This window comes from Musca vetustissima, unplaced genomic scaffold (genome assembly GCF_032173495.1).
Source record: "Musca vetustissima isolate MV318-11 ecotype Yass unplaced genomic scaffold, APGP_CSIRO_Mvet_v1 utg2113, whole genome shotgun sequence".
In the NCBI taxonomy this organism is placed as follows: domain Eukaryota; kingdom Metazoa; phylum Arthropoda; class Insecta; order Diptera; family Muscidae; genus Musca; species Musca vetustissima.
The window spans coordinates 264,818-336,906 of NW_026882469.1; the positions used below are offsets into that span (position 1 = coordinate 264,818).

General features: G+C 33.1%; 3 protein-coding genes across 3 annotated transcripts; 1 reads left to right on the forward strand and 2 right to left on the reverse strand.

Moving 5' to 3' along the window:
* Positions 1-1,247: 1,247 nt before the first annotated feature.
* On the reverse strand, positions 1,248-1,718 carry LOC133328928 (pupal cuticle protein Edg-78E-like). Its single transcript, XM_061537436.1, has 2 exons — positions 1,710-1,718; positions 1,248-1,618 (listed from the first exon to the last, which is right to left on the reverse strand). Exons 1-2 carry the CDS (start codon positions 1,716-1,718, stop codon positions 1,256-1,258), a joined length of 372 nt encoding a protein of 123 aa, XP_061393420.1. The 3' UTR covers positions 1,248-1,255.
* Positions 1,719-44,143: 42,425 nt separating this feature from the next.
* Positions 44,144-50,647, forward strand: LOC133328923 (pupal cuticle protein Edg-78E-like). The gene is made up of 2 exons (XM_061537432.1): positions 44,144-44,215; positions 50,287-50,647. The coding sequence occupies exons 1-2, from the start codon at positions 44,204-44,206 to the stop codon at positions 50,638-50,640; spliced, it is 366 nt and encodes a 121-aa protein (XP_061393416.1). The 5' UTR covers positions 44,144-44,203; the 3' UTR covers positions 50,641-50,647.
* Positions 50,648-70,073: 19,426 nt separating this feature from the next.
* LOC133328912 (probable serine hydrolase) lies at positions 70,074-71,210 on the reverse strand. Its single transcript, XM_061537421.1, has 2 exons — positions 71,116-71,210; positions 70,074-71,050 (listed from the first exon to the last, which is right to left on the reverse strand). Exons 1-2 carry the CDS (start codon positions 71,200-71,202, stop codon positions 70,097-70,099), a joined length of 1,041 nt encoding a protein of 346 aa, XP_061393405.1. The 5' UTR covers positions 71,203-71,210; the 3' UTR covers positions 70,074-70,096.
* Positions 71,211-72,089: the final 879 nt, after the last annotated feature.

Here is a 72,089-nt window from a genome sequence, read left to right on the forward strand (position 1 = left end):
TTACGTGTTGTTACTGTCCGCAGGGTTACCCTATACGCTGCGTTTTTAATATCAGTAGCATTACGATACTCCTGATCGTACCACGGATTTATTGCTGGTGGACTTTGGTATCCAAGTGCTGCAGTTTGTAGGGAGTGGGCAATTCTCTGTCATTGTGCTTCTATATTATTATCGGGACCAGGGGTGCTTTCGTCAAGCAGTTGGGTAAGTTGAGCGGAGTATGCTTTTGCTATCTGTTGTGTTTGCAGCTTTTCGACGTAAAATTTCCGTGTTATATTAGATTGCACCTTTGCTGCTACATTAAGACGGCCAGGGCAACGATTATATGCTGTTTCTAGGCGCTCGTAAAATATGTCGTTGGTCTGTTCATCTTCGGTCGGAGCATAGGTGCAAATGAGACTGATGTGGAAGAACTTCGCTTTTATACGGATTATAGCCAATCGCTCATCTACTGGAGTGAATCTGGAGACGAGGTCTTTTATTCTATTGTTAACCATAAATCGGCAGCCGAATTCACGTCTCGTTTCATGGCAGCTATAATACAGGGCGTAATCATCTGATTTACTTACGCCAGTCCCTTTCCATCGCATTTCCTGTAGGGCAATAATATCGGCTTTGTACTTCTTGAGTACATCCGCCAAAGCAAACACTGCGCCTGTTCTGTGCAACGTGCGCACATACCAAGTGCAGATTGCCAGATCGTGGTCCTTTATACGTTTGCGGAGGTCGTCAATATTAGGGGGGTTTGGTTTTATTTTTCTGTGCTTTTTCAACCCATTTTTTATAGTTCTTATGGGTGAACTCGCGGCACATATTAGCTCACTATTTCATCGGGTGATGAAAATAGCTCTCCAGGTGGCACCGCGGGGAGGTCAGTGTCCACAATTGAGATGAAAGAGGGACCAAGATAAGCCTGGACTTCGCCATGTTAAAGCCAATAAGAGCCGTTGCCATGAAAAAATATCCCCTTCTGTTGACCCGACATATATTCTTTAAAAAATTCACACCTATATTTCATATATACAAATTTTATTTTCTTTTGATTTTTTTTTTCTTGCACTTATAACAAAATCGCTCAACTTAACCTAAAAACAAAACAATGAAATTGTATATTTATTAAATTTTTTATAAATCTATCAACAGCCTTATAAAAATAGATAATGGGATATTCATGAAACCTAAGGGGGTGGAAATCGTCCTTTCGCCATCTTCTGCAGCAGGGTTGTAACTCTAAGGATTGGCTAATGTGAAATTATTAATGTTGTTCCTTCAATTGTGGTGGTGGATGGGAGCGGATATATTCCAAGGCACGCAAAACGTAGGCAGGTACTGGAGGAGGTGTAGGCAAGTGATCACCAACTGGATGATAACCTTCCTCATCGGCGGTATAGCTTAAGTTGATGTGTTCTCCTTCGGGTGAAACATAATTCACGGAGCCACTAATACCAGCTGGATTGCCGACAGCCTGGACTTGTATGCCATTGGAGGTTTCGTAGGCATATTGGAAGTTACCCTCTGGATCGGCGGCATCATTGGTAAGACTGCGAATTTCGGCATCCTTATCAATATTATCGGCATAAATTACACCAATGCAGGCAATGGCAGCTAAACAGATAAACTGAAAACACATACACACAAACACACCCCATGTTAATCATTATGAAATTATTATTATTTTGAAAGGTAGGTGGTTAGTATTGAAAACTTACGAATTTCATTGTTACGTTGTGTTTGAAATATCGATTGTCTTCTCACTGGAATTTACAATTGAGAACTGTGTGAAGTGATCAGCCAATCAATGGTTTTTATACTGTATATCCGATAAGCCCGCTCCCACCAAAAAAAGGGAACAACCATTGACTTTTTTTGCCGAACTAAAAAAAACTCACTAAACCAGTTTCATTTTTTTTGGCTAATAAACCAGAAAAAATCCTTTTGCCGCAGATGACTTTGAATTTTTAAAGTCTGCGCATATCTAGACATACGGACGGATGGATGTTCATAGGGACAGACATTGCTGCAGTCAATATCACTTCGCCTTGAATGAACTTCAATGCTGCTGTTAAGGAAGTCGCAGCATCCAGAGAAACAAGTCTTCTTCTTTTTATGTTTTTTAATACGGATTTTAATAATGTTAACATTAAACATTTACAAAAAAAAAAAAAAAAACAGACATGTTCAATGTCTTACAAAAAAAAAAAAAAATATTAAAACAATACATTGCTACTAATACGATACAGACGGTATTTTACTTTGCTCTTCAGGGGGTACTCTCTGTGGTTAATAATAATTCGATGCGATTTATTCACAACAATAGGACGTACATTTTTAAGGAATATTTATTAAGCAACAACTAAAGCGTTGATATTTTGGAGAAGCATTAACGGAAGCAAGGATTTTTGTAAAGGACCAATATTTTTATAAAAGAATTTTATTAAAAGAATATTTTTTCAAAGGACCAACACAGACGTAAATTTATACAAGAATATTTTTCGAAGAATCAAAGAGAAACGTCGATTTATTTAAGAATATTTCTTCAAGAACCAGGACAAGCATGGATATTTTGAAGAATATTTTTTTGTTTAAGTAAAAAAGAGAAAGTGGATTTTTTAAAGAATATTTTTTTCTAGGACCAGGACAAGGGTGGATTTTTAAAATAATATTTTTTCAAGGACCAACGTGATTTTCATAAAAAAATATTATTAAATAATATTTTTTTATGAAACAATATAGACGTGGATTTATTTAAAAATATTTTTTTAAGAACCAATATAGACGTGAATTTATTTTGAGAATATTTTTCCAAGAATCAACGGGAAACGCGGATTTGTTTAAGAATATTTTCTTCAAGGACCAGGACAAGCATGGATATTTTGAAGAATATTTTTTTTATTCAAGGATTTTTTAAAGAATACTTTTTCTGGGACCAGGACAAGCGTGGATTTTTAAAAGAATATTCCCTTCATGGACCAGGACAAGCATAGATATTTTGAAGAATAGTTGCGTGGATTTTTATAGAATATTTTTTAAGGACTCAAAACAAGCGTTGATTTTTAAAAGGATATTTTTTCAAGGACCAACACAGGAGTGGATTTATTTAAGAATATTATGTTTATGAACCAAAAATAATATTCTAACACAGGTGTGGATTTATTTAAGAATATTTTTTGATGGGCCAAAGGAAGTGTGTTGTTTTTAAAGAATTTTTTTAAGGAACAAATATTCTTTAAAAAATCCACAAGCATGATTTAAAAAAAACTTTTTTCATGGACCAAAAGATGTATGGATTTTTTAAGGGCCAGGACAAGCGTGGATATTTTATAGATAATATTTTCAAGGACCAGGACAAACGTGGATATTTTATAGATAATTATTTCAGGGACAAGGACAAACCTGGATATTTTATAGGTAACTGTGATTCTAAACCCATGTTTCAGGATTCCAATTCTATCGGTCCACCCACAATTCAAATTATACCAAATTTTGTACACAGCAGTGCCAATTCCAAAACTTCCTACATACCCATACTGATACTACAACCCCACACTGATACTAAATTCTAGTTTTAGGATTCCAACTCTATTGGTTCACCCACAATTAAAATTGTACCAAATTTAGTACACAGTAGTAGGAATTTCCAAAACTTCCTTCCTACCCCAAACCTACACTCCCACAGTGATCCTAAATCGAAGTTTCAGGATTCCCACTTTATCGGTTGAACCAAATCCAAATTGTACCAAATTTAGTATACAGTAGTACCAATTTCCAAAATTTCCTAAATACCCCAATCCTACACCCCCACACTGATACTAAATTCAAGTTTTAGGATTCCAACTCTATCGGTTCACCCACAATTCAAATTGTACTAAATTTAGTACATAGTAGTGCCAATTTCCTTACCCTCCTACATACCCAAATCCTACACCTCCACAGTGATCCTAAATAAAAAATTTCAGGATTCCAACTCTATCGTTTCACCCACAATTTAAATTGTACCAAATTTATTGCACTTAGTACAAATTTCTAAAACTTCCTTTCCTTACCCTCCTACATACCCCAACCCTACACCCCACAGTGATCCCAAATCTAAGTTTCAGGATTCCAACTCTATCGGTTCACTCACAATACAAATTGTACCAAATTTAGTACACATTTCTAAAACTTCCTACATATTTCAATCTTACACCTCAAACAGTGATCCTGACTCCAAATTTCATGATTCTAGCTTTATTGGTTCACCTAAAATTCAAATTGTACCATAGTTAGTACCATTTAGTACCCATAAGTATTATTTTCTTAAACTGAGTCCTGACCCCAATCCTACACGCCTACAATGATCCTGACTCCAAATTTCATTGTTCGCGCTCTATCGGTTCACCCAAATCCAAATTGTACCAATTATAGTACGATTTAGTACTTTTCGTACACATAAGTAAAAAATTTCCAAAACTACGTACATATCCCAATCCTACACTCCGATTGTAATGTTAATTTCAAATTTCAGGATTCCAGCTAGATTTGTACCTTCAAAATAAATTTGTACCAAATATAGTACCATATAGTACTTTTTGTACACATGAGTACACGCTTTCGAAACCATCTCCTTAAATGGACTCTACATCTCTAACCCTAATTCGCATTCCAAATTTCATGTTTTTAGCTCTATCCATTAACATGCTACGAAATTGTACCAAATTAAGTACATTTTAGTACTTTTCGAATAGTTCCAGTTGGAATTTCCAAAAACTCTTTGGTATATCTATCCTACACTCCATCGGCGACCACCAATCCAAATTTCAGAGTCCTAGCTCTACCGGTTCGCTAAATACAAATGGTATCACATTTAGTACTTTTCGTACCATTCTAGTACTAGTTTCTAGCTTCAGCCGTTTCGTCTGGGCGTTGATGAATCGTTAAATCAGTCAGTCAGTCAATCACTTTACTCTTTTTTCAGTATAGATTAGTACCTTTTAGTACATTTCGTACCGTTATAGTACGAATTTCCATAAACCCAGCCTTATCTGTCACATTTGGACCAAGAGTGACCCTCACCCAAAATTTCAAGATTCTAGCTTCAGCCGTTTCGTCTGGGCGTTGATGAATCGTTAAATCAGTACAGGTCACATTTATGATCCGATTTTGATGAAATTTGGCATATGTCACTCATTTGGTCCAAGGATGAACCCTACTGAAAATCGGTTCAGATTTAGATATAGCTTCCATATATAGTTTCGTCCTATTTTATGTACATGTACATGGTCCGATTGAGACAAAATTTTGCACATAGTACTGAATTAGGCCCAGATTGATATATGCGAAGTTTTGTTGAAATCGGTTCAGAATTAGATATAGCTCCCATATATAGCTTCGTCCGGATCCCGATGTTCCACCGAGGAAATTCCAACGGTCTTAGAAAGAATACATGTCTGGCTCTGGTACAGACCATAGTTATGGACCAATCTTGACGAAATTTTGCATGTAGGATGGGTTCTGGCCAATGAAGACCCCTACTGTTTTTGGTAAAGATTGGTTAATATTTATGGGGTGATATTTGTCTGATTTTCTGGTTGTTCCAGAGGCCGCATTCCGTCCGGATTACGATGTTCCACCGAGGAACATCGGAATCCGAAAATTCCAACTGTCTTAGAAAGAATACATGTCTGGCTCTGGTATGAACTAGGATTATTGACTTCGCTTTAAAATTAACAAAATGGCGGACCTTTCAAAAAATGTTTTTGAAAATCGCCGATTTTTAACTAAAACCCAAGTAAAAAATTAGGAAGATCTTCACCGATTGGCTTTATCCTAGTTCATACGATAGCTATACACTCACAGAGAAACGTGTAAAAATTTGAAATCGATTGGGTTATTAGTTTTTGAGTTATCGTGCCCGCCATTCGCAAAAGAGAAAAACGCGTTTAAAGTTTGAGAAGCCCTTCAGCCGTCCCTTGATGCTGACACAATAAATCGGCTATATCTTCAAGAGTTCTTGAGATTTTCCTTGAAATTTTGTAGGGACATTCTTGAATAAGTGTAGAGTCGAATTATATCAAAAAAAATGTTTGACCCTGAGAATGGGGGGTCACTATTAGATAGAGCTTTGAATTTTTCACATACATTGATGCTACTTCTCGGAAGTTTCGTACTGAAAATGGCATTGCCAAGCTGAGTCGATCTAGACATGTGTGTCCGTCCGTCCATTATATTTTGTAAACACGATACAGGCCACAGTTATGGACCAATCTTCACGAAATTTTGCATGTAGGATGTGTTCTGGCCAATGAAGACCCCTACTGTTTTTGGTAAAGATTGGTTAATATTTATGGGATGATATTTGTCTGATTTTCTGGTCGTTCCAGAGGACGCAATTATGGCCCAAACCTCGCTAATTTGTAAAGATAGGTCAACAGTTAGCGGGTCAAATGAACCATGCCTTTTGTGTGAAAAATTACAAATTTTTTCTATGGCGTATAGATTCACCCCTGAAGGACATATATCCGAGAAGTTGATATAATATCCAAGAAGAGTGCTTGCGTTGTCCAGTTATGGTCAAGGACAACGCAAATAATTTTTGGTGATGATCAGATAATAATTTTGGGGTGAAGTGGACCGAAAACTTAATTTTTTGTTTTTTTTTTCGAGTCGATCTAGAGACAATTGAAAGCCGAACATCACAACCCAAGCCAAGGTGAAGGAATCTGGACAAGTATTTAGAAGGGCTGTGGGTGCAAATATCACGAAATATTGCCCAGACTCGGAATAAAAATCCGAAGAAAGTTAGAGTTCCGTAGTAGTTGTGTAGGGTATCGTATGGTCGGCCCCGTCCGACTAGTTTTTTTTAGATATATTAAGGTAACGTTATATGTTAGTTATTCTGAGGATTTCAGAAATGTTTTTATACGAATAAGTTATAATTTGATATTTTGGGTTCAATATCATTCCATTTTTATACTCTAATTATAGCTATGTGCAGTCCCATAAGTTTTTAACGCCGCGAAATATTGGTCCTAGAGATAATTTGTAAACCCGATACAGGCCACAGTTATGGACCAATCTTCATGAACTTTTGCATGTAGGATGTGTTCTGGCCAATGAAGACCCCTATTGTTTTTGGTAAAAATCGGTTAATATTTAGGGGATGAAATGGACCAAAAACTTTATTTTTGTCTGATTTTCTGGTCGCTTCAGAGACCATAATTATGGCCCAAACGTCGCGTATTTTTACATGGAGAAGGGGAGCCAAAGAATAAGCATGCCTGTTTCAATAAAGATCGGTCAATATTTAGCGGGTGAAATGGACCCTGAATTTTGTGTGAAAAAGGACAAAATTTGTATTCTATAGCGTATATATTTACTCCCGAAGCAAATGATAGTATATCCAAGAAGAATGGTTGACCTTTAAATGCCTATAATTTTCGGTGATGACCAGATAATAATATTCGGATGAAGTGGACCGGAAACTTAATTTTTTTTGTTTTTTCGAGTCAATCTATAGGACACAGGAAAGCCGAACATCACAACACAACCCACGGTGAAGGGAATCTGGACAAGTAATTAGAAGGGCTGTACTGAATATTAGTAATATTTGTTGACCTCTAGTCGGTCAAAAGGGTGCAAACATCGCGAAATATTGTCCATGCTCAGAATATAGAACCACTGAAAGTTAGATTACTGCTCTGCTCACTGGTTTTAGTTGAAAAATCCAAGTTTGTGCCTCTGCTGGTAAATTAAAAGCCAAATCAACAGATATATAGATTATGGAAAAAATTTAAAACCTGCTCAATAATGCTCTCCCATAAAATACTATCTCGTATCGATTCTTCAAATAATAATTTTTAAATAAACAAAATATTAAATGCTATGCATTGGACAAGTAAAACATCGTGTCTATCATAAATGCCATAAAACGATGACGATGTTGTTTTAATTATTGCGTTCATATTGGAAAAAAAACGAAGCAGCCATGACGAGAACAACAAGCTTCAACCAAAAAATGCCTAACTGTAACGAATTCTTTTTCAAAGAAAATAAACGTACAAATTACAAAGTAAAACCACAATCTCAATGTGGACCTGGACATTATCATTATGGATGGTGGCTATTATGTCGCAAGGTCACAACAACAATAGTGACTGTGTCAGAGGACGAACCCTATTGAAGTTGGGAAAAATCGGTTCAGATTTAGATATAGCTCCCATATATATTTTCATCCGATTTAAGGTAAATGATGTACTAAAGTCCCTATATATCTTTCGATTTGCACGAAATTTGGCACAGCGTAATAAATTAGGTCTAGAAAGATGTGTGTTAAGTTTCCTGAAAATCGGTTCAGATTTAGATATAGCTCGCATATATATTTTCGCCCGATTTAAAGTAAATGGTGCTTAAAAGTCCCTATATATCTTTCGATTTGCACGAAATTTGGCACAGCGTAATAAATTAGGTCTAGAAAGATGTGTGTTAAATTTCGTGAAAATCGGTTCAGATTTAGATATAGCTCCCATATATATTTTCGACCGATTTAATGTAAATGGTGCATCAAAGTCCCTATATATCTTTCGATTTGCACGAAATTTGGCGCAGTGTAAGGAATTAGGTCTAAAATGATGTGTGTTAAGTTTCGTGGAAATCGGTTCGGATTTAGATATATCTTCTATATCTGACCAAATGAAAAATTTAGTATCGGTTGCAGAATGACATTTTTATGGATCCAATTTTATTTTACTGGTCCTTTAAAAATGCGAAGTCAGTTAGGATTCATCTGTTGAATATACCCAAAGTGGTGAAGGATATCATATAATCGGCCCCGTCCGACTTTACTACTTTCCTTACGGGTTTTATATAGGATTTTGAAAATATTTCGTATACCATTTATCCTTTTGGGACAATTTCGTCTATATTTTTGGGAGACCTATCAATGATTTTTTTCTGCTAAAATATTCGTTACAGTTTATTATGTCTCATCTGATTTTACAATAGGTCAACACGATGATCCCGTCCTGTATTTTAATTAACATCGACGATAATATATTTCATTTATCATTACCTCCAGCCCCTTTACGAATCTATCTGAAGGTGTTTCATGAAAGTGCAATTCATAATCGAATGATCATCATTTATTAAAATTAAAAATAAATTTAAACAACAACAATGCTCACACACACATACACTCACACGCTCTGAAGTCATAACCAATTATCTGCGGTAATCATTCGACGGTGTGTCGACAAGTCAAACAAAGCTGCCGACAATCGAAGAGTAAAAGCAAAATCAACAATACCAAAGAAACGCAAAACACTGACCTATGCCAATAAATGAAAAGAAACCCAACAACAACGGCAACAACAACAAATAAAAATTAAAACCAGTACAAAAAGTTTTTAAGCAGACAATGAAATGCCAAAGCAGATTATCAAGGCAGTCAAGACAAAAAAAAAAATAAAATAAAAAAATAAAATAAAATAAAAAAAATAAATAAAGTAACAAAAATGAATTGAAAGAAATTAAACAATATTTTGGAGAGGGAGCTATCAGCAGAAACATTACATAGGATACACAAAAATATGCAACCATTCTTTAAGAAGAATTTACACATGAGCAGATGCTAAAGATGGCCAAAAACAAAAAATGACAAACTTATTTGTATGAAGTCGTAAACCATAAACTATCAGCTTATTAACAAAACTAAAATAAATAAAAACCTATACTAAATATTTTGTGAAAAAATATGTTGTATTGTCTTAATAGGGTTATAACTATTTTTATTTTATTTATTTATTTAAACAAATTAGTGGAGGCGGAAGCATCCAATGAAACGTGTGCTTTATTTACCATAAATAGTGTTAAAAATAAAAATAAATATGTGTATTATGGTGGCAATAAAATTAAATGATAACTCATAAAGGCACTCGCCTACATAAGTCGTGTATTTTTGAACAAATATTTTCTCAGGCCTACAATAGGAGTGGATTTTTAAAAAAAAATTCAAGGTCTACAATATGCGTGGATTTTTTAAATAATATTTTTCGAGGCCTATAATAGGCGTGGATTTTTTAAAGAATATTTTTCGAGGCCTACAATAGGAGTGCATTTTTTAACGAATATTTTTCGAGGCCTATAATAGGCGTGGATTTTTTAAAGAATATTTTTCGAGGCTTATAATAGGCGTGAATTTTTTAAATAATATTTTTCAAGGCCTACAATAGGAATGGATTTTTTAAAGAATATTTTTCAAGGCCTACAATAGTTATGGATTTTTTAAAGAATATTTTTCAAGGCCTACAATAGTTATGGATTTTTTTAAAGAATATTTTTCAAGGCCTACAATAGTTATGGATTTTTTAAAGAATATTTTTCAAGGCCTACAATATTTATGGATTTTTTAAAGAATATTTTTCAAGGACTATCACAGCCATGGAGGTGGATTTGTTAAAGAATATTTTTCAAAGGTTACAATAGGCAAATTTTATTGGTATCGGAAGCCTGTGAAAAATTGTCTACGAACTTCAAATGCCTAGTGGTTCTATGATAAATTTGTTGTATAACTTCTAAGCACTTCCTCGAAGGGCCAAGAACAATTGTCTATACAATTTTATAAAACTAAATAGGCCTTGAAGGCTCATGGAATACTTTCCAACAAATTATATTGGCCAAAATGTATGGATAGCTTCGAGAATCATGTATGACCTCCGAAACGTATACGTGCTGGCATATGTTATACGCCCCTCAATACCTCAACACCTCAAGAAGGTATTTTATATATACCAAGGACTCTTCTCAAAAAAGATATTGGTCTCTTCTTATTAGAAACCAAAAATGTCTCCTAAGAAGGAATCTTCGATGATCTCTTACAGGCCTTCGAAATTATTTTCTTTTAAGGGAACCCCCATTCTGGATTTTAATTTTTCAAGATTTTCAATGGGTTTGTAAATCAATACCAATGCATGTTAAGGTTTGTAACTTTGCACATATATAATTGAAGATTTAAAAGAGAAGAAAAATAATTTACAAAAAATGTTTGTTATTGGTTTGTTGTTGTTTTTTGTAATTAAAGAAAAGTCCTTATTTTTGTTCGCGGGCATGAACATCGGAATCCGAAAATTCCAACGGTGTTAGAAAGAGTACATGTCTGGCTCTCGTATGAACTAGGATTATTGAAAAAACATTTTTGGAGAATCGCCGATTTTTGACCAAAAACCAAGTTAAAAAATAAGGAAGATCTTTACCGATTGGCTTTATCCTAGTTCATACGATAGCTATACACTCACAGAGAAACGTGTAAAAATTTGGAATCGATTGCGTTATTAGTTTTTGAGTTATCGTGCCCGCCATTCGCAAAAGAGAAAAACGCGTTTAAAGTTTGAGGTGTACTTTAGCCGTCATTTGATGCTGACACAATAAATTGGCTATATTTGCAAGAGTTCTTGAGATTTTCACTTACAATTTTGTAGGTACATTCTTGAATTAGTGTAGATTCGAATTAAATAAAAAAATTGTTGACCCCGAAAAGAGAACCATATATATCATTTACAAATTCTTCATCAATTTTCTATGTACTAAATTTAGTCATTTTCGTACCCTTATAGTACTAAATAAATGCTAATATTCACATGTCATTTTGAGATGCTTCATTAATTTTCTATGTACTAAATTTATTATTTTTCGTACCTATATAGTGCGAGAGAGAATTATTTAAATTCTCATTTAATTCTGAGATTCTTCCTTAATTGTCCATGTACTAAATTTGTACTTGTTAAATGGAGTACAGTTTGCAATTTAAATGAAATCGGCCTTAATGGCTTCAAATTGCATTTTTGGAATAAAAAAATAAAAAAATTTGGTATTTTTCGTACCATTATAGTACTAAATTATTATTAACATTCTCATGAATTTTTGAGATCATTCATCAATTTTCTAGGAAATGTGCACCTTTATAGTACATTTGTACACTTTTAGTACGATTCTACCTTCAACCGTTTTGCCTGGGCGTTGGTTAATATGTTTCGTAACTTTTAGTACTTTTCGTACCACAACCTTAGCATTATTTCAAAAGTTCCACCATATTGCAGATGAATACATTTTCGAACCGATATGCCTGTAATTTTGCTACACAAGGTCTTCGTAGGATAAAAAGCATTTCCGCCAAAAAGTTAGCATTTTTATACCCTTCACCACATTGTGTGTGTCTTTGTGCATATGTTTGTAACAGGCAAAAACCATCGAGATAGACCCATGGTTCCTTTTGAGCATATGCATAGAATCACTTTCTGAGTCGATTTATGCATGTCCGTCTGTCTGTCCGTCTGTTGGTGTTAAATTGTAAACAAAGTGCAGGTGGCATTTATGATCCGAATTGGATGAAATTTGGCACAGCTCATTTGTTTGGCCCAAGGACGAACCCTTAAATTGGAAAAAATCGGTTCAGATTTAGATTAATGGTGCACAAAAGCCCGTATATATCTTTCGATTTGCACGAAATTTGTCACAGCGTAATGAATAAGGTCTACAATGATGTGTGCAAAGTTTCGTGAAAATCGATTCAGATTTAGATATAGGTCCCATATATTTTCGTCCGATTTTATGTAATTGGTGCACCAAAGTCCATATATCTTTCGATTTTCACGAATTTTGGTATAGGGTACTGAAATAAGCCTAGAATGATGTTGCTAAGCTTCGTGAAAAGATCCATAGCTAGGCCGATTGACATAATGTACTGAAGTAATATAAATTAGTCTCTGGCAAGTTTCCCTGAAATTGGTTGGATTTTTTAAAGAATATTTTCAAGGCCTACAATAGTTATGGATTTTTTAAAGAATATTTTTCAATGCCTACAATAGTTATGGATTTTTTAAAGAATATTTTTCGAGGCCTACAATAGGTATGGATTTTTTAAAGAATATTTTTCGAGGCCTATAATAGGCGTGAATTTTTTAAAGAGGGCTACAATAGGCAAGTTTTATTGGTATCGGAAGCCTGTGAAAAATTGTCTACTTCAAATGCCTAGTGGTTCTATGATAAATTTGTTGTATAACTTCTAAGCATTTCCTCGAAGGACCAAGAACAATTGTCTATACAATTTTAGAAAACTAAATAGGCCTTCAAGGCTCATGGAATACTTTCCAACAAATTATATTGGCCAAAATCTATGGGTACCTTCTAGAATCATGTATGACCTCCAGAACGTTTACGTGCTGGCATATGTTGTACGCCCATCAATACCTCAACACCTAAAGAAGGTATTTTATATATACCAAGGACTTTTCTTAAAAAAGATCTTGGTCTCTTCTTTTTAGAAACCAAATTTGTCTCCTAAGAAGGAATCTTCTATGATCTCTTTGTTTTCTTTTAAAAGATTAAAAACATATTTCAAAAGAAAACCATATGTTTTTAATTGGTATAGATATATGTAACAAAAACGCGTCGTCTGCAAGGATACATATGTAGAATATATCCAAAGTGGTGAAGGGTATCATATAGTCGGCCCAGTCCGACTTTACTACTTTCCTTATTGGTTGGTTATACATCTAGCAAACATTTCCTATATAGGTTCTCGTTTTTATACCCTTTACTATGAGGTACATTTTAAAAATATCTTAAATCGGTCGGGGCATTAATATGAGGGTTATGCCATTCTAAATTGTCTAACAGGAAGGTTTTATTCTCTGAGAAATAGAAATAAAAATATTACAGATGGGAAATTTCTTTTATGAATTTTACATGAGGGCTACGTGAAAACATGGCCCTACAGAGAATATCCGCCTAGGATAATGATCATGCCTTAAATTGGACAAGACCTTAACATGAAGATTATTTCCAAACATAGAACTTAGAGTTTTCTACGAACCACGACCACTACGTGGTTCGTACGACCACTTCCATTGGCAATCAATAATACATGCAATGGAGAATTTTGCCCCAACTTAGTCCTACTTTTAATCTTTTTTCTCCTAATTAGAACATTGGTATTTTGTAGGTATTACGGGTTAATAGAGAGATATAATTACTTAGCCTCTATATAAAGATTCTGATCTTGTTTAGAAATTTAGACTGCACACAACATAGTGGGGGTATAAAAAGTTCGATCCGGCCAAACTTGGCGATGTTTCATATAAAACCTTTAAATGCATCTATCGAAAATTTTTTTACCATTACTTTACACTTTAGAAAATTACCATTCCGAACGTCTGACACTTTTTTGGGAGTCACTGTATACTTTATATATTCGAACATATTGCCATAGGTTATGCAAAAGCAGGAAGAACTATTTTAACATTATTTAAAACAAACTATAATTTATTATACTATTCTCACTTTAAACTAAAAAAAAACAACAAACATAAATCACATCATAATAAAAATAAAATAAAACCTTCCCACATTATGTCTTTATGAAGAATTTACACTTGAGCAGATGCTAAAGACAACCCAAAAAACAGAAACAAAAAATCTCCAAACTTATTTCTATGAAGTCGTAAACCATAAACTACCAGCTTATTAACACAAATAAAATAAAAAACTATACTAAATATGATGTTTAATTTAATAACGTTTTTTTTTGTTATGTTAAAAAAAATATGTTGTATTGTCTTAATAGGGTTATAACTATTTTTATTTTATTTGTTTATCTAAAAAAAACTTAGTAAAGGCGGAAGTATCTCAGATAGTTTATGTTTATTTGATTAGAGTAACTTCTGGTAATGTGGACCATGCATCAAATGTGGACCACCCCCCATATCTAAGAAAATACTTGAAATATGCCAATGCCGCCTTGATAAATGTTTTCCTAATTAGTGAAAACAAACATCAAACTTGGTTTTTAATAAATAATTGCAATGTTGAAAATTTAGTAGGTGAAAATGTAGCTCTGATTTTAAAAGTGTGATTTGAAAATTTTTTAGCACAATAGTCGAACGATTTTGTAAAATAGTCGAACATTTTGTTTTTCTCGAATATAAAGAGGTTATGTGGTTTTCTTGTTTCCTTTAACAAAAATACACGTTTATCTGTAATTACTTTCGGTTATTTTTAAATTTTTATTCATTTTTGAAGCCGATAATTATTTTTAAATAAAAATATTCAATGTCGGGTAATGTGGACCACTATAAAAAAGTGGGACATTTTCATGAGGACGAGTTCGAAACAAGGGCGCATTTAATATGCGAGGAGGTATTCTATCCTCTGAAAACTCGATATCCGAAATTATAGGTGCCTCGGTTGGATAATGAAGCAAGGACCTTTAAAATACTGCAAATGGGGTGGTACCCTTAAATGGGGGCTATTCCAAAACATGGACCCATATATTTTTGCATTCATTGTTACCCAAGAGTGCAATAAATTGAAATTTATCACAATTAATCCACAACCTACCTTTAACTTACTGATCCTCATTACCCACACATACTGGTCCACATTACCCGCCAAGTTATTTTTATTTGCAGTTTAGAGTTTTTTGAAATATAATGCAATAACATTTTTATGGACAAATATATATAATTTTTGACCTGGAATATAATTAGACAACAAATCTACCATGCTGTGAAAACAATTTGTTTTCATTTTTTACCATTTTTACGCCCACAATATCAAAAAAAGAAAATGGTGGTCCACATTACCCGAAGTTACTCTAAAGAAACATGTGATTTATTTACCATAAATGGTGTTAAAAATTTACATTTTTTTTTTTTTTTTTTTTGGAAAAATATTATTTTTAAAATATATGTTAGTAAGTAATGTGTGTAGCGGTGGATTTTTTTAAGGAAAACCTTTTACAAGGTCTACAATAGGCGTGGATTTTTTAAAGAAGACTTTTTTCAAGGCCTAACACAGGCGTGCATTTTTATACCCTACACAACTATGTTGTCAGGGTATTAAAGCTTTGTGCAGCCCCAAGAGTTTGTATGCCGGGAAATATTGGTCATAGGCCCACCTTTAAGCATACCGATCGTCATATATCGACTAGCTGAGTCGATCTAGACATGTGTGACCGTCCGTCCGTCTGCCCATATAATTTGTAAACACGATACCGGCCACAGTTATGGACCAATCTTCACGAAATTTTCCATGTAGGATGGGTTCTGGCCAATAAAGACCCCTATTGTTTTTTGAAAAGATCGGTTAATATATAGGGGATAAAATATACCAAATACTTAATTTGTATCGGATTTTCTGGTCGCTCTAGAGGCCGCAATTATGACCCAAACATCTCCAATTTTTACAAAGAGAAGGGGATCGGGTCAAAGAATAAGCATGCATGTTTTGATAAGGATCGGTCAATATTTAACGGGTCAAATGGACCCTGACTTTTGTGTGAAAAGTTACAAAATTTGTATTCTATAGCGTATAGATTTACCCCTGAAGGACATAGAACCGAAAAGTTGTTGGTATATCCAAAGGCGGTGGTTGATCTTTAAATTGATATGGTCGTATGTACTCAGATGTGGGAGTTACACTTAAATATTTACAGGTTCTTATGTATTCAGATACTATTTAGTAACTAGAGGCCGGAAATATAGCGCTGATTGCTTTAGAATGTTCCATGAAGTTCCAGTTATGGCCAAGGATAACGCCTACAATTTTCGGTGACGATCAGATAATTATATTGTGATGAAGTGGACCGAAAATTTTTAATTTTTGTGTTTTTCGATTTAATGGATCCAATGGGAATAAGAAGATCACAGCACAAGGGAAGGGAATCTGGACAAGTAATTAGAAGGGCTGTGCTGAACATTAGTTATAAGTGTCGGTCTGTAGTTGATCCAGATGGTTCAAATATCGCGAAAGATTGCCCAAGCTCAGAATATAGATCCACAGAAAGTTAGTTTTTCGTGGAAGTTGTGTAGGGTATCATATGGTCGGTCCCGTCCGACTATACTGCTCCGCTCACTGGTTTAGAGAAGACCTTCTTCAAGGCCTACAATAGGCGTGGATTTTTCAAAGAAGACCTTTTTCAAGGCCTACAATAGGCGTGGATTTTTTAAAGAAGACCTTTTTCAATGCCTACAATAGTCGTGGATTTTTTAAAGAAGACCTTTTTCAAGGCCTACAATAGGCGTGGATTTTTTTAAAGAAGACCTTTTTCAAGGCCTACAATAGGCGTGGATTTTTTAAAGAAGACCTTTTTCAAGGCCTACAATAGGCGTGGATTTTTTAAAGAATACCTTTTTCAAGGCCTACAATAGGCGTGGATTTTTTAAAGAAGACCTTTTTCAAGGCCTACAACAATAGGCGTGGATTTTTTAAAGACGACCTTTTTCAAGGCCTACAATAGGCGTGGATTTTTTTAAAGAAGACCTTTTTCAAGGCCTACAATAGGCGTGGATTTTTTTAAAGAAGACCTTTTTCAAGGCCTACAATAGGCGTGGATTTTTTTAAGGAAGACCTTTTTCAAGGCCTACAAAAGGCGTGGATTTTTTAAAGTAGACTTTTTTTAAGGCGTGGATTTTTTAAAGAAAACTTTTTTTAAGGCGTGGATTTTTTAAAGAAGACTTTTGTAAGGCGGTGATTTTTTAAAGAAGACTTTTTTAATGCGTGGATTTTTTAAAGAAGACTTTTTTAAGGCGTGGATTTTTAAAAGACGACTTTTTTAAGGCGTGGATTTTTAAAAGACGACTTTTTTAAGGCGTGGATTTTTAAAAGAAGACTTTTTTAAGGCGTGGATTTTTAAAATACGACTTTTTTAAGGCGTGGATTTTTAAAAGAAGACTTTTTTCAAGGCGTGGAATTTTTAAAGAAGAAGAAATAATCTTCTTTAAAAAATCCACGCCTTAAGGATTTTTTAAAGAAGATTTTTTTTTTTTTCAATATAATAATTTAAACAGACGGAGAAGTGTCTGAACTAGTATTTCCAAAATAAATTGTTTATGTTCCGAAAAATTACGACATTAACTGCCAAAATAAATTCTTCCGTTCTAAACACACATTTATATCTCAAAAAAAAAATCTATGTTCAGACAACAGCTGCAGATGCGCATCGGATGCATCTGAAGGTACCTTGTTATTTCTTTTGAAAATTAAAAGTTGATTTTCCATATAGATATTCAAGACAATTACAACCAGTTTTAAATACGTTCATACCTTCTCTACGATGGTGAACAAAACTCCAAGCGGAACCTACAAAATATATACATAAATTATAATCGCAAACATTTATCACTATTTGTAAATAAGGTATTAAAATTAATTAAATGTAATCTATTTAAAATTAAAATAAAACCTAGAAAACCATCAATCCGCGTTAAACACAAAAAGGCAATAAACCCTAGAATAATTATGCCCACGCGACAAAGTATAAATCTTTACGTTGTTGTTGTTGTTAATCATTTGCCACGAAAGAGGCCTAAATAATAACCCCCCACAGGCTCAAGTTCAGTCTACCGCTATTTAAAGCGGCGAGGTGTGAAGTTAACCATTTAATCATCGGATGTTTTGAGTGGTTGAGCCAGATCTATGCAGATTAACCCAAAAAAAAAATAAAACAAAATACAGAGCAAAACATTTAGGTAATGATGGGAGGGGAATGAAGAATTTACGAGAAGCAAAGTGAAGAATATTAAAACATAATAGAAAAGCAAAACTAGCCTACGGAATGAGGTATACACCAGATTAATGATACAGAAAGATATACAAACATGGCAGTTAGGTTTCTAGTGAGCGGAGAATACAGTGCTGTGAGTCTAATAAAATGAGGAAGCAAATGATCGCCACGGGGGATCTTACATTAATTTATTGTTAATAATTATCCGCACTGCGGAAGACTCTAGTACATTTACAATAGGAACACAAGGGATTTTTATACCCTTCACCACACTATGTTTTTGTGCATATGTTTGTAACAGACAAAAGGAAACGAGATAGACACATGGTTCCTTTTGAGAATATGGATAGAATCACTTTCTGAGTCGATTTATGCATGTTCGTCTGTCAGCCCGTACGTCTGTCTGTCCGTCCATGTATTTTTGTGAACAAAGTACAGGTCCCATTTATGATCCGATTTGGATGAAATTTGGCACAGCTCATTTGTTTGGCCCAAGGGCGAACCCTATTGAAATTGGGAAAAATCGGTTCAGATTTAGATATAGCTCCCATATATATTTTCGTCCGGTTCAATGTAAATGGGGTACCAAAGTCCCTATATATCTTTCGATTTGCACGAAATTTGGCACAACGTAATGAATTACGTCTAGAATGCTGTGTGTTAAATTTCGTGAAAATCGGTTCAGATTTAGATATAGCTCCCATATATAGTTTCGTCCGATTTTATGTAAATTGTGCACCAAAGTCTCTATATATCCTTGGATTTCCACGAATTTTGGCATAGAATGATGTGTGCTAAGTTTCGTGAAAATCGGTTCGGATTTAGATATAGCTCCCATATATAGTTTCGAGCGATTTTATGTAAATGATGTACCAAAGTCCTTATATATCTTTCGATTTGCACGAAATTTGGCACAGCGTACTGAAATGAGTCTGGAATGATGTGTGTTAAGTTTCGTGAAAATCGGTTCAGATTTAGATATAGTTCCCATATATAGTTTCGTCTGATTTAAGGTAAATGGTGTACCAAAGTCCGTATATATCTATGGATTTGCACGAAATTTGGCACATCGTACGGAATTAGTCTGGAGTGATGTGTACTAAGTTTCGTGAAAATCGGTTCAGATTTAGATATAGTTCCCATATATAGTTTCGTCCGGTTTTCTGTATATGGTGTACCAAAGTCCTTATATATCTTTCGATTTGCACGAAATTTGGCACAGCGTACTGAATTAAGTCTGGAGTGATGTGTGCTAAGTTTCGTGAAAATCGGTTCGGATTTAGATATAGCTCCCATATATAGTTTCGTCCGATTTTATGTAAATTGTGCACCAAAGTCTCTATATATCCGTGGATTTCCACAAATTTTGGCATAGAGTACTCGATTAAGTCTAGAATGATGTGTGCTAAGTTTCGTGAAAATCGGTTCAGATTTAGATATAGCTCCCATATATAGTTTCGAGCGATTTTATGTAAATGATGTACCAAAGTGCTTATATATCTTTCGATTTGCACGAAATTTGGCACAGCGTACGAAATTAAGTCTGGAGTGATGTGTGCTAAGTTTCGTGAAAATCGGTTCGGATTTAGATATAGCTCCCATTTATAGTTTCGTCCGATTTTCTATAAATGATGTACCAAAGTCCTTATATATCTTTCGATTTGCACGAAATTTGGCACAGCGTACGGACTTATGTCTAAAAAGATGTGTGTTAAATTTCGTGAAAATCGGTTCAGATTTAGATATAGCTCCCATATATACTTCCTTCCATTTTTATGTAAAGTGTGCACTAAAGACCCGATTGACATATAATTTTGTTGAAATCGATTCAGATTTAGATAAAGCTCCATTAGTATGTTCGTTGGAGTTTAGGTAAATGTTGCACCGGTTGACACGAAACGTATCGATGGTCCTGTTGAATACACCCAAAGTAGAATTATAAAGTCGGCCCTGTCCGACTTTACTATTTCCTTTACTGGTTTAAACATATTTTTCAAGGACTATATGCGGACTGCATTTTTTAAACACATTTTTTAAGGACTTTTCACGCCTATGATGCAGTTTAAAAAATATTTTTTCCAAAAATCCTTGCCTCCGATATTGCCTGGGGAATATATTTGTTAAGAACCAAAGCTAGGTGTTGCTTGAGAAAAATATTAAGCAACCAAGACTAGATGCTTCATTGAGAAACAAATTTCAAAAAACATGCTTCAGAAAAATCTATTTTTATAAATAAGATCGTAACACTGTACCATGTTACCGCTGATGACCATTGATGACAACCTACATAAATCTCAAGTCTACCAGCACAGTAACAACTAAAATTAATTCAATTAAAAATACATTCTTTAAATATCAACGATTTATAATCCACAAAAATAAATTTAATACCCCAACCGGTTTACAAATTGATAACAAAAATTACAACAACAAATGAAATTTTTAAAAAACCAAATGTGTTTTAATATCTACGGGCCATTCTGATATTGCCAAGTCAAATGGGGTAGCAAATTTAAATCAAAACAACGCCTGTTTTTATTAAGTAATTAAAATCCCATTGGGAGGCTGAAACGAAAGAGAAGGGTTCTCTTCATTAAATGGCTTCCATGGATGAATTGATTTTTTGGTTCTTTTTCCTTTCCTTTCTTCAAGATAAAATAAAATATTATTTGTTTTGTTTTTGAATGTCCATGTACATAGAACAACATTTGACCCTCATCTTTTTGTGGCTCCAATTATTGTTTGCTAACGCTTACCGGCATATTGGTGTGCAAAGCTATACCGACAAAAAATGAAAGGCCCACTTGCCTAGGTGTGATCTTCAAGGCTTCCGTTTTTTTTCTTGTGATGATGTCTACTGCCATCACATCTTCATCGATATTTTATCGATGATTTCAATTTTTTAATGTCTGTTTCCTCTCATGATGGCAGAAACTTTTTGAATTCGCAAAGTAGTTGCTCTTCAAATTGCGAGCAATTACCATATCGACAAATAATTGTTTTTTGGAATGTCATGGCAATTATGACACAAGAGATGATACAATACAGCATAAAAATAGACTTTGAATTTGAGAATGTTGAACAAAAAGTAATTAAAAATATATTGCAAATCTATAGATAGGTACATGCGTGGGATTTTTTGAATACTTTTTTATACCCTACACAACTATGTTGTCAGGGTATTATAGCTTTGTGCAGCCCCAAAAGTTTGGTCCTAGACCCACCTTTAAGTATACCGATCGTCATATCTCGACTAGCTGAATCGATCTAGACATGTGTGTCCGTCCGTCCGTCCGTCCGTCTGTCCATTATAATTTGTAAACACGATACAGGCCACAGTTATGGACCAATCTTCACGAAATTTTGCATGTAGGATGGGTTCTGGCCAATGAAGACCCCTATTGTTTTTGGGAAAGATCCGTTAATATTTAGAGGATGAAATGGACCATATACTAAATTTTTGTCGGTTTTTCTGGTCGCTCCAGAGGCCGCAATAATGGCTCGAACATCTTGAAATTTTGCATGGAGAAGGGGATCAGGCCAAAGAATAAGCATGCATGTTTTGATAAAGATCGGTCAATATTTAGCGGGTCAAATGACTTTTGTGTGAAAAATGACAAAATTTGTATTCTATAGCGTATATATTTGTCCCTGATGGACATAGGCCCGAGAAGTTGATTTTATATCCACGAGGATTGGTTGACCTTTAAATTAATACCAATATGTGGGAGTTACACCCAAATATTTACAGGTATCTCCGTATTCGTATATTATTTAATAAACCATTATCACTCTAGAGAGCGGAAGTATAGCGCTGATCGCTTTGAAATGTTCCATGAGGTTCCAGTTCTGGTCAAGGACAACGCCTATAATTTTCAGTGATGATCAAATAATAATTTTGGAATGAAGTGGACCGAAAACTTAATTTTTTGTGTTATTTTCGAGTCGATCTATAGACCACAAATGAAAGTCGAAGGAATCTGGAATCTGGACAATAGTTGTACTGAATACTCGAAATATTCGGAACATATGTCACTGTGAGGTGCTGTTTACCTCTAATCGGGAAAGAGGGGGAAAATATCACGAAATATTGCCCAGGCTCGGAATAAACATCCGCAAAAAAATTGAGTTCCGTGGTAGTTGTGTAGGGTATCGTATGGTCGGTCCCGTCCGACTATACTGGTCCGCTCACTGGTTTCAATATTGTGGATTGGATTTTATATAAAGAATATTATTAAAAATTAATGAGAAAATTTTAATTTTAGTGGAATTATTTAAGAATAATTTCTCAAGCATCATCTGTTAGATGGAGTGAGAATTAGTGAGAATTAAAAAATAATTAAATGTTGATTTTAGGTGTGGATTTTTATACCCTACACAAGGGTAGGATATTATAGCTTTGTGCAGCCCCAAGAGTTTGTAACGCCGCGAAATATTGGTCCTAGACCCACATTTAAGTATACCGATCGTCATATCTCGACTAGCGGAGTCGATATAGACATGTGTGCCCGTCCGTCCGTCTGTCCATTATAATTTGTAAACACGATACAGGCCACAGTTATGGACCAATCTTCACGAAATTTTGCATGTAGGATGGGTTTTGGCCAATGAAGACCCCTATTGTTTCTGGTAAAGATCGGTTAATATTTAGGGGATGAAATGAAATAAATACTAAATTTTTGTCGGTTTTTCTGGTCGCTCTAGTGGCCGCAATTATGGCCCGAACATCGTGAAATTTTACATAGAGAAGGGGATCGGTCCAAAGAATAAACATGCCAGTTTTGATAAAGATCGGTCAATATTTAGCGGGTCAAATGGACCTTGAATTTTGTGTGAAAAATGACAAAATTTGGATTCTATGGCGTATATATTTACTCCTAAACGATATAGACCCAAGGAGTTGATAGTATCTCCAAGAGGAGTGGCTGATCATTAAATTGATACCAATTATATTGTCGTATGTTCTCGGATGTGGGAGTTACACTTAAATATTTACCGTGGCTAATGTACTCAGATATTGTTTAGTAACCCGCTGATCGCTTTGAAATGTTCCATGAGGTTCCAGTTATGGTCAAGGACAACGCCTAAAATTTTCGGTGATGATCAGATTATAATTATGGAATGAAGTGGACCGAATATTTAGTTTTTTGTGGTTTTATTCGAGGCCCCGTCCGACTATACTGCTCTGCTGACTGGTTTAAAGAATATTTGTATACCCTTCACAACACAGTGGTACAGGGTATTATGTCTTTGTGCATATGTTTGTAACAGGCAAAAGGATACGACATAGACACATGGTTCCTTTTGAGAATATGCATAGAATCACTTTCTGAGTCGATGTACGCATGTCCGTCCATGTATTTTTGTGAACAAAGTACAGGTCGCATTTACGATCCGATTTGGATGAAATTTGGCATAGGTCACTTATTTGGCCCAAGGACGAACCCTATTGAAATTGGGAAAAATCGGCTCAGATTTAGGTATAGCTCCCATATATATTTTCGTCCGATTTAATGGAAATGGTGTACCCAAGTCCTTATATATCTTTCTATTTGCACGAAATTTGGCACAGCGTACGGAATTAAGTCTACAGTGATGTTTTGTGAAAATCGGTTCAGATTTAGATATTGCTCCCGAATATAGTTTCGAGCGATTTTATGTAAATGGTGTACCAAAGTCCTTGTATATCTTTCGATTTGCATGAAATTTGGCACAGAGTACGGAATTAAGGCTAAAGTGATGTGTGCTAAGTATTCTGAAAATCGGTTCAGATTTAGATATAGCTCCCGTATTTAAGGTAAATGGGGCACCTTTCCCTATATATTTTTCAATTTGCATGAAATTTAGCACAGCGTACTCGATTAAGTCTAGAATGATGTGTGCTAAATTTTGTGAAAATCGGTTCAGATTTAGATATAGCTCCCGTATATAGTTTCGTCCGATTTATGTAAATGGGACACCAAAGTCCCTATATATCTTTCAATTTGCATGAAATTTGACAGAGCGTACTCGATTAAGTCTAGAATGATGTGTGCTAAGTTTTGTGAAAATCGGTTCAGATTTAGATATAGCTCCCATATATAGTTTCGTCCGATTTTATGTAAATGGTTCACCAAAGTCCCTATATATCTTTCGATTTGCACGAAATTTGGCATAGCGTACTCGATTAAGTCTAGAGTGATGTGTGCTAAGTTTAGGGAAAATCGGTTCAGATTTAGATATAGCTCCCGTATATAGTTTCGTCCGATTTAAGGTAAATGGTGTACCAAAGTCCCTACATATCTTTCAATTTGCATGAAATTTGGCATAGCGTACTCGCTTAAATCTAGAATGATGTGTGCTTAGTTTCGTGAAAATCGGTTCAGATTTAGATATAGCTCCCATATATAGTTTCGAGCGATTTTATGTAAATGGTGTACCAAAGCCCTTATATATCTTTCGATTTGCACGAAATTTGGCACAGCGTACGGAATTAAGTCTAGAGTGATGTGTGCTAAGTTTCGGGAAAATCGGTTCAGATTTAGATATAGATCCCATATATAGTTTCGAACGATTTTATGTAAATGGGACACCAAAGTCCCTATACATCTTTCAATTTGCATGAAATTTAGCACAGCGTATTCGATTAAGTCTAGATTGATGTGTGCTAAGTTTCGTGAAAATCGGTTCAGAACTAGATATAGCTCCCGTATATAGTTTCGTCCGATTTAAGGTAAATGGGGCATCAAAGCCCTTATATATCTTTCGATTTGCACGAAATTTGGCACAGCGTACGGAATTAAGTCTAGAGTGATGTGTGCTAAGTTTCGGGAAAATCGGTTCAGATTTAGATATAGCTCCCGTATATAGTTTCGTTTGATTTCATGTAAATGGTGTACCAAAGTCCTTATATATCTTTTGATTTGCACGAAATTTGGCACAGCGTAATGCATTAGGTATAGAATGATGTGTACTAAATTTTGTGAAAATCGATTCAGAATTAGATATAGCTCCCGTATATAGTTTCGTCCGATTTTATGTAAATGGTGTACCAAAGCCCTTATATATCTTTCGATTTGCACGAAATTTGGCACAGCGTACGGAATTAAATCGAGAGTGATGTGTGCTAAGTTTTGTGAAAATCGGTTCAGATTTAGATATAGCTCCGGTATATAGCTTCGTCCGATTTAAGGGGACCCCCCATTCTCGGTGTCAATTTTTTTATTTAATTCGAAACTACATTAATTCAAGAAAGTCCCTACAAAATTTCAAGTGAAAATCTCAAGAACTCTTGATGATATAGCCGATTTATTGTGTCAGCGTAAAGTGACGGCTAAAGGGTTTCTCAAACTTTAAACGCGTTTTTTCTCTAAACGAATGGCGGGCACGATAATTCAAAAACTAATATCCCAATCAATTCCAAATTTTTACACGTTTCTCTGTGAGTGTATAGCTATCCTATGAACTAGGATAAAGTTAATCGGTGAAGATCTTCCTTATGTGTTAACTTCGTTTTTGGTCAAAAATCGGCGATTCTGTTAATTTTAGAGCGAGGTCAATAATCCTAGTTCATACCAGAGCCAGACATGTCCTCTTTCTAACACCGTTGGAATATTCGGATTCCGATGTTTCAGTGAGGAGTTATCATGCCCGCCATCGAAAATAAGGACTTTTCTTTGAAAGCAAGGTAAATGGGGAACCAAGGTAAAGGTAAGGGAAATGGGGCACCAAAGTCCCTATATATTTTTCAATTTGCATGAAATTTGTCATAGCGTACTCGATTAAGTCTAGAATGATGTGTGCTAAGTTTTGTGAAAATCGGTTCAGATTTAGATATAGATCCCATTTATAGTTTCGTGCGATTTTATGTAAATGGTGTAGGTCCATATATATTTTCGTCCCATTTAATGTAATTGTACACTAAAAACCCAAAGTTTGGCCGACCGCCACACAATTTTTTACAATGTACTGAAGTTACTATAACTGAATGCTTTGTACGTTGAAGTGTTTCTAACAACCTCTTCAATATATGTGTTCGCTCATGTCAAGGGTATTTACAGAGATTTTGTGTTTTTTTCTGTATTTGTATTCATGGGGATTTTCGTGCCTTTGAGATGGAAATGTGTCCCTACCATAGCTTGTGTGTTAAGTTTCGAGAAAATCGGGTTAGATTTAGATTTATGTTCGTCAATGTTCCTTCGAAAAGGCGACGTCTATTAGGATACATACATATGTAGAATATACCCAAAGTGGTGAAGGGTATCATATAGTCGGCCCAGTCCGACATTACTACTTTCCTTACTGGTTTTAATTTGCTTTAATTTTTAAGGAAAATATTTCCAGGTATCATCAGAATCACTAAATGAATTTAAAATAAAATATTCTAAGGAAAATTTCTAACAGGTGTTAAAAATACTTGCACTGGCGCATAATTTATGCTGAGAATGAATTCTCCGTAATGCCAGCAGAACCAGATATCTGTCTAAAAAACAAAACTCTATTAATTAAAATGAATATGTTCAAATTTGCAAATTTTGCTTGGTATAAACTATAAATCTTAAAATACAATTAAGCTGTTAACTGCAATAATGAAACAAAAGACCACAAATCTTTATTTAATTATTATTTCACATAAAAACCAATTGAGCTGCTCAAACTATCCCAAATGGTCGGTTCGGTCATTGGATCTGTCATGCTGACAAAGTAGATTAAAATAATAAATTATTTTTTAATTTTTTCCCATTATGCCACAGAAACAAAACACACACCGTATGGCATTTCATCATCAGAAGATGCATTTCGTCAGTGGTCTGTGAAAAACAGACAGGTTCTAGAACCAGTCACCTGGAATTTATTGTGTTCTGTAGCGTAACATAATGGCTATATCTAAACACTGTTCTTAGCATTTAACTATTTTTTTATATTGTTTAAACTATTTTGCTTCTGGGCAAAAGTGTGTTTTTTTTTTGAATTATTATCAAATTAGTTTTTATTTTTGTTTTATTTCTGTTAATTAATTGTTTACTCATGCGATGCTATTCTGTCCAACTTGCAACTGAATTAAGGGGACCTCCCCCATTCTCGATTTTTTTATTTTAAATAGGCTGGTGAATAAATACCAATGCATGTCATGGTTTGTAACTTTGTACATGTATATTTGAAGATTTAAGAAGGAAGAAAACTAATTTACAAAAAATGTTTTTTGTTGTTTTTTGTGATTAAAGAAAAGTCCTTACATTTGATGGCGGGAATGATAACTCCTCACTGGAACATCGGAATCCGAAAATTCCAACGGTGTTGGAAAGAGTACATGTGTGGCTCTCGTATGAACTAGGTTTATTGACTTCGCACAACAATTAACAAAATGGCGGAACTATGATTTGTTTTTTTTTTTTTTGAAAATCGCCTATTTTTGACCACAAACTAAGTTAAAAAATAAGGACGATCTTCACTGATTGGCTTTATAGTTCATAGTTCATACGACAGCTATACACTCACAGAGAAACGTCCCAAAATTTTAAATCGATTGGGTTATTAGATTTTGAGTTATCGTGCCCGCCATTCGAAAAATGCGTTTAAAGTTTGAGAATCACTCTTGCCGTCATTTGATGTCGACACAATAAATCGACTATATCTTCAAGAGTTCTTGAGATTTTCACTTGAAAATTTGCAGGGACATTCTTAAATTAGTGTAGATTCGAAAAATTAAATAAATTTTTTAGACACCGAGAATGGGGGGGGGGTCGCCTTAATAGAAAAAATGTCTTGTTATACCCTACACAAATATGTTGTCAGGGTATTATAGCTTTGTGCAGCCCCAAGAGTTTATAACGCCGCGAAATATTGGTCCTAGACCCACCTTTAAGAATACCGATCGTCATATCTCGACTAGCTGAGTCGATCTAGACATGTGTGTCCGTCCGTCCGTATGTCCATTATAATTTGTAAACACGATACAGGCCACAGTTATGGACCACTCTTCACGAAATTTTGCAAGTAGGATGGGTTCTGGCCAATGAAGACCCCTATTGTTTTTGCTAAAGATCGGTTAATATTTAGGGGATGAAATGGACCAAATACTAAATTTTTGTCGGTTTTTTTATTCGCTCCAGAGACGGCAATTATGGCCCGAACATCACGAAATTTTACAAAGCGAAGGGGATTTGGCCAAAGAATAAGCATGCCGGTTTTGATATAGATTGGTCATTATTTAGCGGGTCAAATGGACCCCGACTTTTGTGTGAAAAATGACAAAATTTATATTCTATGACATATATATCTATTCCTGAGGGACATAGACCCGAGAAGTTGATAATATATCCAAGAGGAGTGGTTAACCTTTAAATTGATACCAATTATATTGTCGTATGTACTCGGATGTGGGATTTACACTTAAATACTTACAGCAGCTTACATATTCAGATATTATTTAGTAACCCATTACTACCCTGGAGATGGGCGAGATTATAGCTCTGATCGCTTTAAGGACAACGCCTATAATTTTCGGTGATGGTCAGATTGGGATGAAGTGGACCAAAATCTCATTTTTTTTGTGTTTTTTCGAAGCAATCTAAAGTCCACAATTAGAAGCCGATCATCAAAACTCAGCATACGGTGAAGGGAATTTGGAAGGGATGTACTGAATACTAGTAATTCGGAAAATACTACTAGTAGTTCGGAAAATATGTCAGTGTAAGGAAGCGGTGTTGACCTCTAATCGGTCAAGAAGGTTCAAATATCACGAAATATTACCCAGACTTTGAATAAACATCCGCAGAAAGTTAGAGTTCCGTGGTAGTTGTGTAGGGTATCGTATGGTCGGCCCCGTCCGTCTATATTGCTCTGATCACTGGTTTTAAAATTAAGAAATTTGAATACTTAAAAAACTCAAGCCTATGATTGGGCTTAAAAAATATATTTTTCTAAATCCACGCCTATGATGGAGCTTGAAAAAATAAAGGTTATTATGTCTTTGTGCATATGTTTGTAACAGCAAAAGAAATCGAGATAGACCCATGGTTCCTTTTGATAATATGCATAGAATCACGTTCTGGGTCGATTTATGCAAGTCCGTCCATGTATATTTGTGAACAAAGTACAGATCACATTTATGATCCGATTTGGATGAAATTTTGCACAAGTCACTTATTTGGCCCAAGGACGAACCCTATTGAAATTGAGAAAAAATCGGTTCTGATTTAGATATAGCTCCCATATATAGTTTCGTCCGATTTTATGTATATGATGCACCAAAGTCCCTATATATCTTTCGATTTGTAAGAAATTTTGTGCATGGTACTGAATTAGGTTCAGAATGATGTGCGCTAAGTTTTGTGAAAATCGGTTCAGATATAGATATATCTCATATATATTTTTTTGTCCAATTTTATGTAAATGGTGCACCAAAGTCCCTATATATCTCTCGTATATAGTTTCGCCCGAATTTAAGTAAATGGTGCATCAAACTCCCAATATTAGTCCGATTGAGACAAAATTTTGCACAGAGTACTGAATTAGCTCTATATAGATATATGCCAAGTTTTGTTGAAATCGGTTCAGATTTTGATATAGCTCCCATATATAGTTTCGTCAGATTTTATGCAAATGGAGAACCATACTGCCATTATTGATCCGATTGAGAAAAAATTTTGCACAGCGTACTGAATTAGGTCCAGATTGATGTATTTGAAGTTTTGTTGAAATCGGTTCAGACTTAGATATGCTTATAGATTCGTCTCTTTGTAGTTTTGTCCGATTTGATGTACATGGTGCACCTAAATCCCAATATTGATCGGATTGAGACAAAATTTTGCACAATGTACTGAATTAGGTCCACTTTGATGTATGGGAAGTTTTGATGAAATCGGTTCAGATTTAGATATAGCTAGTTTCGTCCGATTTTATATAAATGGTGCTCCAAACTTCCAATATTGGACCAATTGAGACAACATTTTGCACAGAGTACTTAATTAGGCCTAGATTGATATATGGGAAGTTTTGTTGGAATCGGTTCAGATTTAGATATAGCTCCCATATATAGTTTCAGCCGATTTTATGTAAATGGAGCACCAAACAGTCAATGTTTTCCGATTGAGACAAACGTTTGCATAGGTTAGGTTTGGGGATGTGCAGTCACATGTGTGACTGCAATACTCTGAGACCGTTTAGGTCCGTTGTGATCATCCACAAGAGAGATACAGCGAAGTGAAGAGACCAGAGATTAGTAAATTAAAGGAGTGAAGAATGAAGGTCGATGGCCCTATGAGTCAGATAGAAAATGTGTTACGTGCCAAGGTTGTATGCTCCTAACCACTTTATGTTTCTAATTATGCTGTAGATTAGAGCAGGTTCGGTTGTTGATAAGAAGCTTAGACTCGGTAGAAAATGAGCACCCATTAGTCTGTGTCGCCTGTAAGCCAGGGCTGGGCAATGACATAGAAGATGCTCAATTGTCCCCATCTCCTCCTCGTCAACACAGAGTCTACAGTAATCAATTGCATCAAGATCCCATTTACTAGTAAAAGCCCTGATGTTGCAGTGACCAGTGATGATTCCCGTCATCACTCGTTTGCATACCGTATTGAAGTTACTACAGGTTGGTTGACATCCGTGAAGTTTTCTTAAAATATGTTCAGTTTTAGATATAGCTCCCACATACATTTTCGACCAATTTTATGTAAATGGCACACCGAGGAGTTTGTGTTTTTGTTTTTTCTATATATGCACGAAATTAGCTGCGGGTATGGAATTTAGTCTTGAATGCTTTTTGTTAAGTTTTAAATCGGTTCTGTTTTAAATATAGCACACATATGTACTTCAATCCCATGGTGCACCGTAGATCCTGTTCTATCCCGATCCCGATTTCATCAAAATGATGTGCCAGGTAAAGAAAGTTTTTTCCGCTTAGGACGAATAAGTGCGCATCATACCAAATCGAACCTAGAATAAAATGTATTGGATTGGGTGTCGAGGTAAATTTTGAATAGCGCACTGTGTTGCTCAAACACGTCCATTTATATATAGATCGTATACATATTTTGCTCGATGATTGACATTAAATTTTTCATAAATTTCAGATTGTTATGTGTATGGGTTGTTTTAATTTAGTTCAAATGTCTATGTACTTCACACAGCTAATTTCATCCGATTCCATTTTAATGGTCCTCCAAAGATGATATGCCTATTCTATCTAAAGGATATTGTACATAGTGGCATCTCGTGTATGTACCCCAAGTGGTGAAGGCTGTCATATAGCCGGCCCCGTCCGACTTTTGAACTTTCCTTACTGTTTTTTTTTTTTTTTTTTTTTTGACAATTCCCCGTTTTAAATTTATTTTTAAAAAATCCGCACTTATTGTTGATACCAGAGATAAATAACATTAAAATCATTTCAACATTATGTTTACTTTTAAATCTTATAATTTGCATAAATTAATTATGTGCTATAAAATTTTTGAACGTCACACATACTTTTTATTATTTTTTCAAATTGGCAATACCATTTTTGTTCCTTTTTTGGTCTTGACAAATAAATAACTGGCAAGTGGGCAATTAAATAGAACACTAAAGTGGCTATAACAACAAATTATGTGAAATGCAAAAGTATTGAATTAATGGCTATGATAAATAAGTGGATCCTCATAATTAGAATTGACTGGTTCCAGAAGTTGCTTCAATGCGAAAGTGCGTCACTAAGCGAGTATTCAACTTAAAAGAAACGAAACATAAATGTTTTAAAGAATTTCTTTTAATCAACCAAGATAACAAAGGCTTAAAAAATCAGTAGATCAACAGAAGCCTGGAGAATATTTCATTGGCGCCCAACAGGTTCGTGAATTTTTTTGAAGAATATTTTTCAAAAAAATCCTCCATTATTAGATATGATTTAATATTAAATTCATTCAAATTGTCATTTTAAAAGGTGTTTATGATGAAGAAGATGAATCGATTCTTAAACAAATTTGCTCTTTAGATTGATATTTTGTTGACAAGTCTATGATTGATGATGTCCACGGTGACATTTATCAGACATTATTTTTTTTTTGTTCAATAATCCAATAAATATTTAATTGCCATATGATTGAATGTATCACAAAATCCGGTTTAAAAATGACGTCTGCGAATTAAATGCTCAATTATGAATCATAAAAATAGTCAACGATCTTCAATCATTTAAATTTATTTGAAAAAAAATAAACAAATGATTATAATTTTAATCATATAAAACTATGTAGAAAATACTATTCTAATCGGTCACACTATGCGGAAGAAGGTATTATGTATAAACTATTTTAAAGGAGATTTGATAGAAAAAGTTGCGATTTTTGTATTGCCGAAAGACGTCTCGATTTATTAAAGAACATATATGTTTAAAATATTAACTGTTCTTGAACAAATCTACGCTTCGAGTGGTTCTAAAAAAAGATTCTTTAAAAAATCCACCCTTCGAATGGTCCTAGAAAAATATTATTTAAAAAATCCTAGAAAAATATTCTTTAAAAAAGCCACGCTTCGAAGGGTCATAGAAAAATATTCTTTTAAAATCCATGGCTCGAATGGACTATCGAAATTCACGCTTTGAATGGAAACCAGTAAGGACTAGTAAATTTTAGACCTTATTCACTACGCTATTCAAAATTGGGTATACAAATCGAAGGCATTTTCCTAACAGAGGGGCCATTTACCTGAAATTGGATCGAAAATATATATGTGACCTATATCTAAATGTGAATCGATTTTCATCCATAAACATTAGCACACGTTTATTATTAGTCAAAATTATGTAAATCGATTTAAATGCTTAATTTTGTATGTTGTGGAAAATTTCATGTCAATATTACAAACATGAGGAGTTTGGTGCACCATTTATTTAAATTGGATAAAAAAAGTTATATCCAAATATGAACCGATTTCAACGAAACTTTTCACAGGTTAGGTTATGCTTATTTCAGCAGGTTTTGTTCCTAATGGGCATATATTGGGTCCTACTTAAAATCGGGACATATCGAACATATATATGAGAGCTATATCTAAATCTGTACCGATTTTCAAGAAATTTTAAACACATCATTCTAGACTCAATTCAGTACGCTATGCCAAATTTCATGGAAATCGAAGGATATATAGTGACTTTGGTGAACCATTTACCTTAAATCGGTCGAAAATATATATGGAATCTTCCAGTAAGAGATTCTTTGAGCTTGAGGTCTTTTGTTAAATTATTTTATTTATTCAAATATTTCCCGATATTTCGCAATTATCAAATTGCATCTTCAGGGGTGATCTATTTAAGAAAACATACATTTAATATTATTATCACAGCATATTAGTGTAGACACAAAATTGTTATTACATATTTTCAAAAAAGAGATTACATCTACATAATAATAGTCAGGTTTTTCTTAATAGCTAATGTAGTTGTACTACAATTGTCTATAGTTGATATTGCACTGATTATTCCCATGTATTGCACGATCTCTTCCTTGTCAAATGTCGATAACAATATGCTGCATTATCGGTATCGCTTTTATAATTTATTTTTAAGTTCGTTGGTATGTTATTAATATGTAACATCTCCAATGTTAACCTTCTGTTGTAATTGTTCTCTGACTGTAATACGCGTATGTTGTCAAAGTTTGGTATGTGATTATTAATGTCATATTAGTGTATTCTTATTTTTTAGTATTCTAAAGTTCTGCATCAAAGACAACCGATATTTTCAATATGAGAATAAGATATATAAACAAGAGAAAGGACTACCAATGGGTTCACCTGCTTCTCCGATTGTAGCTGATATAGTGATGGAGAAACTACTTGACACCTGTATGGAAAAACTGAAGACGAAACCTGTGATATTGACGAAATACGTAGATGACCTATTTATAATAATTGGGAGAGATGCAATAAAAGACACTCTGACGACTTTCAACAATTTCAACCAAACCATAAAATTTACCATGGAAGAAGAAAATAATGGTTCCATCCCGTATCTCGACATGCTTATAAGGAGAAAATATTGCAACATTGAACTTGATTGGTACCAAACACCTACCGCCTCTGGTCGCATATTAAATTTCTACTCCAAACACCCTAAACAAATGATTATTAACACAGGAAGAAATCTTATAAACAGAATATTAAATATCAGCGACAATAAGTTCCATGAAAAGAATAAACATAAAATACGAAAAATACTGACCAAAAACTGTTTCCCAAAAGTAATAATAGAAAATGTATTAACCAATTATAACATGACAAAGACAAAGGAGAAAACAGAAAAACATTATAAATCAATGATTTATATTCCGGGACTATCTGAAAGATTCCAAAACTCTGGTCTATATGACAAAGATAAATTGCAGATAGCAACTAGGACAAACAATACACTAAAATGCTTATTTACTAATACTAAAAGTAAAATTCCTATTACTGATAGACATAACGTCATATACCGTATTGAATGTGATGGATCGAAAGATGAAAAATGTGGAAAAATGTATGTGGGTACCACGAAAAACAAACTTAAAACAAGATTATCCGGACACAAATCAGACATAAAATTAAGGAACCATAACAACAATCAAAAAACCGCTCTTGCAGAACACTGTAAACTTAATAATCACATACCAAACTTTGACAACATACGCGTATTACAGTCAGAGAACAATTACAACAGAAGGTTAACATTGGAGATGTTACATATTATAAAAATACCAACAAACTTAAAAATAAATTATAAAAGCGATACCGATAATGCAGCATATTGTTATCGACATTTGACAAGGAAGAGATCGTGCAATACATGGGAATAATCAGTGCAATATCAACTATAGACAATTGTAGTACAACTACATTAGCTATTAAGAAAAACCTGACTATTATTATGTAGATGTAAGAAATCTCTTTTTTGAAAATATGTAATAACAATTTTGTGTCTACACTAATATGCTGTGATAATAATATTAAATGTATGTTTTCTTAAATAGATCACCCCTGAAGATGCAATTTGATAATTGCGAAATATCGGGAAATATTTGAATAAATAAAATAATTTAACAAAAGACCTCAAGCTTAAAGAATCTCATTACTGGAATATCAACAAAAAAGGTCGAAAAAACACTCAACATATATATATGGAATCTATATCCAAATCTGAACCAATTTTCAAGAAATTTTACACACATCATTCTAGACTCATTTCATGGAAATCGAAGGATATATAGGGACTTTGGTGAACCATTTACCTTAAATCGGTCGAAAATATATATGGGAGCTATATCTAAATCTGAACCGATTTCCACGAAACTTAGCACACGTCATTTTAGACTTATTCAGTACGCTATGTCAAAATTCGTGCAAATCGAATGATTTTCAGAGACTTTGGTGCACCAATTACTAAAATCGGGCGAAACTATGTATGGGAGATATATCTAAATCTGAACCGATTTTCAAGAAATTTACAGTACAGTACACCGTGCCAAATTTCGTGCAAATCGGAAGATATTTAGGGACTTTGGCATACCATTTACCTAAAATCGGGCGAAACTATATATGGGAGCTATATCTGAACCAATTCCAACAAAATTTCGCATACATCAGTTGGGACCTAATTCAGTACTCTATGCAAAATTTTGCTTCAATCGGACCAATATTGGGAGTTTAGTTCACTATTTACATTAAATCGGACGAAACTATATATGGGAGGTATATCTAAAGCTGAACCGATTTTCCCAAATTGGTCCAAATAAGTGACCTATGCACCATTTACATTAAATCGGACGAAACTATATATGGGAGCTATATCTAAATCTGAACTGATTTTCTCCAATTTCGTCCTTGGGCCAAATAAGTGACATGTGCCAAATTTCATCCAAATCGGATCATAAATGCGACCTACACTTTGTTCAGAAAAGTACATGGGCGGACGGACAGACGGACATGCATAACTCGACTCAGAAAGTAATTCTATGCATATTCTCAAAAGGAACCATGTGTCCTTTTGCCTGTTACAAACATACGCACAAAAACATAATACCCTGTACCACATTGTGGTGAAGGGTATAAAAATAATATTTTCCACAATCTACAACAACATCACAATGAAACACCAGCCATATGCTGTATGGGATAAACCTCTAATTTAAAATATGAGAACTGGAACCTATCCATGACAATAGATAACTGTATAGGGCAATAATCGTTTATAGATGATGTCTACAACCATTCTACATAAAATTAGCACAATATTAACCCTATTTTTCCTCTGACGCAATATACAATCAATTATGATAATGTCTAAAACCGTTAAAAGCATACATCTTTATAGGTTGCCATATATTACATAAGCTCTATCTTTTATGGGCAGAATTAAAACCAATTAATTTATAGAATATTTCATCCATTCAAAGCACACATAATCAAAACTAGTTCCAGCACAAATCGAACATAATAATATGAATGCGATTTTTATGGTCACTGATGCTAATACTAATTTAGTAGAACGAATTCCAATCAAACGGAATGTCAATTTAGAATTTTGAGAATAGAATAGAACAATAATAATAAAAAACTCAGAATACGCAAACTGTCTGTGATGTGATCGACTGGTGATGAAATAATTTTGTGGTTGTGGGTTTTCATATTTGTCTTCAATAAATATGAGAAGTTTAATTTATTTCAAATTGTCGTTGTTTTTGTACTTTTTCCCACCTAGAAAGGCCAAGGGAAATATATGTGTGCGTGTGTGATATGATTAAATTAATTGGTTACATAGTTTATGAACATGTCAAACAAATTATTTTATGAATATTATGATTTTGAAATACTTTTTTTTTGATTTTTGAATAAATTACTACAAACTAGGTGAGAAATAATCACACATTGTATGGATCCAGTTGTGTTAATCATCTAGTTACTACATCAAGTATGTGTCTTAAGTTTTTTGATTGTCTTTGGCCTAGTAGATTCATAATACTTTTGAAGTTAATTACAGCAATGTGTGAATAAACAAATATTTTCAAAATAAATAACCAAAAATAATTTCGTCTCACACAACCAAAATAATGAAAAATAAATAATATATGATTCAGATGCCCGTCTTTATCTTTGAAAAATCCTCGCTTGTCCTGGTCTTGGAAAAAAATATTCTTTAAAAAATCAACGTTTGTCCTGGTCCTTGAGCAAATATTCTTTAAAAAATCCATTTTTGGTCCATGAACTACTATTCTTTAAGAAATCCTTTTTTGGTACTTTAACAAATACATCCTTAAAAATCCACGCCTATGTATGATCCTTGAACAAATATTCTTTAAAAAATCCTTTTTTGGTCCTTGAAAAACTAGTCTGTTAAAAATCCAAAAAGTTGTATGGCCCTTGAAAAAGTATTCTTTAAAAAATCCACGCCTGACCAGATCTTTGAAAAAAAATTCTTTAAAAAATTTAAACGATTGTCCAGGTCTTTGAAAAATATTCTTTAAAAAATTTAAACGCTTGTCCAGGTCTTTGAAAAAATATTCTTTAAAAAATTTAGTCCTTGAAAAGGTAGTCTTTAAAAAATCCACGCTTATCCTAGTCCTTGAAAAAGTAGTCTTTAAAAAATCCACGCTTATCCTAGTCCTTGAAAAAATATTCTTTAAAAAATCCACGCCTATGTATGGTTCTAGAAAAAATATTCTTTGAAAAATCCACGCCTATGTATGGTCCTTGAAAAAATATTCTTTAAAAAATCCACGCCTATGTATGGTTCTAGAAAAAATATTCTTTGAAAAATCCACGCCTATGTATGGTCCTTGAAAAAATATTCTTTAAAAAATCCACGCCTATGTATGGTTCTAGAAAAAATATTCTTTGAAAAATCCACGCCTATGTATGGTCCTTGAAAAAATATTCTTTAAACAAACCACGCCTATGTATGGTCCTTGAAAAAATATTATTTAAACCAACCACGCCTTTGTATGGTCCTTGAAAAAATATTCTTTAAACAAACCACGCCCATGTATGGTCCTTGAAAAAATATTCTATAAACAAACCACGCCTATGTATGGTCCATGAAAAAATATTCTTTAAAAAATCCACGCATGTCCTGATCTTGGAAAAGATATTAAATATTCCCTCAAAAATCCACGCTTGTTCCGGCCCTTGAATAAGGATATTTTTTAAATTTGGATATTTTAAAAATATCCAAACGAAATAACCAAGAAAAATATTCTTTAAAATCCGAAAATATGTTGATCCTTTTTTAACAAATCTATTTCTTTGGATGGTCCTTGAAAATATTCTTTAAAATCCACTCTTTTTCTGGTATTTGAAAAAATAGTCTTTACATATTCTTCTAATCCACACTTGTGAACAGTTCTTAAAAAATTTACAAAATTCCTTGAAAAAGTATTCGTAAAAAATCCACGTTTGGTGCTTGAAACCCTATTTAATGAAACTCCACATTACTACTAATGTCTTTTGCCAAATCGAAACAATTTCAAATTTGTTGTCAATTCAATATTATTATGCCGGAAAATATCAAACATGCAACATTGTAAATTATGCAGAAAATTTCAACACCTTCCTCTGAGGCGTTTCTCATAAAACCAACAAATTATTGTTGGATTTTTTTTTGGACCAAAGCAAAAATAAAGCAAAAACACAAAAAGATTCAAAACAAAATCAAATAGCAATCACATGGAGTGAGAAACAAAAGTATGAATAGATCCACCACTAACCTATGGCCTTTGTGAGGGCCACGGAATGACTTTATTAAACACAAAATTGCTATACAAAAGTAAAAACCTTACGGCATCTAATATGAAATTCAAAGCACAAAAACCTAAATGAAAAGATACCGCCCAAAACATTTATGTGATCAAAAAAGGGTTGAGATGTGCAAGATCGCATATCTGGGCAATAAGGTGATTTTACCTGTGCGCATGAGGGCATGTGTAGTAATTATGGGCTTGGGTGTTAGATAACATATTTTTTGAGTTGTCATTCATAATACAGGGCAACATAAAAAATGTTCCATAATTTTATACATGTATGTAGTTATTGTTCGGCAAAAATTTATGATATTTTGTTTAAAAAATATTGAAATCCATAAATATTGAAAAATATACTTTTAAAATAGTATGTGTAGATTTCTGTAGTCTTTGGAAAAAAAAATTATGTTCTATGATAGACTTAGGAAAAATAATCGATGCTTTAATGATACTGGAAAAATATTTTTTCAATCTACGTTAGTTTGAAAAATTTTGTTAAAAAATCCCCACTTATGGCTGGTCATTGCAGAAAATGCCCCCGAAAAATGTTCGAGATAATCTATAGATTTTTTATATAAAAATCCCTGCAAGTCTTATATTGATGGACATCTTTCGAAAGTCTATTATATTTAGCATATCTGGGATGTTTTCTTTACAGTGAAGACAACCATAGAATAACAAGTATTTTTATTTTTTAAATAAATAAATAATTTACAGAGATGACACTAAGATATCTTCAAAAAACCTTCGTTTTTGTGCTTACTGCTACAATCAGCGTTAATTTCGTTAATGGATACAAGACTTTTTTAATTCTTCAAGAGTACTATATCAAAATATCAAAATTTGTTTAGTCAATATAATTTAGGTATAAAACGCAGTTTAGCGAATATTCTGAGATCTGAATATATGGAGGAGGATGTATACGCCTAGTTCATGAACTTTTGCCACAATTGTTTACGCATATATAATATCGGTAAAATTAATGCAATTTGTATACCCTTCACCACACTGTGGTACTATGTCTTTGTGCATATGTTTGTAACAGGCAAAAGGAATCGATATAGACCCATGGTTCCTTTTGATAATATACATAGAATCACATTCTGAGTCGATTTATGCATGTCCGCCTGTCCGTCCGTCAGTTCATGTAGATTGTAGACAAAGTACAGGTCGCATTTATGATCCGATTTGGATGAAATTTGGCATAGGGCACTTATTCGACCCAAGGACGAACCTCATTGAAATTGGGAAAAATCGGTTCAGATTTACATATAGCTCCCATATATATTTTCGTCCGATTTAATGTAAATGGTGGACCAAAGTCCCTAAAAGTCATTCGATTTGCACGAAAATTGGCATAGCGCACTAAATTTAGTCTAGAATGATGTGTGCTAAGTTTCTCGAAAATCGGTTCAGATTTAGATATAGCTCCGCCCGATTTTAGGTAAATAGTGTACCAAAGTCTCTGAAAACCATTCGATTTACACGAAATTTGGCATAGCGTAATAAATTAGGTCTATAATGATGTGTGTAAAATTTCTTGAAAATCGGTTCAGATTTAGATATAGCTCCCATATATATGTTCCACCGATTTAATGTAAATGGTGTACCAAAGTCCCTATATATCGTTCGATTTCCACGAAATTTGGCACACCGTAATGAATTAGGTCTAGAATGATGTGTGTAAAATTTCCTGAATATCGGTTCAGATTTAGACATAGGTCCTATATATATGTTCGACCGATTTAATGTAAATGGAGCACCAAAGACCCTAAAAATCAATTAATTTGCACGAAAATTGGCATAGCGCACTAAATTTAGTCCAGAATGATGTGTGCTAAGTTTCTCGAAAATCGGTTGAGATTTAGATACATCTCACATATATACTTTCGTCCGATTTTAGGTAAATGGTGTACCAAAGTCCCTGAAAACCATTCGATTTACACGAAATTTGGCATAGCGTAATAAATTAGGTCTAGAATGATGTGTGTAAAATTTCTTGAAAATCGGTTCAGATTTAGATATAGGTCCCATATATATGTTCGACCGATTTAATGTAAATTGTTCACCAAAGTCCCTATATATCATTCGGTTTCCACGAAATTTGGCACACCGTAATGAATTAGGTCTAGAATGATGTGTGTAAAATTTTCTGAATATCGGTTCAGATTTAGACATAGGTCCTATATATATGTTCGACCTATTTAATGTAAATGGTGTACCAAAGTCCCTATATATCATTCGATTTCCAAAAAATTTGGCACACCGTAATGAATTAGGTCTACAATGATGTGTGTAAAATTTCTGGAAAATCGGTTCAGATTTAGATATAGGTCCCATATATATGTTCGACCGATTTAATGTAAATTGTTCACCAAAGTCCCTATATGTCCTTCGATTTGCACGAAATTTGGCACACCGTAATAAATTAGGTCTATAATGATGTGTGTAAAATTTCTTGAAAATCGGTTCAGATTTAGATATAGCTCCCATATATATGTTCCACCGATTTAATGTAAATGGTGTACCAAAGTCCCTATATATCATTCGATTTCCACGAAATTTGGCACACCGTAATGAATTAGGTCTAGAATGATGTGTGTAAAATTTCTTGAAAATCGGTTCAGATTTAGATATAGGTCCCATATATATGTTCGATCGATTTAATGTAAATTGTTCACCAAAGTCCCTATATATCATTCGGTTTCCATGAAATTTAGCATAACGTAATGAATTAGGTCTATAATGATGTGTGTAAATTTCTTGAAAATCGGTACAGATTTAGATATAGGTCCCATATATTAGTTCGACCGATTTAATGTAAATGGTGTACCAAAGCCCCTATATATCATTCGATTTCCAAAAAAATTGGCACACCGTAATGAATTAGGTCTAGAATGATGTGTGTAAAATTTCTGGAAAATCGGTTCATATTTAGACATAGGTCCTATATATATGTTCGACCGATATAAAGTATATAGTTCATCAAAGTCCCTATATGTCCTTCGATTTGCACGAAATTTGGCATAGTGTAATGAATTGAGTCTAGAATGATGTGTGTAAAATTTCCTGAAAATCGGTTCAGATTTAGATATAGCTCCCATATATATGTTCCACCGATTTAATGTAAATGGTGTACCAAAGTCCCTATATATACTTCGATTTGCACGAAATTTGACATAACGTACTGAATAAACCCTAGAACGATGTGTGTTAAGTTCCGTGAAAATCGGTTCAGATGTAGATATAATGGTATACCAAAGTCCCTAAATTTCTTTAGATTTGGACGAAACTTGGCATATCGTACTAAATTAAGTCTAGAATGATGTGTGTAATGTTTTGTGAAAATCGTTTCAGATTTACATAAAATGTTACACAACGTATTTAAGATAGTTTAGCCAAACGTGTGCCAAGTTTTCTTGAAATCCCTCCAGATTAGAATATAGCCCCTATATGGTTTCGTCCGATTTTAAGTAGGACCCAAAACATGTCTATTAGGAATAAAACGTGCATAAATTAGTCTAACATAAACTGTGACAAGTATCGTTGAAATCCGTTCATATTTGGATATAGCTTTCATATTTATTTTCATCCGATTTCATGTAAATGTTGCACCATACTCTTCATGTTTTTTTTTTCAGAATGACGTAGATGCGTGTGGAAGTACAGATATAGCCCATATATCTTCCGAACCGAATGGAAAAATATTTTGAAAAAAATCCAGGCTCGTATTTATTGTCCTCCACGCTAAAATTTTATTTTTGAAAATTTGGTGGTTGCAAACTATTTTTTTTTTTTTTTTTTTTGTTAAATTCTCATTTACAATTTGTTATAGTAATAGTGAGGTCCTAGTAAATTTTTCCATTGACCAAGATTACACCAACAAACTTACTAATATAGCCATCTATAGCCACTTAATTTGTCCCCAATCATTTATCATTTCGAGTAAAAAACCGTCATTCATGCAATCTTGGCTAAATGTTACTGGCCATACGTGACCAATTTAAAAAAGAACAACCTTTAACTTTATGGGCCATCCATGTAAAGAGGCCGTTTGTCCACATTGCTGACAAAAACAATAACAACAACGACGAAAGATTTATCTCCCATAACCATTGGTAAGGTAATGAAAAATACAACAATAACAACAAAAAGAAGAAAAAACGCCTTCACCAAAAACAGCAGCCTCGATGTCTGAAGAAGTAACTGGGCATGCCAACTTCATTGACTTCAAACAAAAACAACAACAACAATAAAAAATAAAGTACATTTTTAGTTGAATAGTTGTTAATAGTAGTGTTTTTCGTGAAGAACTATTGTTGTTGTTGCCGTCTTTGTTGTTTGCTATAATTTGGTCATTGGTTTTGGCGCATCACCATTAATTTTTCGTTTTATTTTATTTTTTTTCTGCTGTTTGACTCACATCAAATTTGTTTGAGCTATGGTATGGCTATTTGATGTCAGGCGAAGGTGTTAGCATCCATACGCCTGTCTGGCTGATGGTCTTAACACTAAAGACAAAATAAAAAGACCATCATGACAACAACACCATAACTAAAGTAGACAAATTGTTGTTGTTATTTTTTTTTATTTGATGTGTCTTTGCCATACAAAAGAAATAAAAGTCACTTCACAAAAAAACCAAGTTAAGATGTTTTCATTAATATGTATCCCCCTTCTCTCTATGTTTGTGTGCATGTGTGTTAGTATTTATGTGTGCCAGTGTGTGATTTTTTTGTCTATGTATCTTCTACAAATACGTTTTTCCATCTTCTATATAGTTTTTTAATGTATGGCGGAGTTTGCAGTATTGTTATTGTTGTTGCCATTATTGTTTGCCAGTCTCGTCTGCTTGATGCTGCTACGCTCTCAGTAGTGAAGCTGATATATAAGCAAAGGTTTTTAGCAAAACTACAAACAGTTTATCAAAGTTTAATCTAGCAAAATGTTCAAAATTGTGAGTAAAATAGAAAAAAAATTAACTTTAAGAACAGTTTAGAAAAAAAATTATAATACAAAATTTATAAAAAAAGGATAACAATAACAACAACAAATAATAAGTGTAATTTTTGTGCGTGTGTGTTCATAACATAATATGTTTTTATAAAACAAAAAATACTGCAACCGTTTCTCATGGGAATTATTCGAGGCGAAGTTTGTTGCTTAAGTCTTTCGTTTTCTCTTTACATGGGAGTATAAACTTTGACATTTCCAGTGCAGTAACGATTTGTAAATAATGGAATTAGTGTGCACAACCTGAAATTTATCCTTGTATGGTGATTGGGCCTCTCTTCGCTCCATAATGGTGCTTGTGTCTTAAGTCTTTTGTTTTAATTTGGAAATAATGGTAGATTTTTTATTCAAACTTAAAATCTGCCACGGATAGAACACTCTTCTGAGATATTCGAGAGGTAAAACACTATTCCTCTCTTCCTCCATAATGGTGCTTGTGTCTTAAGTCTTTTGTTTTAATTTGGAAATAATGGTAGAACGGGAGTATTTAAAAATGTAGACAGTAGAAGCAACTAAAAATCTTTTAAAAATTGGAGAGCTCCTTTGGATAGAAGACTCTTTGGAGGACTTAAGGTATTAGACACTGCGGAGATCTGCCATGGATACAACACACTTCTGATATATTCAAGAGCTAAAACATCATTCGGAGATCGTTTCAGGATTTCAGTGCCTTTCGGAAGTCTTCTATGGATGGAACAACCCTTTGGAGAAAAATCTTTTTAGAAACAGAAGGCTCATTGTAGAATTAGAGGACATTTCACAGATCTTCATTAGATTACTCTTCCGATGAGTTTTTTTCCAAAACATGGAAGACCTTTTGAAGGTTTTCTACAGATTGAAAAATCTTCGGGTGTTTTCTACAGAGTAACCCCACTTCTGAAGTATTCTGAGTATAGGAGACACATCTGAAACCATATCAAATGCGATTTCGAATGAAATAATAAAATCCAATATTTATGGAAGGCTTTCAAGATATCTACGATATCTTAGTCTATAAACAGCGACTTCTTTGAAGAAATCCGAACAGACCTTAGACCGCCAAAATATTTTCGATAACTGAAGAACGGAGAACTGCCCTACTTTCAATCCACATAGATTCTCCATATGGATTGAAAGTGTCTATAGAAAATATTTATTTTGGGACTTTTATCACATTTCTTTAACAAATTTAATTGTTTCCAATGTAATAGCGACCCCCCAATTTCCTATATATAGTACTTGTTCGACTCTGTTTCGGCTATTATTTCTTGTTCGATAAATAGTTTAACAAAATTAAAAGTTAATGGAAACAAGACTTTTTTCATCCTTAAAGCGTGTTACAGTTTAATTAATAAAAATTTGCACAATTCATCCGTTTCTCAAGACAAGTCCTTCATTTTTTTGGGGGTATGATATGAAATCTTCATAGCGGCAATACTTTGCCAAGCCAAGTATACGATCGATTCAGAATAAATTCGAAACCAAAGTTATAGTCTTACAGTACTATTATCTCGCGGTTTTTCTCAACAAAAAGGTTTCATTAATTTCGTTAATGGAAACAAGACTTTTCTAATTTTGAATTAAAAGATATTTATATACTCCTTGCACCTTATCGATACGAAATTGTCGAACTAATTGTGATTTGCTTCAAAATAGGTATTTGAAATCTTCTCGGCACTCTATGAAAATTTGTGGCTGTGCCAGATCAGATTGTGTATATCCACTATACATTTTCAACAATAAAGAAATGTTACTTCTTTCAAATTGGTATAATTCTTAAAGTCATAATCCATCTTTTGGAAATTAGGTTTTATGGTCTCAATTTTTCCACAAAAAAGTCCGTTGAATCTTAACACATTTCCTCCTGACCCATAAAAAATGTAACTTTTTCGTTTTCACAAAAATCGTTTGGTTTTCTTTTCAAAGATCCATTGTTTTCCTATTTGCCATTCACTTATAAAGATTTTCGTTTTTCCACACATGTGTTATTAATAATCGTGTCCTAGGTTTTTCGTGTTTAACATATTTCTTCATGTGCGATTATATAACTTCTTGTTGGCAATAGGTATGGAGTTTTTCTGGCCTATTCATATACGTTATGTTTGGAATGCAACATTTGTGTTCAATACAATGTTTCATTTAACTTTTTTTTTTTGAGAAACAACAACTGATTAGACGTCTCAACATTTATGTAAATATTTCATTGATTATCATTCGAGTATTGACACCAAAATAGCTGATGGTTATTAATGTAACCACAAATAATTTAATTGCCAGTTAATGTTGTTTGGAATTTAATAAATAAATAATTAAATGTTAATTAAGAATGTTTTTGGAAAATGCATTCCATTGGAAAACAGAAAAAAAAACTTTGAAATTTACCGAATACCAAAAAATCTTTCGTTTTTTTTAAATCAGGAATAAATGGCAAAACAATTTCTTGGAATGTTTTCTAGAATAAAAACAAAGCCGACTAAAATTTCCAAAATAAACTCGGCATATCTGCACCTCATGTTTCTAACATTAGATCTTCTTTTTTAAATTGTTCGTGTCAAAAGCCTTCGGCAAAAATTACCTTTCAAAAAATCGCAATACTTTTAATTGTTTTGCAGTTTAAATGTTTTCCCATCGATAGTAACACACAAACAGCAGATTAAGTACAGAAGCGTGAAATGTCAACTGGTGCATAATATAATCAAGTGGGTCGTATTGAATTCCCACAAAGAATAAAATAACCAAATATGATTTTAAAATAATATAATATTTTAATAACGCGAATACTATTCAATAACAAATATGTATAAATTTCGAATGCTTGATTCCAAAAATTCCACACCGATTCTTAATGACCCAATTTAGTATGCATTGTTTTGTATCATCTCATTTTGGTAGACATTTGATTATTTATTTTTTTATGATTGAGCATGCATTTTTTAACCAGTCAAATATGGTTATTCAGATTATTCCACATAATAAAAACAAAAATATAAAATTATTATTAATTAAGTGTAGATATGTATTTTGTTATGTAAATATCACTAGTCAGAGAAAATAAGTTGGAAACAAGTTTTTTTAGGAACTTAAAATGCCTCCATTTTTGGAAGAATGAAATTGATTTCAGGCTTATAGAATTGAAACATTAATTTTTTTTTATATTTTAAATACAAAACGGATACAGCTTTGATATTTATTTCAAATTAATTTCGTTAATGGAAACAATACTTTTTATAACCTACACAACTATGTTGTCAGGGTATTATAACTTTGTGCAGTCCCAAAAGTTTGTAACGCCGCGAAATATTTGTCGTAGATCCACCTTTATGTATACCGATCGTCATATCTCGACTAGCTGAGTCGATCTAGACATGTGTGCCCGCCCGCCCGTCCGTCCGTCTGTCCATTATAATTTGTAAACACGATGCAGGCCACAGTTATGGACGAATCTTCACGAAATTTTGCATGTAAGATAGGTTCTGCCCAATGAGGACCCCTATTTTTTTTGGTAAAGATCGGTAAATATTTAAGGGATGAAATAGACCAAATACATAATTTTTGTCGGTTTTTTCTGGCCGCTCTAGAGGCTGAATTATGGTCCGAACATCGCGAAATTTTACATAGAGAAGGGAATTGGGCCAAAGAATAAGCATGCCTGTTTTCATAAAGATCGGTCAATATTTAGAGGGTTAAACTGACCCCGACTTTTGTGTGAAAAAATGACAAAATTTGTATTCTACGGCGTATATGTTTACTCTTGAAGGACATAGGCCCGAGAAGTTGATAGTATATCCAAGAGGAGTGGTTGGCCTTTAAATTGATACCAATTATATTGTCGTATGTACTCGGATGTGGGAGATACACTTAAATATTTGCAGCTGCTTACGTATCGATATAGTATTTAGTAACCCATTACCCTACTAGATGGCAGAAATATAACGCTGATCGCTTTGAAATTTTCCATGATATTCCAGTTCTGGTCAAGGACAACGCCTATAATTTTCAATAATGATCAGATAAAAATTTTGGGATGAAGTGAACCAAAAACTTAATTTTTGGTTTTTTTCGAGTCGATTTATAGGCCACAGTTGAAAGCCGAACATCACAACACAACCCACCGTGAATGGAATCTGTTCTAATTATAAGTAATATTTGTTGACCTCTAGTCGGTCAAGAGGGTGCAAATATGGCGAAATATTGCCAAAATCAGAAAGTTAGATTTTCGTGGAAGTTGTGTAGGGTATCATATGGTCGACCCCGTCCGACTATACTGCTCTGCTCACTGGTTTAATTTTGAAAGTGTGTAATTAAGTGAAAAGTCTCCACCCAACAAAAATTTTTATAGTATGACATAGTATCTTCATTTGACAAAATTTTTAGCTTGCTACAATTCTTTTGAGAAATAAGAACAGAAAATAATTTTTGGGCGCCAAATCTGGATATACTATACTGTGGATTTAGGAATAATTCGGAAACTAACTATGGATAAGGCGGCGTATTTTAATGAATCTAATAGTGTATTTTTTTAAAAATGTTCTATATAGTTCTTGACAAATATTTGGAGGACTGTCATAAAATATTATTTACAAATCTATGATCTTATAAATAGCCCCATAACATTTTTTAATACTGATACTATGACTTGGATTTCCTTGAATAAATCGATGGTTAAATTTCGTTAATGGAAACAAGACTTTTTTAATTCTGTTGTTTTTATACTTACGGTCCATCGTATCGATTTAAAATGTACTTTTCTCCGGGAGTTCATTTATTAAAAACTAGTTGCTATGGTTCCGCTTACCTGAAATGAAAAATTTATGTAAAAATATAGAATGATTTCTTATGCCATGTGCAAAATAAAATAGCCAGCTGATTTTCAAATTCGGCTTGAGTATTATTATAAAATACAGTATTTTTCGGTTAATTGAACCTACGGTTAATTGGTTTCCACGCTTAATTGAACCACATGATGGGTCAAAAATATTTCATTTCAAAGTAAGCGGGTTCGGAAAAATAATTGAACAAAAATTTGTGCAAATTTTGATGTGCAATTAACCGAAAAATACTGTATATTTATTTCCCTTTCAAATCGCCAACTAGAAATAGATTAATGTTGAAAAAGTTAAATAAACTAGTTTTTTGAATATTTAAATAATTAATGCTAGAAATCCGAAGCACATGTCTTTTTTTTTCAAAATATAAAATTGAGTTATTATTTTCTTGTTCACTTGCGAAAAATTACCACAATTTGTGCATCAAATTCTTAACACCCTATTTGTCTAATTAGCCATAGAAGTAGTAAATTATTTTTCAATTTTTATAATCATTTTTTGAAGGCCTTTGTCATGGCTGACATTATACTTATTGTTTCACCTGGAAGTTTCATTTATTTTTGCACAATCATTTATTGCAAAATACCAATATTTTTCTTCAAGAATTTCAAGAACCTGTTCAACCAACGATCGCATCTCCACCATATGCAATGTTGATGTTCTTTTGGTATGCCATAGAGCAGCAAAAATGAGATATCTGAATGGTTGGCATTCACTTTTTTCAGGGTTCCATCGGCGAATCATTGAAAATGACGTTTAAGATAAAACAAATATATACACGACTGCTGATTTATTATGTGAATAATAAATAAAATGACATTAAAAGAAATTTAGTACAACGTCTTATAAACAAAAAACATGTGGATCATTGTTACACTGAGAAAAAATGAACAATCAAGATTTCTTAATGAAGAAGACGTAGGTCTCATAAAAAAATTGCGAGTTCCTACTCTCATTAAACTATTATCTCGCGATTTTTTTTTAGAATTTGTATAACAATTTTTTTATTTCGTTAATGAAAACAAGACTTTTTTAATTAAAAACATTTCAATTTTTTTTTTAAATAATTTAATTTATTTTTCTTCCGAAGTTTATTTGAAGAACAAATAATCTTGTAATAGGTTTTTTTACAAGATTCTTATTAGCTTTCAGCACCTCTCAAATTAATTAAATTTCATTTTCTAATTATTTATTCTCTTTTCTTTTTCAGTTCGTCTTGACCGCTCTCTTGGCTTTCGCCTATGCCGATAACATCAACAAGGATGCCGAAGTTTTGAGCTTCAAAAATGATCCCGCCGATGCTGAAGGAAATTATGCCTACGCCTTTGAGACCAGTAATGGTATTCAACAACAAGAAGCTGGCAATCCCGCTGGTGTAGCTGGTTCCTATGAATTCGTATCGCCTGAAGGTGAAAAATTCTACGTTAGCTATACCGCTGATGAAAATGGTTTCCAACCCGTTGGTGATCATTTGCCCACACCACCACCTGTACCAGAGGCCATCCTTAAGGCTTTGGAATATATTGCTTCCCATCCTCCAGCTGATGATACATACAGACAGTAAATTTAAGTATTAAACTATTGGAGGAAGGACGACGAAGAGAAGAGGAGGAAACGATGTTGATAAGAGAGATAGATTGAGTAATTATCCACCCAATAACTCTTTGGCGGCAACAAAATGATTGATGTTAAGAAACTAGTCAACAAAAAAACTTCACCAATAGTTGCACCCAGAGAGTCGCCAATAATTAGGGTCTCATATTTCTTTCTGCCACAAAATTAAAGGTCTCCATCTTGTCCATGACCAAAATAATAGCATTCGAATTTGGTTTACAAACGACAGGAAACTCGTTTTCATTTCTTCTTTTTTTCTTCTTCTTCTTACAAATAAATTTTAGTATTAGTTTGTTTTTATTATTGTATTATGTTTTAGGTTAAATGCGTTAAATGTTTATTTTTGTACGAAATCAAAAAAGAAAAAATCATGCACAAATAAATGTATAAAAAAAATATACAAAAATAACTTTGTTTTGAATATTAATAGGGGGATTTTTGTGTTTGATATTTGGTACAGAGATGCATATATTTTTCTAAAGGTCATCTTTGGAATTAACAGATTCAAAAGACAGATGTAAGACTGTGTGAGTCCAGTGTGAAACGCCAGTCAATTATTTTTAGATAACAAAGTTCAAGGAATAAGTTATTTTAAGCAATTTAAAATCTGTAATATGAATAATAAAATATGTATACAAGAATTCAGCTTGTCAGATTTTTTGATTAAATTCCTTTTATCTCGTTCATGATCCACACACCTGGATCAGAGGTTCATATCTATTCAGATGATTAATTGAATTATAATGAGCTATACTACCCGATTTACTTTATACATTATGTTGAGTGATATGGATAAGTAAATCGATTAGCCGACTTTTTATTTTGAAAAATCTAAAAGTCGAAATCGACTTTTGGTCTTTGAGCAAGTCACAAATTCAACTTTTCAATAACGAATTTCGATTTTCTTCATAAATTCTTGGTTAATTACCCTAAAGCCCAAATTGCCCAAAAATTACACCTTCCAGGACTCTATTTTATCTGAAAACGATTCATATAAAAAATTTTGTAAATTTTGCCTTAGTCCTTAAAAGTCGAAAATCGATTTTGAAAAGGTTCGACAAGAACGAAAAGTTTACTTTTTAGTCAAAGGCAAAAGTCGACAAGTCTTAAAATCGACTTTTTGATCAAAGGCTAAACGTGAAATGTCAACTTTTGCGCTCGACTCGACGAATATATCCCTAGAGTGCATCGTTCAATTGAACTAATTCATTTGCAAAAGTCTGAAGATTCTGACAAGGATGAAAGAATCAGCTCAAAGAAAATTTAAAATTAACTTTTTAAGAGGCATACGTCAGAACCAATTCAGTGAAATTAAAACAATTCTCATGAAATGAATAGAAGTTCTGCCGATAAAAAAATTCCACAGCGTGCGTCAAAACGAGCAAATCGATTTTTTCGGTTCTTTTTTTAAATGGAACTAGTTATATATTTATACCCTTCACCACACTGTGGTACAGGGTATTATGTCTTTGTGCATATGTTTGTAACAGGCAAAAATAATCGAGATAGACCCATGGTTCCTTTTGAGAATATGCATAGAATCACTTTCTGAGTCGATTTACGCATGTCCGTCTGTCTGTCCGTCCGTCTGTCCATGTTAAATTGTAAACAAAGTACAGGTCGCATTTATGATCCGAATGGAATGAAATTTGGCACAGGTCACTTAATTGGCCCAAGGACGAACCCTATTGAAATTGGAGAAAATCGGTCCACGTTTTGGCATAGCTCCCATATAAGGGTACCCCCAAATTTTCGGTATTTTGAGGATCTTGAGCGCGTTTTTAAACAGAATTCGCTGAAATTTGGTACTTTGAGTTCTTATTGGGTAGCAAATCTCCCCACCAAAAATTATAAATACAGGTCAATTTTTTCGGATAGCCCCCATATAAGGGAGAAAATCGGTCCACGTTTAGGCATAGCCCCCATATAAGGGTACCCCCAATTTTCGGTATTTTGAGGTTCTTGAGCGCGTTTTTTAACTGAATTCGCTGAAATTTGGTACTTTGAGTTCTTATTGGGTAGCAAATCTCCCTACCAAAAATTATAAATAAAGGTCCATTTTTTTTTTTTTTTTTTGGATAGCCCCATATAAGAGTACCCCCAATTTTCGGTATTTTGGGGTTCTTGATCGCATTTTTCGACCGAATTCGCTGAAATTTGGTACTTTTAGTTCTTATTGGGTAGCAAATCTCCCTACCAAGAATTATAAATAAAGGTCCATTTTTTCGGAGAGCCCCCATATAAGGGTACCCCCAATTATCGGTATTTTCGGGTTCTTGGGCTCGTTTTATAACTGAATTCTCTGAAATTTTGTACATTGGGTTCTGATTGGGTACCAAATTACTCCACTGAAAATTATAAATATAGGTCCAGTTTTTCTGGTAGTCCCCATAAAACGGTACCCCCAAATTTTTGGTATTTTGGGGGTTCTGATCGTATTTTTCGACCGAATTAATTAACTTTAGTACGTCGAGTTCTTATTAGGTAGCAAATCTCTCCACTAAATAAATATTGGGGGTACCCTTATATGGTAGCCCCCATATAAGGGTACCCCCAATTTTCGGTATTTTGAGGTTCTTGAACCAAATTTTAGGTCTAGAATGATGTCGGTTCAGATTTAGATATAGCTTCTTTATCTGACTAAATGAACAATATAGTATCGGTTGCAGAATGACGTGTTTATGGTTCCGATTTCATTTTACTGGTCCTTTAAAAATGCGATGTCTGTTAGGATTCATCCGTTGAATATACTCAAAGTGGTGAAGGGTATCATATAGTCGGCCCCGTCCGACTTTACTACTTTCCTTACTGGTCTTCATAATGTATCAGCATCTAAAAAACGAACGGGAACGAATGATGGGAATAAAATAACGAGATCACGAAAAGGAACGCTACACGAAAAGGAACTACTACGAGATCACGAAAAGGAACTACATCAGGGAAAGGGGCGAGATGACAAAAAGGAACGTGATCAACTAAAGGAACGAAATCAGAAAAAGGGACATGATTATAAAAAGGAACGTGATCACAAAAAGGAACAACAGGAACTAAAGAATTGGACCTAGTCCCTATAGCTCTTTTATTGCAATAACTAGTTAATTCCGCAACTAAACAACTCTAACTTTTCTCAATATGTACTCTTACATCCACATTTTAAAAAAAGTCTTGTTTCCATTAACGATATTAAAAAAAATAACACAAACGAAATTTTAAAAAATATATATCAATAGATACGAGTTCTATGAGAGGAATATCTCATAGTCTTTTGAACAGAAACCTTGATCTATTAAAGGCGTTAACGGATAAGCAAATATGCTTATTTATATGAGTGTTTTTGACAGTATAGCGGCACACGTGATAAGCCAATATTGTTACGAACTTTTGAGTCCAAAGATAATAATATCAAAACATATATACATGTGGTATAGTTCAAAGAAAAGAAACCGGTCCGTTCCGCATCAAATTGTCACGAACAAAAGACACAGATCTTTGGCGATAAATTATGTTAAATACTTTAAATTAAAATGTCAAATAAAACGTTATATCGTGCTGGAAATGAACGACATTTTAGGCATATATTTTATTTCATATTTCGAATGTTAATTTTAATTTCTTCTTAAGAGGCAGCACAATATAGACCGGCCTTAAAATTGTCTTCAAAATTATTCCCACAGAATGTGAAGTTTGGAAAAATGTATAGGTTTTGATATTGAAAGACGGTCGAGTTGAGTGTTTTTGCCACTTTAAGTTCATAATATGTCAAGAATAGGCACGAAGAGAGATGTTTAAGGTGGAATATAAGATATTTAGAATAAGGGAGCCTGGTGGAATTCGATCAAAGGGTCTCTTTTTTCAAACACCTATATCTTATGACTTGGAACAATTACCTTTAATCACTTAAATAATATTTGCTTAATATATTTCCTCGCATAAAAAATTTAAATCTACAACGAAACATTCTCACAATATCATTGCTACTGCATTATTTTTTTTTTTTTTAATAAAATTTAAAAACGCAAACCCAAACCAGTATATAGGAAATAATTATCAACTGCTAATTTGTAATTTATTTAATCAAACATATTTAAAAACAAATGATAATAAATTTATTCTAATATAAATGAGAACGTTCATGCAACAACTCAGTATGCGTCTGAATTCTTTTTTATTAATTTTTGTTAAATTTCGTTGCGAAATCTCACACAAAACGAATGAAACTCAAGCGTAAAAAGGAAACTGAAGTGAAAAAATGATTAATTAATTAAATGAATGCAAAGTATAAATCTGAAGGTGTTAAAAACATCGACGATGCTAAACGATTTTTTAAATAAATTCTATTACACCACAAACATAAATATTTGACTATGGCACAAACAAAGGTTTTGTGGATCCTTGTCATATGTGTATACCTAAAACTCTTAGTTGTTGATTTAAAAAATTTAGTGTTATGCCTAAGGCCACATAAGTGTGCAAAATAAAATTTTGTTATATAGGTTTATTAATGGATTTGAAATACAGTCAATTTCCGCTAGCCTAAAGCAATTTCAAGTTGTCGGCAAACGAAAACGTTTCCAATAATCTGGCATAGATCACAACGAGGAGAGGAGACATTCTTCAAAATTTATGAACGCGTTGATTGAGAAAAAAATCTTCAGCACTCTCAGGATTATTTTTCTATAAAAAAATCCTCATTTCTCTGAGGATTTTCAATGGTAAAAGAATCCTCAAGGTACCGAGGATTTTTTTCCATAAAAAATTCTTCAGTACTCTGAGGATTCTTTTGTCTAGAATTCTTCTTTTTATATAGAAAAAAGAATCCTCTGAGTACTGAGGATTTTTTTCTATAGAAAAAAGAATCCTCAGAGTACTGAGGATTTTTTCTATAGAAAAAAGAATCCTCAGAGTACTGAGGATTTTTTTTCTATAGAAAAAAGAATCCTCAGAGTACTGAGGAATTTTTTTCTATAGAAAAAAGAATCCTCAGGGTGCTGAGGAATTTTATCTATAGAAAAAAGAATCCTCAGGGGGCTGAGGATTTTTTTTCTATAGAAAAAAGAATCCTCAGGGGGCTGAGGAATTTTTTCTATAGAAAAAAGAATCCTCAGGGGGCTGAGGATTTTTTTCTATAGAAGGCTGAGGAATTTTTTCTATAGAAAAAAGAATCCTCAGAGTACTGAGGAATTTTTTTCTATAGAAAAAAGAATCCTCAGAGAACTGAGGAATTTTTTTCTATAGAAAAAAGAATCCTCAGAGTACTGAGGATTTTTTTTCTATAGAAAAAATAATCCTCAGAGTACTGATGAATTTTATTCTATAGAAAAAAGAATCCTCAGAGTAGTATAGAAAAAACAATCCTCAGAGTACTGAGGAATGTTTTTCTATAGAAAAAACAATCCTCAGAGTACTGAGGAATGTTTTTCTATAGAAAAAACAATCCTCAGAGTACTGAGAAATGTTTTTCTATAGAAAAAACAATCCTCAGAGTACTGAGGAATTTTTTTCTATAGAAAAAAGAATCCTCAGAGTACTGAGGAATTTTTTTCTATAGAAAAAAGAATCCTCAGAGTACTGAGGAATTTTTTTCTATAGAAAAAAGAATCCTCAGAGTACTGAGGAATTTTTTTCTATAGAAAAAAGAATCCTCAGAGTACTGAGGAATTTTTTTCTATAGAAAAAAGAATCCTCAGAGTACTGAGGATTTTTTTTTTGTATAGAAAAAATAAATCCTCAGAGTACTGAGGAATTTTTTTTTTTCTATAAAAAAAGAATCCTCAGAGTACTGAGGAATTTTTTTATATAGAAAAAAGAATTTTCCTCAGAGTACTGAGGAATTTTTTTCTATAGAAAAAAAATTTTCAGGCCCTCTGGGCCAATTTTTTACTATAGGAACTAAATGCAAATGAACGCATTTTTTATATAAAAATGAAAACCCTGAGGAATCCTCAGAGTACTGAGGAATTTTTTTCTATAGAAAAAAGAATCCTCAGAGTACTGAGGAATTTTTTTCTATAGAAAAAAGAATCCTCAGAGTAGTGAGGAATTTTTCTCTATAAAAAAAAGAATCCTCAGAGTACTGAGGAATTTTTTTCTATAGAAAAAGAATCCTCAGAGTACTGAGGAATTTTTTTTATAGAAAAAAGAATCCTCAGAGTACTGAGGAATTTTTTTCTATAGAAAAAAGAATCCTCAGAGTACTGAGGAATTTTTTTTCTATAGAAAAAAAGAATCCTCAGATGGTCCTGAGGAATTTTTTTTCTATAGAAAAAAGAATCCTCAGAGCGTCCTGAGGAATTTTTTTCTATAGAAAAAAGAATCCTCAGAGGGTCCTGAGGAATTTTTTTCTATAGAAAAAAGAATCCTCAGATTACTGAGGAATTTTTTTCTATAGAAAAAAGAATCCTCAGATTACTGAGGAATTGTTTTCTATAGAAAAAAGAATCCTCAGATTACTGAGGAATTTTTTTCTATAGAAAAAAGAATCCTCAGAGTACTGAGGAATTTTTTTCTATAGAAAAAAGAATCATCAGAGTACTGAGGAATTTTTTTCTATAGAAAAAAGAATCCTCAGAGTACTGAGGAATTTTTTTCTATAGAAAAAAGAATCCTCAGCGTACTGAGGAATTTTTTTCTATAGAAAAAAGAATCCTCAGCGTACTGAGGAATTTTTTTCTATAGAAAAAAGAATCCTCAGAGTACTGAGGAATTTTTTTCTATAGAAAAAAGAATCCTCAGAGTACTGAGGAATTTTTTTCTATAGAAAAAAGAATCCTCAGAATACTGAGGAATTTTTTTCTATAGAAAAAAGAATCTGTAGAAAAAAAAATCCTCAGTACTCTGAGGATTCTATAGTAGAAAGGAATAGTGGATAAACACTTAGAGGGAATATGTTTGCTATAGAAACTAAATGCGAATGAACGCATTTTTTATAAAAAAAAATGAAAACCCTGATTTACATATATTTATTCATATTTTTGTTTTCTTCGGTGTATACAAATGTGATCTTGACATATTAATGACTATTATTTTAATAATTGATTATTAAAATAACTATTCAAACTAAATTTGCTGTTATCGAATAAATGACTTTGAAATGCGGCATAAATTCCATGAATAACCTAAACCCATTCATCTGGGTCGTGACCATCTTCACCTACATTTACCATCAAATCATTTCACTTAAGAATTTCAAAGTCACGGTGATGCTGAGACACTTTTGATTGACAAACATTGGGAATAAAAAAACAAGAAAAAACTTATTAATTTTCTTGAACTTGTAAAGTTGTGGATTTTTTGTAAACCATTTTAGATGCTTGAGTAAAAAAACATCTTAAACTCGAACTGAATGAGAATAGTAATAAAAACTACCTGTTGAACAAATTGCCTAAAGGGAAGTGTTAATAATTCCAGCCATGGAGCGCAAAAGGTGAAGACACATGTAAACCAGCCCAAAATATAAAGAAGTTAATGACAAAGAAAACCAGTTTGGCCATTTTTTAGGCTGGCTCATTTAGCTGGGATTTTAATCTTAAAAAAATATTGCATAATACGGTAGGTGGTTAGGCCAGACGCTGTGGTGTTGAGACCAGACCGGCGTTGTGATAGGCTTTTAATGATGCTCTCCTACGAAAACTAAACAAAGAAGACAAAACAAAGGCAAAGACCTTTTATATTTAAAAAATAATGTTTCATTTTGTTGATTATTTCATGCAAAATTAAAGATTGATTTGGTTAAGCCAATTTTGCTTAAGGTAAAGGTTAAATGAAGTCTTTGCTTATCGAATAGAATTTAGCAAGAAACACACGCAATTTTTATATCTATGCAAAATGTTTGAATGGAAGACAGTTAAAGACTGTAAATTTATCAACACCTCATAAAAGATAGAAATTAAATGGATAACAGCTGCCAATGAACTTGAAAAATTTATTGTCAAAATATTGAACATCCTAATTTTAAATCGTGGGAAGATTGCCATCTTCCCTTACAACTATTCAGTCACATAAAATAAAGTCATAGCATTGTTTTGGAAGATTATTAAATTCTATCCAAACATATTCAGCTATGAAAATATTTTTTTTTTAGGAAATAGCCCAATATATTGTTAAATAATAAATGATTAACAATGATTTGTTGCCTATTAAAAACACAGTAAGCGGAGCAGTATAATCTTTATCCATTTTACTCACTAAATGTCTGCCGGCCATTTATAAAATAGCCATAGGTCAGAACAGTACCTAAATGCAACATTTCATGTTTGATTACTAATTACAATGGACAGGCGGACGAACGGAACATATAGCCACGAATCAATATTTCGGGGCGAAATGCCGGGACCTTTATTCCATTTTCATTTCTTGATATTTATTCATAGTCATAAAGCTAATTTCAGTATGTACATAAAATCGGTAGAAAATATATATAGGAGCTCTATCTGAACCGATTTCAAAACATTCCAAACGTTAGGTTATATTAACTTCAGTACGTTGTGCAAAATGTTGTGTAAATCGGCCTACCTTTGGGTCTTTGGTGAACCATTTACTTAAAATCGGACGAAGCTATATCTAAATCATAACCGATTCTTACAATACTTAGCACACGGTACGCTATACTAAATTCAGTACAATGAGTAAAATTTTGTAGCAAACGGCCTAACTTTGGGTTTTTTGTGCATCTTTTACTTAAAATCTGGCGAAACTATATATAGGAGCTATATCAAAATCTAAACCGATTTTATCTAAACTTGCCACACGTTGTGTTATAGTAACTTCAGTACGTAGTGCAAAATTTTGTGCCGATTGGATCAACCTTAGTGAAGCATTTATATCCAACTTCTAGGTTATACTAAATTCAGTACGTTGCACTATAGGTCAAATGACCGATTTTTCTGTGCAAAATTGGAGAAAATCAAAGTGTCGTTCTTCACGAGTTGTTGTTGTTTTTTTATTTAGAACACTCTAAAATAGAGACACGTCATATTTATTAGTGCTAAATATAAAGTACCGTTACACAGCTGGCCGTGCAAGTCGCTCAATACAATTTATTCTATGAATATGCTTATATTTCTGTGGGGCTTAGTCAACTTTGAGGGCGTATTATTTCGATTGTGTTTACAATAATTAATTAGTGTAAAATGAAAAATATAGATACAAGTGAGCATTTTTATATTAAATCAAAACATTTTTATGTTTGCGACACTATACTTGAAAATAACCCTTTAGTCTATGAAGACTTTAAAACGTTAATGTAATTTGATAGTTTGACTTTCAGAAGGCTATTAAAAAAAATGACCCAATATGACCTCTTTGAAATTTTGCACAAAAATTAAGTGATAAGTAATGAGTTAATTTAAATTAATTTCAAGTTGCGATTTTTTGCGTTTTGCGAGTAATGCCTAGTTTATCTAGGCAACCTCCGTATAAAAAAAATCGAACTTTTTGAAATATGGCGAAAAGAAGGTAACAAAAAGAAAAAACCTGGTGCTGTTTTCAAACATGTAATGAGCAAAATTGCTGTCGACAACATTTCGGATGAAAGAGAGAAATTTTTAAAGCAAATAGTACATTGATGTTGCTTAACATTAGCGCAAAATTTTGAAAAATATCACAGAAAGATAAATGTTTTCAAAGACAACCAGTAAGGAAAGATCAAAAGTCATACTGGACCGAGTATATGATACCCTTTACCACTTTGGGTACAAACAAAAAGTGATAATGTGTACAATATCCTGCTGATAGAAGAGACATACCATGGATGACCATTAACATGGGATCGGGTAAAAAAACAAATGTGATCTACATAGATATTTGAACCAATAAAAACCATACACATGACATTCTGAAATTGCATGCCAATCGCATAAATATTGAAAGTTTGGTGCACCATTTACCAAAAATCTAAATATGGACCGAATGCTGAGCAAAATTTCGTTTAAATCGGACCATTATTGGGAGTTTGGTGCACCATTTACGGACGAAACTATATATGTATGCTATATATAAATTTGGACCGATTTCAACAAAAATTCACAGATGTCAAACTCGATTAAATTCCGTACGCTGTGCTACATTTTGTCCCAATCGGGCAAATATTTTCAGTTTTGTGCACTATTTACCTAAAATCGGACGAAGCTATATATGGGAGCTATATCTAAATCAGAACCGATTCCAACAAAACTTCACATACATCAATCTGGACATAATTCAATACTCTGTGTAAAATTTTGTCTCAATCGGACCAATATTGGCAGTATGGTGTTCTATTTACATAAAATCGGACGAAACTATATATGGGAGCTATATCTAAAACTGAACCGATTTCAACAAAACTTGCCACATATCAATCTAGACATAATTCAGTTCTCTGTGCAAAATGTTGTCTCAATCGGACCAATATTGGCAGTATGGTGCACCATTTACATAAAATCGGACGAAAATATATATATGGAAGCTATATCCAAATCTGAACCGATTTCTTCCAAATTCAAAAATAACGATTCAAGTAACAAAAAAATCAGTTGGGCCAAATTTCATGACGAATACTATGATTTTGTTGCCGCTATTAATTTTGCACAGAAAAAGTGGTCATTTGACCTATAGTGCGTTGTGCAAAATTTCTGTCAATTTTGTGTAAAATCGGACGAAAATATACATGTAGAAGCTATATCAAAATCTGAACCGATTTCAATGAGACTTGCCAGAGATTAACCTATTTTAACTACATTTCATTGTACAAAATTGTGTGGCAATTAAATCGGAGGAAAATATTCCCATGCATATTTTCCTATACCTAAATCAGAACTGATTTTCAGGAAACTTAACACACATCATTCTAGACCTAATTCAGTACACTTTGGTACACCATTTACATTAAATCGGAAGAAAATATATATGGGAGCTATATCTAAGTCTGGACCGATTTTCAGGAAACTTAACACACACCATTCTAGACCTAATTTAGAACACTGTACCAAATTTCGTTCAAATCGAAAGATATATAGGGACTTTGTTACACCATTTACATTAAATCGGACGAAAATATATATGGGAGCTATATCTATATCTGAACCGATTTTCAGGAAACTTAACACACATCAGTCTAGACCTAATTCGGTACGCTGTGCCAAATTTCGTGCAAATCGAAAGATATATAGGAACTTTGGTACACCATTTACATTAAATCGGACGAAAATATATATGGGAGCTATATCTAAATCTGAATCGATTTTTCCCAATTTCAATAAATTTCATCCAAATCGGATCATAAATCCTGTACTTCGTTTGCAATTTAACATCAAAAGACGGACGGACATGCATAAATCGACTCAGAAAGTGATTCTATGCATATTCTCAAAATGAACCATGTGTCTATCTTGTTTCCTTTTGTCTGTTACAAACATATGCACAAAGGCATAATACCCTGTACGACAGTGTGGTGAAGGGTATAAAAACAAAGGTCTTAAAACAGATCCCTACGGGACTCCCGTTTGAACTCTTCTCGCTACTGAAGTTGTAACCCCATCTTCACAAACTGTTATCTACCAAATAATAATGATTTTATTAAAACATGATTCTCTCGAGAATATAAACATTTTACAAATTTTATTCAATAGTACAACAGTCAGATTCAAAGGCTCTACTGAGATCTAATGTGATAATCACCCATATTTTTTGGTATCCGTATTTCGCTTAATTTCATAAGTCAAGCTTGTCATTAAAGTTTTTGTTTTAAAACGTTTTCCAGAAACCCGACTAATGTTTTTATATTGCAATTGAAAACCATTTAATTATTGATTTAAATTTGGAGATTTTTCGACCATTTTGATAAAATGCTTATTGATCTAATTCAGAACAATTATTAGTTTTATGACTTTTGGGTACAGGAACAACGCTAGCAATCTTCCATAAATTTGGATATGTACTTGTCATTAATATATAATTATATATTTAAAGTAAATGGTTCGATATTAAGGGGTATACAGTCAACTCTGCTGTACTGTAAGTCGCTTAACTTAAAAATATCGGATAAGTGAAATTGATTTGCTGCACCATTACATTTTAGGTTAATCGCCCACAATTTACTCCGTATAAGTGAAACTTCGCTTAACTGAAAATATGGAATAACTGAAATAGCCATTGAAGTCAAATAATGCAATTTCCTTTTAAATCACTCATGAGAGTGAAAGATAATGACAGAATTTTTTTGCATTGAGGAATAAACATATCGTCAGCTAAAATGCAAAAAGGCGTAACTATCAAAAAATCGAAAATTGATTTTTGAATGAATACTGCGAATGTCAATAAACTACATGTGTTGACAAAGTTTTACACGTCTGCGGTCAAAAAAGCAGCTTCTATTAACAAAATACAAAAAGACGTAACTACAAGTGGGTGGCAAAAAGGCGTAACTAACAAAAAATTCACGTTTTTAAATAATTGTTATGACTGCCATTAAACTAAATAACTAAATTTGTTAAAAACGTATAGTCTATTATTCGTCATATGCAATAATACCCTGCCGGGCATACTTTTTCATTTCACATGACATGTTTATAGTTTTCATTCAAAACAGTTTTTTGCTTCTCCTACACAATTATGCTTTTGTTAGTTACGCCTTTTTGCATTTTAGCTAACGATATTCAAAGCCCAACCTAACATAGATTTTTTCTGCATTTAATAATTTTTCCGACTTATGGAACGTGTGTGTCAAGTTTATATAAATTTGACGTCGAAGAACGTTAAGATCGTTCGGTCAAAGTCAAAATTCGAAAAAAAATCGGTTCCGCCTACCTATATTTCATATACAAGTAACAAAGATGTACCAAAATATGTTGCAGAATGTACTGTTCATAAGGGAAATGTCAAAACGAGGTCCCATATAATTAACAAAATTTTGAGAAGATCGTCCACTTTCAACTACTTTAATTTATTATTTAAAACCTTCAAGATGATAACCAAAATTAAAATAGGAACGAAGTAAAAATGTGAATCTATAATGAACAGAAAGAAGAAGAATCGGCTAGTATGAAACCTTATCAAGCCGTGCATTTTAATAATACGCATACAAAAACAGTTCATAATAAAAATCCCTTAAGCAGTGAACATGTCAACCAGTTCCAGTGGTCTATTTTCATAAAATTCGAAACCTATGAATTCGATATAAAATATGAATTATTGAAATTCCTAAAACTAAGTTCTGATTACTGAAATTATTTTCAGTCATCCAGATATTTTTCCGTTTCAGTACAGCGGATTCGACTGTACAAGCTTTAGAAACTTGGGGGATATTCTGTCCACCCCAGTATCATTAGATTTTATGTCATATAAAAAAATACACCATTGGAAAAGTAGGGCGGGACCGATTATATGATAACATAAACTACATTAGATATTAAAAATTAAACCTACACTTATCTCATTCTATTTTATACTTTTTAATTTGAATGTGTTGAAAAGATAGATACTCAATTACCTTTAAATAAAAATTAAAGCATTTTAACAAATATTTGTTTTTCTTCAAAATTAAAACACGTAAAACCCATGGGTTATTATTTAGAAGTGTTTTTATCTTCATTCATCGGGTTTCGAAATCAAGTTTCGATCACCAGGTAAGTAAATGCATTGCGCTATCAAAAGATGATTATTTATTTGATGGTCGTAGTTGAAATTTCTGGATCATGTTGTCTTTTAAATGGTCACCGAGATTATGTTATTTAACACCTTGAGACTCTTTCTATTACGACCACCATTAAAGATCTACCCAAACAGCACATGTATATTCAAGTCTCCAAATATAGAATCCATGATACTATCGAGGACTTTGGTCAAGCACATTGCTTTCATACGCAAAAGATCATGAAGTGAATCGTACTCATGATGGTCATTGGAACTGATATTGTTTTTCATTATTAATGTCATACCTTTCTCTTCACTTTGAAATGAACATCCGTTCTTTTATCTCAAAGGGCATTGATCTGATGGTGGATCCACGTCATCCTATCACTGAATTGTTACAATTACATTCAAGTTTACGTTCTGGAATATTTTGAGTTTTTTCCTTTCAGCCGAAAACTATTATCACCCAAGGTACGGCTGCTACAATATTTTAAATTTATTTATGTTTTCAAATGTTAAAATAACAATTAAATATAATTACCTGTTTTATTTTTTCGTTAAACCCAATACAAATAAATATGTTCCTTATTGAGGTTTACTTATTGGACTTATTTCCTTACAAAATATCAGTCATCTATTTGTTTATAATGTATTTCAATTCACAAACTAATTTCCTTCATAAAAGGCGCAATCTTTTTTTTTCGATAAGTGCTGATTAGACCAAAAATCGATAACAGTTGACGACCGATGGTATTAAATAAAAAAAACCTATTGAGAACATGACGACGTATAACGTAAATATTCTGGTGAGAATGAAATAAGTACACAATAAAATTGCTTTTCTTCAAAAATAGTCCTCTGACATTTGTTGTTGTCATCGAGTTCAATAATTTGGTTTCCAAAAATGTTGAAATGGTTTAACTATTTCAAGGGGTTATATTTTTCTTATTGGAAGCCAGTTGGATGTCATACGCTGCACATTCTGTTTAATCATGTTTCAGGTTTGCTTAAAATTGTACACTGACTTGGCAGTACTCTTTGCAGCAGTGCTGTTGCAAACAGTCAATCAGTTGGAAAAGTGCGCGCTTTGAAATCGTTTAGAGTTTTTTTGTTAAAAAAAGGCAACAAAATGAAAGGAAACTATTTGATATAAAGAAAAAAGTGTAATGGAAAAAGAAAACGTAAGAAAAGTGATAAATAATTCTAGAGAAATGTATAGGAGTGACAAAAATGTGACATTTTGTATGAGATTGATTGTAAGCGGTTCAACAGGCATCAAAGGAAGTCGACAGAGTCTGGTATGGGTAAGTTTATTGCTTCATTCCATATCTTTGAAATGTTTCAAAAAAGTCGAATTTAGTTCCCCGATAGGTACATACATATGTGTGCAAATTACTTTTTTTTGAAATCCATACATCCGGAGGTATTAGATTTAACCGATAATATCACATTACAATACCGGACATCCTAGAAGTGACAAGTGAAAAAGCGTTAAGTTCGGCTGGGTCGAACTTTGGATACCCTCCATCATAGATATACTGGCAGGTACTAGAAAAGAAAAATAGGGAACATACCAAAAATTGGGCCTATACCGACATGTCTAAAAACGGATTATGTAAACCATAACACAAATTTCAGAAAATTTTAATTAATAATTTAAATTCGAAGATGAGGAATATCGGTCCACTCCTTTTGAAACCTCCACACAGGGACTAGGTCTAAATGTGGCTATAGTTCATTATCGAACCTTACGTTCTAATTTTTTTTTATCCTCCGCAGGTGAAATGATTACAACAGAGTCTTAGAACCAAACTCAAAACGCGGAACAAATCAGATAACTATTTTAATATAAAAAAGGGGGTTATATGGGGACTACCCTAAACAGCTGGCGAATATTAATAATATTTAGTAGGGAGATTTGTTACCATATACGACTACAAAATACCAAATTGCAGCGAATTCGGTTGAAAAACGCGCTCAAGAACCGAAAATATCCAAAATTGGGGGTACACTTATATGGGTGCTACCCGAAAAAAAAATTGACATATGTTCATAATTTTTGGTGAAGAGATTTTGTACCTATTAAGAACTCAAAATACTAAATTACAGCCAATTCGGTGGAAAAATACGACCAATACCCTCAAAATACTGAAAATTAGGAGGTACTGTTATATGGGGCTATCAGAAAAAATGGACATATACTTATAATTTTTTTTTGAGACATTTAGTGCCCTATATGAACCCAATCTACGAAATTGCAGCGAATTCGGCTGAAAAACGTGCTCAAGAACCCCAAAATACCGAAATTTGGCGGTTACCCTTATATGGGAGCTATGCCTAAATGTGGACCGATATATCCCATCTTCGAACTTGACCTGCCTGCAGACAACCCAAAGCAAAATTTCAGCACCCATCTCAATTCCTTCAGAAGATAGCGTGATTACAACAGACGGACGGACGGACATGGCTGATCAAGAATATATATATCTTATAGGGTCGGAAATGAATATTTCGATGAGTTACAAACGGAATGACAAAATTAATATACCCTCCATACTATGGTGGAGGGTATAAAAACATTGTTTGTGGAAAATTTCAGAGCTCTATCTTACATATTGCGCTCTTTACCGAGACTTCAACAGACAGTCATGGCTAAATTCAAATGGAAATTTGATCCAGTTTTTATAAACAATTGTTTCGAGGTATTGCAAGCGGAATGGCAAATTTAATATACCTTTTGTTGAAGGTTACAGTAATATGGGTATTAATCAAAGAGGTCCTGATTACAACATTATTTCCTATTTTCGACTAAGTCTGCACTTCCCGACAAATAGACTCCCAACTTATCATTGAATCTACGAACAGAATCTATGTACAGATACCAAAAATACAGAATCAACCTTAAAAACCATACACCTGTTCATACAAGAAATTCTTAAGTCCCCGGACGATGTTTTAGAAACTATTTAATTAAAAGGAATCATGTAAAACTGTGTTCACATCCATGGGTCCAGAAATAAAGTTATAAGGATATAAATTTCCCAAAGGCAAGTTTGAGACCATTAGGCTTTGCCCGTCCGTCTGTCCGCATTGATTTAAACTTTCCATTTCTAATTAATACCAATCTGTGACAAAATTATACTTTAGAAAATAACTCATTTTCCGATTTTGGAGTGCAAAGGGTTGTATTATTGTTTAATCTTGTAATATACCCTATCATTTTTAAATATTACTCATTGATGAAGATCCACATTTGTCAAAACCTTCATGAATGCCCTCTGATATAGCCTTCGAAGCATATAATTCATACAATTGTATAGTAATTTTTAAATTTTTAAAGAGATGTATTAAATTTTACGAACGAAAATATTGATGTTTTTTAACGATCGTCTTATTCCGCCTCACCATGTGAATTCACTTATCCAGGATATTTTATAATCAAACATCGGGGGCTAAACAACAAATTAGCCATGTCCGAAAGAATTGGCAAAGGTACTGAAATCTCGTACACAAGTGTGTCAGGTCAAATTTGATGTAGATTCACTTTTCGGAATCGGGCACTTATATTAAAACACTGATTTGTGGTATTATGAATGTTTTAACCATATGTACCTACCGAATTGGATTCAATTTAGTTTTCAATTCAATTTATTAATCAAAAAAACTCCTCATTGGGTTACAAATTGATAGAATGCATATTATAAAGTATCTTATAAAATTACAAACTAAAAATTCCCTAACACACATTTTTCTAATTCTTACATATATGCTAAACAAACCGTAATGTTAATTTTTGAGCTATCAACTCGAGCCAGAATATAATTCATTTATTCTAAAGAACAAAAATATTGCAGCAATTTATTTTTAAAATTATGTGGTGAGACTGAGAAATTTTTCAATCCAGGGGGAAACTGGTTCCACAATCCAATGCGAACGGCAAAAGAACGTTCCAAGACCAGACTTTCAAAGCATTCAAAAAGAATTTGAGAATTTCTGTTAGAATGCAAAAATCGGAAATTATCAGCAATATAAAGGAAAAATATAAGCATCGAACTTGGAAGTAGTCATCAAAAGATCATCCAAGAAACTCTTTTTCATAGAGATTATAGTCACGATTGCAGTGCTTCCCATAAACGTATTTTAAAACACTATGAAAACAACTACGTAACCTGTGTAAATGGGTGTTATCACCCAGTTGTTCAAAAAATATCAATTATCTTCGATTACACAGTTATATAGCTAGTTACTTAGTGATCTACACCTTTTTCACATGTTATTCGAAACATATCAAATGTAATTCGAGTATTCCATTTGTAATTCACAACATATAATTTGCAATTCGAGAATTCCATTTGCAATTCATAACATCAATTGTAATTCGAGAATTTCATTTGTAATTCATAGAAACCCTTTCGAAATTCGCAGAATTCCATTTGAAATTCATGTAGTTCCATTTGAAATTCATAAAATTCCATTGGAAATTCTTAAAACTCCATTTGAAATTACTAAAATTCCATTTGAAATTTATAAAATTCCATTCAACTTTCAAATAATTTCATTTAAAATTCGTAATATTTGATTTGAAATTAATAACATTTCATTTTAAATTGGAAAAATGTTATTGGAAACACCCAAAAAATGTGTAACACATTAAGGTGGGTAAAAATGTATGTACATATTAATGTAATATATTCAAAGTAAATTTTTCACGTATATATATATATGTATATATATATATATATATATATATGTGTGCATGTTATTTTTTTAATATTTTTTTTCACTACATAAAAAAAATCTACCCCACTTATTGTTCAATTCATTTATTTTATTCGAATTTGAAATAAAATGTTAAGAATTTCAAATGAATTTTTACGAATTACAACTGAAACATTATGATTTACAAGTGAAATTTTATGAATTTCAAATTGAATTCATTGAATTTCAAATGAAACTCTACGAATTTCAAATAAAAATTTACAAATTACAAATGAAATTCTTAAAAATTCCGATGGAATTATTTGAATTACATATGAAAAGTTTAAAATTACAAATGAATTGTTGTGAATTGTAGATTAAATACTCGAATTACAACTGAAATGTTATGAATTGCAAATTGAATTTTCGAATTACAAATGAAATTCTCGAATTGCAATTGAAATGTTTTGAATAACATTTGAAAAAGGTGTAGTTACTTTATATCCAAAAATGGAACATAAAGTAGACTGTTGGATTTATTTGGGCAGTGCCAGAATAAACCACCATTCCATATAGAAAAACAGACATTAATAAAGCATGACCAAGTTTATATTTAATGTGGAATGGTAAAAAATTGTACAATCTCCTGAGGCAAAAATTTTTACAATTTCTTGGGGAAACACGTACCTGTTGAAACATTGTGAAATCTTTTTCACATGTATTTTTGTATAAATCAAAAATTCAACTGCACAATTTACACATTTTAAAACGTTATAATAAAGCCTTTTTTAATTTATTTTCTAAAACCTGCAGGATTTCTGTTATTTTTATTATTTAAAAACAAATGATCACTTATTAATTTTGTGCACTTTTCTAATACAAACAAATTAACAACTAACAATTAAAGTATACTAAGGCACTTGACTATAAAATAATTAATACATGCATACATACACAGATTATAAAACAAATAGTAATTTGTGTTCTATATATATTTTTCCCTGAAACATTTTTGTTTAAGTATGTTCGTTAATATTTATCACGCTTCTTATGACTTGCAATTTTTCTTCTTAGCCTCTTTATCAAAGTAGCCATACATTCTAAAGTTTACTTTCTTTATCGGCTTGTGCTTGTTTAGCGGCCTTTGCCTGCTTTGCTCGTGCCACCGGTCCAAAACGATTAATAAAATCAACAATGGGTCCAATAATTCCCTCCGGATTATTCATGTGCAAATGATGGGTACCTTCACCTTCAAAATATTCAAAATTCGGTTTTGTCTTCAGTACATCCATAACTTCGTCGTAATATTTTTTATCTTCAAAATATGACGAATTGCGAGCTTTTATGAAAAGATATGGACACGTTATACGTCTGGCCATTTCCACACACAACTCTTGAGAACCAACAGCATAATTATAGAACTTCAAACGTCTGTCACGTGTAAAGAAATATTTGTCAGGATATTTTTCGGATTTTTGTATATTGCGAGCCAACATATGTTTGCAGAGATCTTTGTTGACCGAATGGAATGTTCCAACGTAGATACGTTCGATTAGTTCATTGTAAGTATAGCTGGGTGGTTCACTTTTATTACGATTACGTTCATCTTCACGTAAAAACTCATCCATACGTGTTTCCATTGTGCGAATGACGCTTGGGAATGGTCTTTGATGGGGTTTCAGAGCATCAATGCCAATAAACATATCAACTTTATCGGGGAAAACGGCAGCAAATACAAAACCAATTATCGAAGACATTGAATGGCCAATCAGCGATAGTTTTTCCCATTTGTATTGTTTCATGATCACACGTATCACATACAGATTGTCAATGGTATTGTAATAACAACCATCCGGCAGACGAGATGATAATCCATGACCGGGCAAATCGACTGAAAGAAAGGCAACATCTGGTGGCAGTAGGGGAACGAGCAAATCAAATGTACCAGCATTATCTTGCCAGCCATGTAAACCCAATATGGGTTGAACATCTTGTGGGCCATACCATTTGCCAGCCAAATGGCCCCAAGGCACCGGGATTGTGACTTCAGCGAACTGAAAAAATTAAAGAAATATTTTAGTATTTTATAAACCAAAAAAAGAAAGAAACATTTATTTACCTCTCTGGTATGTGGTTCTCCAGTTAAATCGCCAGCATGTCTATACCTTATACTTTTTGTTGATCCGTCCCCACTATTTGGTTCCATGCTGCTTACTGTAATTTAAATAATAGAATGAGTGCATTGGCAGTAAGAAAGGGGGTACTTATTTTAGGTGTTTAGAAAAATTATCAACTGTCCACTTAAAAGATTAGCAAAATACCTGATATGATTTTTGAATGGCGATAATAATGTGAAATCAAGAAAGAATATTTGTTTGGATTCCAAACAAACCAATTAAAAACGAACGAACGGAAATAAATTAGGCCAGTGAAGAAAATATATTTAACCAATCAATGGAAATATTGATTTTAATAATACAATATTTTTATATTTATTTTTAAATTCTATATCGTACAAATGTTCAATTGGCGATATTTCACTCTGATTTGCAATACGGTTTTAGGGGGAAATTTGGAAAAATATTTTATAAAGCCTTAAGTTTTTAATTCAAAATATCATTTTAGATATTTTATGTTAAAATACCTCTTCACAGAAAAGCCTCAATATAGGCCAATGTTTTTTTTTACAAAACACATTTTCGGTACCTTCAAGTTCTACTGGTATAAGAATCTGTAATAAAATTTAGAAGTTTAGAGAATAACAAACAGAATTGTCTGTAAAAGGGATTATGGTTCAAAACTCTGATGAGGCGTAAATAGGTGACCCTAAATTAACCAGTTGAATATCTGGCCAATAAAATGGCCTTCCCTCCAATGAGTGTAAGTTGACTTGGTATACATCAGAACTCATATAGTTTGCATTTAGTGTATTGACTGTAGGATTCTTCTTTGTGATCAGTATAAAAATATCCGCCACTAAGACAATATATTTTACCTTCACCACCACTAATTACCCCACCAATTCACCAAGCACGCAGCCTGTGTTAAAGGGAAAGTCCTCAGCAAAAACAAAGTCCTGAAAGCTCTGACAGG

Coding starts and splice junctions, on each gene's coding strand:
- LOC133328912 (XM_061537421.1), bottom strand. CDS start 71,202: ATGGAACCAAATAGTGGGGACGGATCAACAAAAAGTATAAGGTATAGA. Junction 71,051..71,115: donor GAGAACCACATACCAGAGAG/GTAAATAAATGT, acceptor TAATTTTTTCAG/TTCGCTGAAGTCACAATCCC.